The sequence below is a fragment of the Oculina patagonica genome, chromosome 10 (genome assembly GCF_052425735.1).
Source record: "Oculina patagonica isolate OP01 chromosome 10, crgOcupat, whole genome shotgun sequence".
Taxonomy (NCBI): Eukaryota; Metazoa; Cnidaria; class Anthozoa; order Scleractinia; family Oculinidae; genus Oculina; species Oculina patagonica.
The window spans coordinates 19,300,569-19,370,761 of record NC_135767.1 but is presented as its reverse complement, the minus strand read 5'-3'; the positions used below and the strand labels follow the sequence as shown (position 1 = coordinate 19,370,761).

Below are 70,193 nucleotides of genomic sequence, written 5' to 3'. Positions count from 1 at the left end.
GCCTTCGTTCAACAAAAGAGCAGTCGATTTAATAATTGAAGCGGCGAGTTTCCCTCGAATTTTTGCCAAACGACACGATGCATAAAGCTGTACTGACGCTGGGATTATTAATCAATATATGCTCTTCGATTTGCATCGTTTTCCTGAACAAATGGCTGTACGTTCATCATGGATTTCCAAACATGACTTTAACATGCATTCACTTTGCCACCACGTATATTGGTCTTCGATTGTGCGTTCTGTTGAATGTTTTCCAACCCAAGCGGCTGTCTGTGCTGAAAGTGGTGCCATTGTCCTTGGCGTTCTGCGGGTTCGTGGTGTTTACCAACCTCAGTCTTCAAAATAACACCGTGGGAACTTATCAATTGGCAAAGGCTCTCACTACGCCCACCATTGTGGGAATACACACGTTCTTCTACAACAAGAGTTATTCAACACAGATCAAGTTAACAGTGGTAAGAGGGGCTTGAGGTGGGAAATCGGGAGAACAATAGGCTGGGAAAAGGGATTTGGCCAAAATTTGGGCTGGGAAATGGGATCTAAAAGTATACTCATGAGAAAATGTTCTCTGCTGGATTTCAATCCGTTGTTGAGAGAAGTTGCTTCTAGTCCAGTACTGGAAATTACTGTCGGTCATCGGACATTGTCCGATCAAATATGCCAAAATGTTCGGCCAATTTTGCAATATGTTCGGACATGATGTCCGAGAACTTACGTGACTGTGTCTTGGAAAATTCAATGTGTTTGATTTAAAATGCGAATTGATGTCCGTTCAAAATAAAAGTTTGGAAGGACACATGTCCTTTTAAGTAAGAAAAATTATTTCCAACACCTTCCTCAAGAGCCAGGGTGCATTTCCATGTACATGCCGTGCCGAAGATACACCTAGTTTTTTTTGGGTCTATGCCAGACCTCTCAACCTCAAAGCACTCGAAATCTGGAGATTGAGGTCAAAAAATCTGGAGGTTTCAGTAAAAACCGGGAGATTGATCAACTGACGGACGAAAATAACTATAAGAGTCCTAAAACCAGGCGCTAATCAAATGACTTGTTACTCTGTTTACCGTGAGATTTATGTTTCTCAACGTGAGATTGAAGTGAAAACCGTGAGTCTCACGACAAAATCGTGAGACTTGAGAGGTCTGCTATGCCAAGGTCCTGTATGATTCATACATAAAATAAGTCATTTCAAGTGACAGGGATGATTGAATGGGTGCATAAATCAAGATAAAAAAAATCCCTATGGACCAAAACCAAATTTCTGACCCATTAAATGTTTCAGAAAGGGGAACAATCTGAAGATATAACACAAAGAAAAACATTAGAAACACATTCAGTGTTTGTACTTTATTCGCAAAACTATGCGGCCAAGGCACTATCACAAATCTTAAGATTATTTTTAATACCCAAAAAGATCCCTTGTAAAATCTAGCCACCCCAAAAAGATACTTGCCAAATCCCGAAATCGAAAATTTCAAACCCAAAAAAATCCTTTGATCATCCCTGTCACTTGAAATCCCCCTGGGATCTGTGCGCCAGTTCAAATGCGCCAACTATGATTGTACACAAGTATGCTGCTTAAAATTGAAATCTGTGCCAAAGATAGGGGTGGTGAATGGTCCTTCTAAAAATGCATGTCTCGCAAAATTTTAGCCAAATTTCAGGGGTCTCGTCGTCTCAAATTTTTTCTTTGACGCCTTCTCAGTCTCAATTTCTTTTGCAAGACTAAAAAGGTCTCGGGCTCGCAGAAAAGATATCGGTCTCGCCGTCTCGCAAAGTCTCGCATTTACCATTCGACACCCCTAAAGATGCAGCCTGGCTCAAGAGAGACAAGTGAAATTTGAGCAGAGAATCCCTGTGGTGAGAGCTCTTTATTGGGTGTTCTTTCTTAAGTTATTTCCTGGTGGCTTAAATTTATTATTTTACTTAAATCTCATGTAGCATGCAATTATTTCTTGCAGATTCCAATAATTCTTGGTGTATTTTTAAACTCATATTATGATGTGAAGTTCAACTGGGTTGGTACTATCTATGCCAGTTTGGGTGTCATAGTAACGTCTGTCTATCAAGTGGTAAGTTGTGTGATGTAATTGCCAATGCGATATCTTCTAAATAGTGAGAGGGAAGACACGGATAGTGAGAGGGAAGACGCGGATAGTGAGAGGGAAGACGCAGATAGTGAGAGGGAAGACGCGGATAGTGAGAGGGAAGACATGGATAGTGAGAGGGAAGACACGGATAGTGAGAGGGAAGACGCGGATAGTGAGAGGGAAGACGCGGATAGTGAGAGGGAAGACGTGGATAGTGAGAGGGAAGACATGGATAGTGAGAGGGAAGACGCAGATAGTGAGAGGGAAGATGCGGATAGTGAGAGGGAAGATGCGGAAAGTGAGAGGTAAGATGCGGATCTAAACTTCCTATACCTTTTACTCCCAGTTCCTGCCCCCTCCACAGTGGACAGGGGTGACAGAGAGGAGGAGAGTGGAGGGGGACAGGGGGGCTGGAGCCAGGAGAATGGGGGTGGGAAGCAAGAGAAGGGAGGGCGGGAGACAGGATTTCTAAAGTGGTTGGAACTTGGAGAAAAAAATAAAATTTTGCAACATTTTGTTATTATTATTTTGCAGTAGATATGGGATAAATAGGAGAGAACAGCTATGGAAAGGGGAAGGATGGGGGAGTAAAGAATATGGGAAGCAGGAGTAAAACTTTAAAGGCATGGGAGGCAGGAGGTTCAGACCCCCTGTCGCCCTCCACAGTGGAGGGCAGAAGGAAGGGGCAGCCCAGGTTAAAAACCTTGTGAAGATCTTAGATGATCTTAAAGGGAGGCAGCGGGGCCGAGTGGTTAGAGCGCCAGACTTGAAATCCGGAGGTCGCGGGTTCAAGTCCCGTTCTGACCACTAGCTGGTGTTGTTTTCGGTAGCCCCGAATTCAACTCCTCGGCTACGCTTGTAAATAGCCAACTGGTCTGCCTCCTGCCAGTTGGGATTCTTAATCATGTTTCGTTCATTTTCAATATATGTTTCAGAGTTAGTTTACATTGGCCCTGAAAAGCCCCATTCGGGGAGTGGTCAATTACATGCATATTATTTTTTTTATTTTTATCTTGAAAGATCTTCTAAGATCTTACCTAGATTTAACCAAGATCTTGTCAAGATCTTAACAAGTTTTTTAACCTGGGTGACCATAGTGTCCTATGTCAGACATTGATTCTCATTAATTAATGTATTATTTGTTTCTAGACCACAATTTATTATGTTTATTTTTCAGTGGGTTGGAACAAAGCAAAAGGAATTTCAGGCAAACTTCATGCAACTGTTGTATTACCAGGTAGATGCCACTATTTTTGGTCTATAGTAATCCCCTGTTAGTGTAATTTCCTGCATTTTAACTGTCCTCCTTGGTAGAACTTAGTGATTTTTGATAAATCTTTTCAGGCTCCCTTATCAGCAGGCATGTTAGGAGTAGCTGTTCTTATTTTTGAGCCTATCACATCAGAGAATGGACTTCTGTCTTCTTGGTCAATGTCGTCATTAGTAAGTGTAAAGCTTTCATTTGATCCTTTGTTCTAGACTATAAAATTATTAAAAATAATTAATTGTAGTAGAATCCCAATTTCTTGATCTTCTGATCACTTTAACAAATTTAGATTTCCCTTGTAGATTGGATAGATTAATTTGGGATTCCACACTAAGGCCTGGTTGACACTATCATGCAAATAATGACATGACGATCGACATAAAAAAGATCAATTGAATTTTTCTTATTGTCATTATTGCGGTTTTCAGTGAATTGGAACTCTGAAATTCAAAATCTAACTAACGATTGCATTTTTTTCTTGCTGTCAATCATATTAAATTATTATGGTAAACTTCTGTTTCCTGAGAGGTCCGCTAAGATGATTGACGGCAGCAAAAAGCATATACCGTTGGTTGAGGATTGAATTTCAGAGTTCGCATATCACTGAAAACCGCAATAATGCTTATGTCATTATGTTCTTGCCATGTTGTTTAAAATGCTATCTTCAGGGGCGGATCCAGGATTTCAAAAGGGGAAGTGGATGGCAGACCATTAGGGCCTAACCCTAACCCTAACCCTAAGTGGCGGCAGACGGCGAAACGTGGCGTAACAACAACCAGACATGAGCGAGAGCTAATTTTTCTTTCTTTATTTATTTTCTATTTCAAATAAAGTAACATTTCGAATTTTTTTTTACTGAAAAATGGGGGGTGGATATCCACCCTATCCACCCCCCTGTATCCGCCCCTGATCTTGTATTGTTCCCACTTGTGACATGAAATATCAATGTGAGGTGATTGATGTGTGACCTTGAATGCTTCACTAGTGTGAAGCATTCCTTAGACACAGTGCTATGAGGATAATGAAGTGATCTGCAAATTATGCTGAATGCAATCTGTATAGTAGTTAAAATAAAACACCAATTTGATTGTTTTGATTATTGTTATAGCTGGTGGTATTAGCATCAGGTGTAGTGGCCTTCAGCGTTAACCTGTCAATCTACTGGATCATAGGAAACACATCGCCAGTCACGTATCCTTTAGAAATTCATACCCAGCCTATTAAATATGTGGAAAGCACAATCATGTTATGTAAGTTGTTTATGGTTTGTAACTAAGCATGCCTGTTGCTAGAGATTGGAACTGTCATTCTGAGTAATTCAAACATCCCTTTTCTCAAAGGAGAAAAGAACATAGTGCCCACATTCCACCAGTAAATTGTTTTCAGACACTAAACTTTTAGAGGGAACACAACCTGGCATTGATAGTGTTCTAATTTTCGTAATTTATTTGACAATTTAGTTTTAAATCTTTTTTTCTTAACTAATGAACAGATATAATATGGTGGGCCATTTAAAATTCTGCATCATTCTGTTGGGTGGTTACTTTATCTTCCACGATCCACTACGTGTCAATCAAATGCTAGGCGTGGCTATAACGCTCTCAGGGATCATAGCTTACACACACTTCAAACTTGCAGAACAGAACACCCTTAAACTGCCCACCACAGTAAACAAAATATGAATGGAAGATTTTTGGAATATAATAATTTTATTATGTTATCCTTTTCAACAACTCAATGAGAAGTGAATTAATATTTTTAGTTTTTGGGAGCTCACTTGCCTGTATAGTCACTGTGATTTTTTGGGACAATAAAAGACTGCGAGGGTAGGTGGCAGGGATGCCAAAAATGTAAAAATGAGAAGTTAGCTGTTAGTTTTTGTTCAAAACAATATAAAAATTGCAATGGTATTTATTGTAAAATCAATGAAACTTATAAACAAAAAATTTGGGTTTTAAAGGGGTCTTCCCTGACTATTGTCAAGCAACCAAGAAAACCTAAACAATAAACAACCTTTCCATAACTGCAAAAAATACCGGTACAGGTATTAAACTTGTTCAATTTTTTTTCTCTCCCTCTTCGTGTGAAATGAAATGTCATTCGAACAGCGATTTGAGCCATTTCTGAAACGGCACATAAAAATGCTATACCCATCCGACTGTTCTCCTGGATTTTCATGCAGTGAGTTGTATTTATTGTTAAGGGAAGGAAAAAAAGGCAGTACCAAAGTTTTGCATTATGATAATATTTCATATAACTTGCTATCATCTTGAAATCTTTTTGCTGTTATTAATTTATATTTCAAGTTCATTCAAGATGTCCAGCAAGGTTACATGATTGTATTATTCTTAAACATAACTTACTTATGACAAAATTCTAGAACGTGTGGTTCCAGGAAATTTCCATACCACCCCAAGGAAGGTTTTATGAGAGGAGTCTCAAAAGCCAGAATTTTAATTAAAGGAATTTTACTATGTTGTATGGTTAGGGTTTACCGTATTTACTCGAATAAGCGCCGCGGCGCTTATTAAATTCTTCGCGCCTCAAGTGCGGCGCTTATTCGAGGGAGGCGCTTATTCAAAATTTGGACGCCACAAAGAATCTTATCTTTTACAGTTATTGAAAAGAGGGTATTTTGATTGTCAGTATTGGTCTCTTGCTGAAACAGAAGTGGCGCTAGCTGCCCGGGCAGAGTTTGCGGCCTTCACAACATTTACAAAACTACGTATTGTAAGAATGTTGAATAGAAAACTAATGGGCGAGCAGTAAAACAGTTACTTTGAACTGCAAAACATCACTCTTGGTGAAAGAAATTTTCAAGTTTGATTTGGAGTTGCTTTGTAGTGCCGCATCGGGACTGCGGCGCTTATTCGGGGGCGGCGCTTATTCGGGGCGGCGCTTATTCGAGTAAATACGGTATGTGAAAAAGCAGCTCTCTAAAGTGACTCATATTTATTTTATTGTTATGGGAGGGAAAGGAGCAAAAGATGTATTTATTTAACTATGTACAGTGGAATCCCGATACATCTCAAACCTTCCAATAACATGAACCAAAAGTCATTCCCCTTTCCTCAGTCGAGTTCTGCAATTTTACCCCAAATTTCTCAAACCAATTATTTTTTTGCTTTCCCTTGGAGGGTCGAGAAATCAGGATTCCATTAAATGATTTTTTTGGGTTTGTTATAGGGAAATAAAATAAAGTACATAGTTTTAACCATTGTGTGAACTTACTTTTGTTGGACTTATGGCCCTAGTTGTTCTAAGGATGGACAACACTATCTATTGGATAAATCGCTATCCAGTGGATAGCATAGTTTGTTCTCTTAACACTTATCCACTGGATAGCTATTTATCAAGTAGATGGGTTTATCAACCCATTGAACATTTAACTGGGTGCTGTAATTTAGCAGGTTTACTAGGTTTTTATATATTTTTTTTTGCCCCAACCTATGGACAAAATGGCATAATTACTTGTCACTGACTCAGATTTTCGAGCAGCTAGTAAATAAACAACGCTCTTTAAATTGTGCAAGCGAACAGCCAGTACACAAATGCAGACGTATTTCCAGCTGTTTCCAGTTGTTTGTTTCTCTCCGCCAAAAAGTGAGAGAAACAACAGCTGGAAATACCTGTGTTCGCAAGCTAACAGACAAGCAGACCTTGCATTTCTCTCCAGGGGGGTACTCCGGCTTGTAAATGACGGGGATGATCGAAGGATTTTTTTGGCTTTGAAATTTTCGATATTCTTCATTGTTCAGTTCATCTATATTTTTTATTAAAGGTAATAGATCGCGCGTGTAATTTCAGCTTCTTTTCTTCTTTACTTTCTGGTATAATATATTCTATAATATATTTTGTATGTGTGTCCGTGTGTATGTGTGTGTGTCCGGCCAAAATTTGACAACTCAATTTGTAAACTGGCAACCCGGCATTTTTAACCTAGTGGTTATTTCGGGTTGCCAGAACTCCTTATCTTTGGTAATTTATTTTTATAACAATTCTGTAATTTAATTTATTGATAAGGAAAATAAAGAGGATGTGATGTGTTAAACATCTGGCAAGTATTTTTTTGGGTGACTTGATTAATATAGGGGATTTTTTTGGGTATTAAAAACGAACTAAAGTGCCCTGGCACGGCCTTGGCGTTTTTATGGTATGATGAATAAACAAACACGAGCGTTCAATTTTTATGGTTTTCTTTGCGTTATATTACTGCCCCTCCTGGCAATTTAGGGGTTATTTGACAAGAGATTTTTTTGGGGGGTTATTTTTGGTCCAGGGATGTTTTTGGGTAATGTTGGAAAACTCAGGGATTTTTTTGGGTCCTGAGTTTTGCCTCCATTCGATCATCCCAGTCATTTACAAGCCGGAGTACCCCCCTGGGAATTTCTCCCACCCCAAAAACGCACATTTTATCTACATAATGTAAAATAATCTACAACATTTTATTAATATTTAATTTTACAACTTCCAGGTTTTAAACCCATAAAGGAAAGCATTCATTTGTGAAATCTCTAAAATAAAGCATGAAGACCATTCATTGGTTTCCACTGGACTGTCAGAAATGGTTTACAGCATCCACACTAGGCTGCAGCACTGAATAATGTCTTGACACAGTCTGTTAATGAACTGGTCGCATAACCAGTTAGCGTTAACCTGCCATCTTATGAATGTGATTTTGTCAGTGGTTTGTGAAAAATGGTCTTTATTTCCACATTTGTAGTGTTAAATCCTTTTGTTTTACACAACCACAATCATTATGTTATTTCATAAGAATCCAGGACGAAAGTTTCCTGAAGGATCTGAGCGGCGTCCCCGTCTAGATGGTCCCGGCATTTGATTAATGTCTGGCAAAGGTCCAAATGGATCAAAGCGAGGTCGTGGTAGACCAGGCCCGGGTGCAGCGCCAGGTGTAGGGTTAATTCCACCAGGTATGAATGGCAAATTAGGAAAGAGATCACTGTGACCACCTGAAATCAAATTAGTCCTACATGTATCAGTAATATTGCCACCATTTTGCAGTAGGGCTACTAGTGGCGGATCTAGGGGAGGGGTCCAGGGGGCCCGGGCCTCCACCTTATAGAGGCCCTTTGGGCAGAGAAAAATTATTTTCGAGAACAGGCCCTCCCCCCTAAAGGTCTGGATCGGCCACTGGTTACAACCAGAGGCAGTACCAGGAGATTCATGCAGAAACAGTAGTCCAAAAGTGGATTGGAGTATGCCCCCTTCCTACCTTGGATGGAAAATGTAAAAAATATCTGTGTTTTCAGAAATGCTTTATTTAGCATTCTGGGAGCCTACTGTATTTATTTGATTAAATGCTGTGGCGTTTATAAAATTTTTTATGATTGGAGTGCGGCTTTTATTCAAGGGCAGCGTAGCGTTTTTATGAGGGTGGCGTTTATTTAAAATTCAATTTATTTCTTGTATACAATAGCATGGTAACTGAACATTTGAATTTTAAAAACAGAAAAAAGGTTTTAGTGCTCGTCTGAAAAGGCTGTTACAATCAAAGAAAATATTTCTTTTAAGGCTTGCTGAAACTTGATTACTTCTATATTTGATTTTTTACTCTATTATTGGAATAAACGCCGCATCATGATGTGGCGTTTAAAAGAGGGCGGCGTTTTTAGTATTTCTGCCCTAATGTGCTGCGTTTATTTGGAGGAGGCGTTTAATTGAATAAATTATACAGTATGCCTATGCAAAGTTTAGTAATATTAGTAAACAGGCATCACCCTTTAATACTACCTCTTCTCTTGAAGGGTGGCACATCTAAAAATAATATGAAAGGCGACTTTAAGCTAAGCTTCTGTACCTACCTATGATACCAGGTGGGTATGGGTCCCCCCTGAAAGGATGTGAGCCGACTCCATAACCAGGGGGGAACAGGTCATCAGGTGGTACCATAACTTGCATCCTCAGTTGTTCTTGGGTTTGTCTCTGTTTGTACAACTGGATGTATGTCTACGCAAGTCAACAAATTAACATTTTAGTATTTTTATACATCACAGACAAAACAATAGAAGACAATAAATCGCTGGTTTCAAATTTTCAAGTTTTAAAGAGTCAAGTACCAACCCCCTCCCCTCCTTTCCCCCTGCTAAAAAAACCCTGGAATAACCTTGCACTATGATTTTTCCAGTTTAAACTGTAATATTGTAGTTAAAATACACACCATCTTCCAACTCTTGGTTTCTTCCTTTACCCTTGCACCTTAAAATTGATTTAAAAATAATATTTATGATTAATACAAAATCAAAAGTACAGTAAATTTAAACAGTTCTGTATGAAAACCAATACAATTCTTTGTTTGATTAAAGATGTTTGGTACACTGTTGATAAGTACTCTGATGTAAAACATGGCAGATATAAAGTGCAAAAAGAAAAAAAACCTGAACGGTTTTCAGTAAATAATTATTACATCAGAAAATTGACTTTCTCTAGATCTCTCCCAGATAATCCTTCCTTCACTGACTCTTTTAATGAGACAGTAATAATAGCTGGCTTACCAAAATCTCTGAACACAAGGTGCTGCCATAAAGTAGAATCATTTGAAAGAGATCTCAACTCTCGGCAGGTGCATGAGACATTCAATATGGAGTGAACTGGAAGGCTTCCTAGAATAATCAACTGAAAGAAAAAAACAGCAAAAGATAGTCAGTGTTTGTATTCAAATGTAAGAGATAAAAAAAGGTAGAAAGTGTTTTCCAAGCTTTGTGGATGAAAAAAAAATTGTGTTTGCAAAAAGAGAAGATTGAAATGTATAAATATTAATATTTGTAACATGCTTCACCGGTACACCCAATTTTGACTCTGCTCACAAGAAGTCTGAGATTTAACCCAAAAATTCCCAGTGATGGCATAATATTGTCAGGAGCCTTATAAAGATCCGAATAGTGCCTTGGATATGGTTGTTGGTTGTTTCCTGGATGTGACAATTTTTGTGCAAGTACATACTGTCATAAATTATAACAACCAGTTTCAGACACTACGGGTTCTATATCATCATTTATTACTGCAAGTACAAGACACATGCTCATGTAAGTACATGTACACGTCAGTAGAATCCCGATTTCACTAATCCTTGGTTTTTCATACAATAACTCCTGATTCCTTGAACCAATTTTTATTTCCCTTGGAATATATTTCAGTCTCTGTAATTTTAATTTAATTTCTTGAACCTCCTGATTTCCCACAGCAATTTTCATTTCCCCTGGAGGTTTGAGGAATCGGGATTCTACTGTACAAGTAATTTTTTTTATAACTACTGGCACCATCTTGCATCGCATTCTAAAAACGCTGAGTGAAGTTCAACACAATTTCCATACTGTAGGACACACACTGCCAGCTGTCAAAAATAAATGACTTTTTAACCAGCTACTGTAGACAAAAAAGTACCTTGACTTCTGCCGGAACAGCCATAAGTCCACATAACTGTGGTAATCCTAGAGCTGAAAAAATGAGAAAGGCAGTCAAAAAAAGTAGCACAAAGAAGAGCATTGTGGTTTTCTTTCAGTGATATGCGAACTCTGAAATTCAATCCTCAACTAAGGATGGGCCGATACTCGATACCAAATATTCGATACACCGATATTTTGACAATTTTGAAAAGTATCGATACTTTCGAAAAATATGGCACTTTCGATACGTTTTCGATACTGCACACGTGACCTGAGCCTGCTGTCTTCTGGTCAGCACGTGAGGTTTGAAAATGCGATTTTGCTCAAAGAAATATTGATGTTCTTGTCAATATTTGAATTTTTCTTGCCTTGACTTGATGTCCACACATTGTTGATGCAACAGTGAACCGAAAAGACCAAAATCAACATTCTTGGCTAACATTTATAACGCCAGGTCTGTCCTTTGTATGGTCACGTGACAAACCAATGACGTCAGGACGGAAATGACGTCATAATATCGATATCGATATCGAGAAAAAAGGCAAATATCGTATCGATATCGTATCGTTTTGAAAAACCTGTATTGGCTCATCCTTATCCTCAACCAATGGTTTATGCTTTTTGCTGCCATCAATCACTTAGCTGACCTCTCAGGAAACAGAAGTTCACTTCACCCGGGCAAAAGGTCACGTCCGTCAGTTGTGATTAGTAGATTTTGATCCATTTGTGTGCTTCTGTTTTTCATGGTTCGTTGGCTGTTGCCATAATTATGATTGACCACAGCAAAAAAACACAATCATTAGTTGAGGTTTGAATTTCAGAGTCCGCATATCACTGCAATAATTTTGTCAGAAACAATTTTTTTTGTAAATTGGCATTTGATGATCCACAAGGCCCCTACAATTCTTATGGTTTAATTCTATTGTCTCTTCTGTACAGTGCTGTCATTGTTTTGGTAGCCAGAGGTACATAAATTAGACATAATTAATTTTTGGTAAAGAAAATAAACCTACAGTAGGTTTACAAAAACAGTTAATTATGACATTAATATACATGTACAACTGTGTATCTTACCAGCTCTCATGAAGGATAACAATGGATATGCCACTTGATCCTTGAACAGTCTTGAAAGTCGATGAAGATTGTAATACACTGATGAAGCTCCTGATAATGAGAAATGGGTGATCAATAAAATTTTCAAAATGACTGCAAAATTGCCACTACTATTTTGTATATAAAGCAACCAGTAGATGCTCACCATTTGTTTTAAGATCCACATTTCCCCTGACAAAATCAGTTGGCTGTAACTTGCAATGATATACGTCACTTTTTGACACTGAATCAGCGAGACCTGAAACATACAGTTTTACAATCATGCAAAAAGAAAAAGTTAAACATCAAGGAAGAGATAATTTTAAGTGCTCCACAATGAAAAGGACCAACTATTAATAGAAGTAAAAAAAAAAAAATACAGCTTTTGTAACAATGGTCATCTTTGTCAAAGCTGATGTATCAGTATTAATTGGTAGACTATTTTTATGTCTAGTCTTCAAAAAAAATTACTCCAAGATGTATGATGCAATCAGTGAAAGTAGTTTGACTGCTATACGGTGTACTAGACGTTTCCTTCCTCCCAAAAAACAGCATGTTATCAGTTGAGTAACAATGGAAGTTTTGCGCCCAGGGTATACCATTAAAACTTTGCTGTTGTCAGGAGCAACAGAGCTAGTTTCCATTGGAAACATCTCATGCTTTTACGTCAGCATTCCCGTTCGCGTAAAAGTTGAATCACTGAAAAGTGCGACAGGCTGCTGATGTCAATAGCACGAGATGATTCCAATTGAAACTAGCTCTGTTGCCCCTGACAACAGCAGAGTTTTAACAATAAAAATTGGGTGCGAAACTTTCCTCATTGCATACTCAACTAATAAGCGCAGTAAAACCAAGTAGCACAGAATGAGACATACCATGGACCATGATGTAAGGTCCTAAAGATGTACATGTCAAGGAGCAGGTCAAGCCAGGACAGGATGAATGTGTGTACATTATTTTTGCGATACCGCCTTTCTTCCAGTCCTTACAGGGCACAACTTTCGTTGAATCCTCATTTTCTGTTTTTTCCACTGAATCCTGAAGAATATATTCACAGAAACATGACTTCAGTACACATAGCCGCCCGCTGTTTTTAGTACAGACAGCTGCCCCTCATCGCTCCCACTAGGTGCGGCTATATTCGCAGGCTACAGTACACATGAAATTCACTTGAACCTCATAAAAATTAATAATTATTTTAGTACATTCCTTTAGTGAAATGACAGTAATGGCCATCACCTACCCAGGGCTGCAAATATTTTTTTTAATTTAAAAGAACATAAAATAATTACAGTTAAACCCCAATAACTTGAACCCTCAGTAGTTAACTCGAACCTCCCGCTAACTTGAACCTTTTCTGATTCCCCTCCAGGCCGTTTTCTTAGTTACCCTCCATAACTCGAACTCCCGATAACTCCAACCTTTTTTGATTTCCCTTAAAGGTTTAGATAGATACTAGAAATAAGATAGATACTAGATAGATACTAGAAATAAGATAGATACTTTCCCTTAAAGGTTCGAGTTATCGCGATTCAACTACATCCTACTAGACACCATCTTGGTCGGACAAAACAAAATTGTGGTCAAACAGATTTTTATTCATCATTTACCATCAAAACATTGTCCAGACATCATGTCCGACCACACTTGGGATTTCGGCAGTCATAAGGAAATTTTGGTCGGCCAATGCCTACCTCAGATGCACAGATATATCCAGTCTCCAACATCAAAACATGAATCACAACCCATGCAGCTTCATGAATGGTACCAACATCTGAAGCTTTATACATGTCTTTCAATGTTTGTGGAATTCCTTCTCGACAAAGAAGAACAGGAGATCTGAGTAATGACATTGATCCTGAACTGTATCGCTGAATCTGTTCTGTTTCACTCTTTGTGGCTTCATGTTTTCCGCGTCTAGTATCGTGTGGCTCTTTCTGACTTGATGAAGCTGAACTCTGCTACAAGATTAACAATAAGATGCAATGCATTTTAATGACACTTTAAACATTGAAAGCAAAGTATATTTAACAGGTTAAGTTTGACCCTGGCAGTCTACAGGGTTCGTACTTTTTGGAACATTTGAAATTTCATGACTTTTTCCATGACTAGTTTTTCATGAACTAAATTTGACCACTTTTCTTGAAAATTTTTAAAAATTATCTTGATTTCAGGTAAGTTTTAACTCTTTTCTTTACAAAAAATAGCCTGCCTTATAAAATTATTTTGTACATGTATAATCAATACCATTTTCCACGACATTCCATGACCCAAACGTTTATTCCATGACTTTCCAGGTCTAGAAAATGGAATTCTAAAATTCCATGACTTTCCGGGTTTTCCATGACCTGTACAAACCCTGAGACTATCAGTTTAATCCGGATAAACCACTATTTAGTGGATAGCGTGGTATGTTTTGTCGACACGTATCCACTGGGTAGTGATTTACCTGCTGAATAGCATTATTCCCCTCTGAACAACCAGTCTCTGATGTTAATCGGTTCCAGTAGCATACATTAACTACTGTAAAGGTATTTATATTCTTATCCTGGATTGGATGCTAAAACATTACAGGGTTTACCCCTAGATTATCAACCCTGAGCAGCCGAAGAGAAATTAATTATGGCTTCCCCTGTCACTCTGATTACCGAAAGTACCGGTAAATGTTTTGGTCCGCTAGTTTTTCAGCTTGTGTAACACATAATATAATTATTCACCTCAGTGTTGGTAAAAGTGGCAGACATTTCCCAAGCCGCAAAGCTGTGAGGTACATGTAAATATCCATCACTATTCAGTGAATAGCTACATGTACATGTAATTATCAACTACAGCTGGGGTAGACTGAAATAGTTAAAACTCAGAACACCTTGTACCTGGACTAGATCACGTGCATGTTCCACAGAGTGACGTGAAAGTTGCTGATTAGTTGGCAGATTATTCCTAGAAGGACCAGGTGTATTTTGGCTGGCTTCTTCAGTTCTTTGCAGTCCTGTGTTTTGCAAAACGTAGATCAAGTCACCATTCACTATGCCCAGATCTGCGAGCAGGACGGACTCATTATCCAAAACGTCTTGTCCATTCAGACTTAGATTAAAACTGTCTGTTCTGCAAATGAAAAGCCCAATCATAAAATAAAGCTTTAAAAACTTTTAGAAACGTTCACTTAGCTTTCGACAAGCTGTGAGATATACCTTAAGCCAAATTTTCTGTGGACAGCCTCTCGGCAATCACTCAGTGTTATTGCATCTCCCAGCAATTCCAGCACTTCTCTTCGCCTGTTCAAGACAGCTCTGAGTTTCATTTCCAACAAAAGCTAGTAATTTTCAGGGAAAATATCGGCAATGACGATGCGCCATGTTGGCGGCCATATTGAATTCTACGCGCGAAGATTTGTGGGTATTTATATGGTTTTCCCCAGGGGTAGGGAGAGGAGAGGGCAGCGAATTGTTGTCGTCCTTAGTTATTTCAAACAAGGATGGCCAGTTAAAAATTTTTCCACCACAACTTGATGATCTCCTTGTATTTCCACAGTTTCGCCTCTAACAACACCTCCAGCTCCAATTTTCTTTTTAAGTTCTTGAAGCAATAAAGCAGAATCGCCGGAAACGTTACTTATCACTGTGACTTTCTTGCCCTTGGCCCGGTTTTCGTACGAAATCGGCAGCTTTCCTTTCTTTGTGCGTTTGACTGAAAACCCAACAGTTCCGTTTTTCGTTTCTTCTTGTTTTAAGCTTGATCCCGTAGCAGATGATTCTTCTCTGTCTGTTAGATCGTAAGAGGCCGCTTCTTCGACAGAACTTTGACTGCTTTGAGAAACGTTTGGAGTTTTAGATGCGAGTGATCCAGTTAAAAAGCTTGCTAGAGTCAATTCAGCAGGTCTTGCTTCTCTTTCAGACTCTTGAGATCCTTTCTTACTACGTTTTGGCATTGTATTTCAGCAGATTCGTCAGTTAAAATTTTCGAGAATACTGGAAGTTGGAAGCCATTTGTGTGTGGTCAGCGGATGCATGTGTCATGCGCTCAAGATGTAAACAAACCACCGTCAAAACAAACCGCGCAGAATATTTCAGCGATCTACAATCCTTTCCTGCGACTGTTAAGCTTCCAAATACCTGGAATGGATCTTTTCCAGAGCTGCCGCCGTGGAGATGTCGATCGAGTGAGGTAGGCTTTTTTGTACGATTTTGAAACAAGCAACGTATCGAAGTACAAATACACGAATATTTTGTGACTGACGCAGCTGACGTTGTACATTTCATTCTGCTTACGAGCTCATTTTCTCAATATATCATTGGTTATAGCGCTTTTCTCGCTTAGAAAATAAAATCCTGCATGCAAGACGGCGTGAAAACTTGGAAAGACATTCGTATCATAACATTTGATACCGTTTTACGGCTAAATACGGCTAAATACAGCTGATAGCGATATAATATCAACTGACGCGACATTTTAATATAAATGCAAGTTATGCATGCTGTCACCCCCGACCGTTGTATATTTAACTTAGATGACATTTCTGCATATATTTTCACTCCAAGACGTTCTGAAGTCTAAGGTAATCAGCCATCTTGAGGCCTTTTCTCGAAACAAGATCAGGCAAGTTAATTTGTACATTGCAAAAGTGCAAAAGATGAATGTCCGCCGATGTGTCGATTTAATAATGCATCAGTCAATTGAAACCCCGGCCCCCCGACCCCCGGGACTTACCGGGGAATTTAACATTTACCAAGTGTTAAAACTCGGCTCATAACCCCGCCCTAGAGGCCAAGAAGTCTGTTAAAAGCCCCGCTTAGCGGGGACAACCCAACTAAATAAAGAAACAACTCAAGAGCGATATTCAGGAAAAAGCGAGGAAAAAATCTTGATTTCGTTACAGAAGTTAACAATCCTATTTCTTTTATTTATTGTCCATATATAGCTATAAGGTAGGAAAGAAACCTGAAGTAGTTTGTTTCCGCCAAAAGCCTTTTACTTTGAGAAAACTAAGAAAATCATTTTTCGTAGTCAGAGTCACAATTGCCAAATTTCTAACCCGAAATAAGCTATTATGAACACACCTGTCGGAAAACCCATAATATCGGGTGTGATTGCCCTACAGAACGTATTTCAGCCTTTTTTTGACCATCTACTTCAGCCGGATAGCACACCGAGAAACAAGCTTCGTGCGACAGACTTAAATAACTCCAATGATAAGATTACACTGCCTAAACAGTCTAAAAAAGCCGTCCTTGTCTCATTACACTGTATGCGAAGCATACGAAGAATTTCATCAAGAACCCTCCCGAACCTAACAGGTTTTAAAGAGAGATAATAAGTCTGATTCTTAAAGGAAAACTCGTTCAAATTCAATGAAAAGATTAGCTTTATACCAATAGAACAGCCATGGGCACGAAAAACCACCAAAAGAAACGAAATACTCCGCCAAAGTAGCAATAAACCTATCTTTTGGAAACGATCCATCGACGACGTCTTTTCAATGTGAGACACAAGAAGAAACAAAATAGAAGAATTTCTTCTAAAGGCAAACAGCTTTCATCCTTCGACAAAATTCACGGCTGAAATATCAGAAACAGAAACTACTTTCTCGGAGACGATAGTGTACAAAGGTGGATATTCCACAAGGAGTCTACCCTTAACGTGCGAGAACATTACAAACCTACAGAGCCGTTTCAATACACGAATTTCTTTTCGTGTTATTTGCCAGGCGTCACGAAAGGCTTTATCAAGGGAGAAGCGTTAAGACATCTTAGAACAAATTCCTCACAACGTACGAGAAAAACATTAGTCCTTCATGTTAAATCCCGGCTGTCGTCCCCGCTTCAGGTGATCGCGTGCTGTTAAATGACCGCTCCACGGCCCCGGTCTACTGACATTTTGTTAAATCCACCGCCCGCCGGGGCCAATGCGCCGTTAAAAGTGCGTTAAATCCCGGCTTTGGACGCGTTAAATCCCCGGTAAGTCCCGGGGGTCGGGGGGCCGGGATTTCAATTGACTAATGCATAAGCCTCGTTTGTTTTAGACGTCTATTGACGCTTTTGCACTTGCGTTACCAAATAGGAATACTTATAGAGTTTAGCATCAAGCTGCTGTGATTGATCATTAAAACAAAAATTAAACAAGAAATCCATCGTGGCGGTAAGCATGCCCGCCTGATTTTATATGGTTTATAAAACTCATACGAGGTACGAAGTCCGGCCTACCTGACAGTTATGTTGGTATTTGAAACTGCTTTTCTACAACTATAAACAAGTACTTTAAAAATGCAAAAATCAGCTCCAAAATCAATTTCAATTTGAAGGGAAGCCACAAATGAATACAGGTTAATTAATAACTAAAGTAGAGCTTAGAGGCTCGCACTGATCGAGTTTGGTGCTAATAACTTAAAGCTACTTCATGATCAAGTTCTGTGGTTTTCTTGGTGTCCTGCTTATAAATCCTTAGATAAGATACTACAGATTCTACAATAGCCTGCAAATTTGTATTACCCTACACCGTATTAATTAAGTATTTCATTTTAAGCAACTTGCTAAATGCTTCTCTTCACCCAGTTGTATGAATTGTAAGGGTACTTACAATTTATACAACTCAGGGTGAAGAGAGGGGCATGAGCAACTCTCTTATTAGGATACATGTATTTGGCAGAGCGTACATAAAACGTTTTGCTGCACATTATGACACGAAAAGTGCAATACTGTTATTTTTAATAAAAGACCAAGTTTGATTTCTTTTCAGTACACAATACAATGTTATTGGTGAACTAGTAAGAATTAAAGATAAATAAATAGCGAAATCAAACACCAACAAAAGCATCGAAACCAAATAACAGAAAAACGAAACCAAATAGCGAAATATCGAAATAGCGGGGTTTTTTTCTTTTCACTATGGAATGCCAAAACGTTTTTGGTTGTCGTTTTCCACCTTAATGTACAGTGTATGAACCACAAAAAAACCAGACTAGCAGACTAATGAATAAATGAAAACGCAGACACATAAAAATTATAAAAAAGCAATTCCTTCACGCCTTTTCTCATTTTTTTTTTTTTCGACCCCTTTTTTAAAATTAACCACAAAAGGAACACTAACGTTTCCGGATTCAGTGCTTATTTTTGACCTTACAACCCAAGATTTATTCTTTTCTATTTCTTGCCTCCTCGTAATAACAAGTGAATGTAATTGTATTATGTGTATAATAGCAATAAAAAAAAAATAAAAAAAAAAATAAAAAAAAATTTCTTGCCTCCTCGACCTCAATAGTTGAATAGAGCATAACATAGACTGGAACGTTAAGTTAAAGTTTTGCTTAATTCTAAAGCGTTTTTATGCTCTCAAAGGTCTTTTCGGTGTATACTGTGCTTTATTTGTTCACTTTTGCATAGACTGGTAAAGAAAAAACCACGCAAAGCTTTGCTTTTACCCTACTCTTGACTGACAAAATTTGTTCTAGGTTTATCACATACTGGAACGATTTACCTTATTACAGGAAGTAAACGCGACTTAAAAACGAAGGAAATTAACGCGATTGACAAGCAAGGAAGCGCAGTTTGTAGCGACAATAAACTGACAAATTTTATTCAACATTGAATTTTTTTGGCTGTAATCATAAGAACTTGATGTATCAGATGTCTAACTGCACTTCGTAGCCAATCGCAAAGGGCTTACTTTCGCTACGTTCTGTGATTGGTTAACAAATATCTCAATTCACCAAAACCAATGGCGCTGGTCACGTGTATTTCCTTTAAGTCCTCATTGGCTCATGGCGCCAAAGAGTGGCTTTCACTTGAGTGTCGTATGTAATTCACATTAATCGCTTTGGTTTTGTATCACTACGCTTAGTGATTGGTTTAAAAAAACTTTAGCCACTTTCTTAGCCAATCAGAAGTAAAGCCAAAAACCTATCGTGTCGCTCACATACGTTTTCCCGCGCTTCGCACCGGCTTCATGTATTTGCTTCGCTTTTTTGCGTTATTTGTAATTGGCCAGAGCGATATTTTTGTTTTGTTTACACGACAATCAATTGAAAACTGCTCTATCTCGTAGCACTGACCACTCCCTCTTGGTACTGAGCTAGTGGTTGGCGGTACAGGTAAATTTAATGAATTAAATTTATAACAACGTCTTTCTCACTTTCTTATTCGTTTTTTTAGATACCTTGTGGAAAACGGAGAAACAGAGTTAAACATTAGAGACTGCTGGGACAGCACGCCACTGTAAATATAAACTATATAAACTATTTAGTTTTTATTTCTTCAAAATATTTTCTGGTTTGCGTACAGTACTAATTTCTCGTCAATTTTAGATATTATGCCTGTCTGTGCGGTCATCATGAATTGGTAGAGTTTCTTTTACAGAACGGTGAGTTTGATGTGACAGTTTCAATTGCAAAGAGAGGCAGGTTGAGTGGGGGTGGAAGAGTTAATAGGGGAAGGGAATCGGGGAGCTCGAGCTAGGGAGTAATCGGGGCGGGAAGTCTACGGAAGGGGAAAATGAGATTACAAAGCAGGCGGTATAGCTGTCAACAGGGTTGGATTTCAGTGTTTCACTAACATTTTTGCGTACAATACGGTCTTTTCTGAAGATGTATGTAGAAGAATACGAAACGTCAAGTAAAAAGGTATATTTTTTCAAACAACGCGTTTTTTTGTAATGTTCTTTTTATACCGCAGTTTGCGTGTTTTTTCTTGTTTTACAATTAATACGTCACTTTTATTGAGGAATCCTGATAGGCTGTTTCTTCCTTAATTTACGATATTTAGATGAGAAAAAATACAAACCTCGTAGTTTTGTTTCGTTGTAACAACTTTCGGAACAACCCCGAGTGCTTGTCGGAAGTTCTCGGGAGTATTCGGATTATACCACTGACTTAACAACTGCAAGAATCGTTGATAAGTCGGTTACATCCACCATGAATGATTTGACAGAAAATGGCAACGTTTCTTTAGAGAGAGTAAAATGAACGGACGTTAGATAACGTTGATTTTTTTTTACTTTTTCTCTCTTAAGGGGCTCGTTGTGCGCCGAATACCTTTGATGGGGAGCGCTGTCTGTATGCAGCCTTGACAGACAAGATAAGGAGTCTTTTAAAGAGCTACAAAGCAATCACATCGGAATGTATGAGAAGGGACTCATACAGAGAATTTCTAAGAAGGTAAATGCTTAAACAGGCCCGTAGGGTGGATTCTGTTGAGGGGGGTTCTTTCATTTTTTGGGAGTTATTTTTTAGCTCCGAAGGCGTGAGCCTCTTGGGGTGGTCTGTTGGCATCCCCCCCAGGTAATTTTGCAAATTTAGGTTCTTTCAAGTGCCATTTCCTGCATTTTGACATCATTACTGAGGTGGGATGCATTTTCCTTCAATATTAGCTCTTCGGAAAGTAAATTTCATTCTTAAAAAAATTCTAAAATGTTCAGAAATGAGTGTGTGCATTTAGACATCATGAAAAATTTGGTTTCTGACAAATGTGCATGCCTGCTTATACAGCCAACTAACGCTAGATCTGATTGCCGCGGGCGCCACGACAATCGAACGACAAGGATGAAAAGCAAGACGAACATTAATTAACCAAAAAGATTAGAACTTCTCATTATAGTGCCAAAATAATGCGGCTTCCTCCGATAATCCTGGCAAGGAAGGCAGTTGTCTGTGAAATCAACTAGTCACAGTCTTTTGATTGTTTTGTGTAAAAAATTTTACCTATTCAAGCCGCAAAGAGTACCGACTTAAAAAATTTAAGAGGGTTCGTTCGAACCCCTCGAACCCCCCCCCCCCACCCTACGGGCCTGGCTTAAAGCAAGGAAAGCGGGGTGGCTTTGCTGAATAGATTTAGAAGTTTATTTGGTTTTTGATTTGATAACGAGACCAGGAATAAGCCTCATTTAATAGTGCTTCTTAAAAGGTTATCTGACTGACGATGTTTTAAGTTTTTTGCTTTACCCTAGTTAAGGAGTGTATGGGCCGATTTACCCCGTACAACTATCTTGCATGTGACAAGCTTACGACAAGGCCTACGACATGATTCAGTACCATTTACACGCGCACGCGTCTGTCGTAAGGATGTGATAGGTTGATTTACACGACGCGATTCGCGTTGAAGTCACGGCGTAAGCGTGTCGCATGTGATAATCGTAAGCAAAATCGTACCGTCTAATTCGCCTATAATGACGTTTTGAGCATTTTCATTTTGTCGCAGAAAAAATGTCGTTTTGATTTTTGAGAAAATATATTTTAAAAAATGGTCTTCAGGTATTAAAGGTTCACTTCACCTACTCATCACCCTAAGAAAATAGCCGTCTCTTTACACGCGCATAATTCTTCTCCCGCCAGAGTAACGTATAAAAGTGGACCAGAAAAATTCCACACTGATGACGTAGTCACTACGTCATCAGTGACCTTGATGACATAATGATGACGTGGCCACTACGTCATCACGGACCTTGTAGAGTCTACAAAGTCCGTGTGGTGTCTCTGAGACACTACAAATTCAGCACATGAAAAGAAAATTATGTTTACTGAAGGCTACTGTTCAGGAGCTTTGCAACCGCTGTTTTTTTTTATTTGGTTTGCAGATGTCTGGCAGATTCACCCTATGCAGACGTGTGTTTCTTGGTGCATGGTGTCCCTTTGCCTGCTCACCGTGTGATTCTATCCGCACGTTCTTCATACTTTGCTCACATGTTTATGAGCAAATGGCGTGATCGTCCCATCATTGAACTCAAGCACAAACTGGTAAGATCATCTGCTGATGATTAGTACTATAACTATTAAAATCGCTGTAGTTTATTTGGATTAAACACGCGCGTATTTTCGTTAGTCGTTTCCCTGTCGGTCCCGTGGGAACAACTTATGACGTACGATACATTCTACAGCTGTCGAATTGTAGCCCGTAAGTTATCATACATTTTTGTTAGATGTAATGTTCGTTCGATTTAATTTTACTTTTCGACGATTTATAACAAACTCTTACGAATTATCCCTCGGGAAACGTGCTAGTTTTGTTTTCCTCAGCCTCGTTTTTTTCTCTTTTCACCTTCTTGGGAAACATCGAGATTCTAATAAAGGGTAAAAAAAAACACTAATTGCTTCCCGAGGAGACCAAGGATTAATTGTGTGGTGTGGAGTGTAATCTTATTTTTTTGATATACGTGTGAAAACCTTGCTTTTAGCGGAGCCCCATACCTAAGACCTAAAAAGTTTAGACTGTCACGTGGTTGTCCGCGCATACGTTCATACGACCGTACATACGTTTGCTGTTTTTTTTTTTTTTTTACGGTCGAACAAACAAGGATAAACAGAAAAATCTGAGAACTGTATTAACGCGTAAATTCAGAGTGGAATAGAAGGCAAAATAAAAATTCACACGGATATTTATTAGTAACAGCTTTTTTTCTTTTTTGTAGGTCAAACCCTGGGCTTTTGAAGCAATTCTTCAATACTTGTACACGGATCGAGTGTATATCGAGATGGATAAGATTGATGACTGCCTCCGACTGGCGCGCCAGTGCAAGCTGGAATATCTCAAATCACAACTAGAGATCAGACTAAATAGCATCGAGCTGTTTGGTAAGGAGATATTTCGCTATTTGTTTTATAGTTAATCTAGTTTTCGCTTTTTCTCGCTTATTGCTAAATTTAACTTTCGTTGCCCTCGGAGAATCAAAATCTTTAAAAATCAGCAAGCAAACCTTGCCGACCAGCAACCTGTCCGACCGACTTTTTAGGTGTATTCTGTATGTCGTTATTCCAAACCACCCGTCTACCTTTAGCTCTCCCAGCCCCGCCCTTCCCTGACTACACAATCCGACCCTAATGTACCCAACCCTACCCTACTTTTCTCTACCCCCTACACACTATCCCTATACTACCCTACCATATCCTACCCTTCCCTACCCAACGCCACACCATACTACCCTTTCCTATTCTACCCTACCTACCTTACCCCACGGCCACCCTACCCAACCACAAAGCCTGAGCAGAGCGTAACAACTTGTTGTGAATTACAGGAATGTCCAAAACTAGAACTCGCTCGATAACAGTGGTGAGCATTGAACCAGAGTCCCAGTCCACAGGGCTACAAGAAGCATTCGGTCGATTGGCGGAGTTCGCCTTGCCTCCCGCTTTTACTTCCCAGGTAGACTGTTGATGTTTGAATTTTGTTGTTGATTGTTGGTTTGTTTGTTAACTTGTTTCAAGCTGCAGGCCCACTTGTCTCAAAGGTCATACCGTAGAATTCCGGTTATAAGCCCCTCTGCTTATAAGCCTTCCCAGTTATAGGCCCATCATCCTGGAAACAAAAAAAATACATCCGGTTATAAGCCCCCCGGATATAAGCCCCCCTCTTCCAGATGACAGTACTGAATAGGGCTAAATGTTGCTTTATTATGTGTTTTTTACTTAAAAACGTGTTTCCATCAACACTCCCGTGGCTCGTTTTGAAACGTTTTTTTCATTTCGCTTATAAGCCCTCCCGGATATAAGCCCCTCCGCTTATAAGCCCACCCAAAACCCTTACGATGTTGTATAAGCCCAGGGCTTATAACCGGAATTCTACGGTATGCGAAGAAGAATAGTTTCGCCATGACTTCTTTCTTCGACTTTCTATCTATGTAATTATACGTTTTTTTTGTAAAAAATAAATGTTTCTTAACGTTTTATGGTTCGCGCAAATGGCAGTCACAATATACCACAGTACTTGTCGTACCTTTCAAAGTCTAAAACGTAATTGTTCATTGTCAGTAGTTGTTACTCGTCTATTAGATCTTAACAACAAAAAGTGATCGTTGGTTTTACTTTAACTACATTTGCTACACATACAATTCTATTATGTAAACGTTTCTATTTTATTTCCTCAGCAATTCCCGAGGCCGTTTCCGTTTGAAATATCCTCGGATGTTTTTGACGGTTCGTATAAAGTGTTTTCCTTTTTGTATTTTTTTTCCTATTTTTTTTTCCTATTTTCGCTTTCTGTATTGCTGTCATTTTTGCGAGACATTTAGCGTGCCAGTGAGTCGCGAAACAAAAGTCAACAGTCGTTTGTCTGACTCTTGGGTCATTAGGTGCTCACAAGAGGGAGCCAAAAGAAGAAATCAATCAACTGATTAAGTAAAAGAAAATAGTGGTGTACGATTTTAGGTCCAAAAGAGGTTCATACTTTAAGGGGACTATATTTAGTATAAAGGAACACATTTATTTTAGAACACATCTAATTCAAGTCTTAATTCAGGGACCAGTCGAGGTACACAATTTAAGGGGCAAATCTACGGAGAACAGTACAATTATGGGACCAATGAAAATTGAGGTTTAGAAACATTTTACTATATCATTAAGCAGAATGAGAATGTTTAGCAACGCAGTAAAAACAGTTGTTTTTGTTTCTTTTATTCAGTTTCAGTTTTCTGTGAGGAGCCCCCTGTTTATGCTGACGTGTGTTTTATTGTGGACAACTACAGATTTTACTGCCATAAGGTCAGACGCTAAACATAGCTTCTTGCGTCATTATTATCATGATCATCATTATTATTGGTATTTTTATTGTAGATATTATTTTATTATCTTATCAATGTGGAGTGTGAAACTTCAAGCTTTTGTTTAGTATTTTTCTGAGGGTACCGGCCTCAAGAGTCCTCATGGGCTCGATGAGGATGAGAGTGAGTGAGCAAAGGGGGTGTTGTCATCCCATTTCACGCACAAATTTTAACCAAATTCACGTGTCACGTATACTTGAAACAGCAGAATTCACGAATCACGTGCCTTTTCTAGCTATTTTCACGCGTCACGGTCTAATTTTTGCCCTATTTTCACGCGTCACGATTTCATTTTTGGCCTTTTCACGCGTCACGCAAAAACCCTTTGCTACCCTCTTTTCTGTCTGCTAAATTGACCTTTCCGTGGTTTGAGTCGCAAATTATATTAGCACCTATTATTTTATCAACTTGGGAAAGTGCAACCAAACTTTTGTTCACTGTTTCCCTGCCTGTTTATCGACATATTTGTTGTTCCAATTTAAAATTTGGTGCCTCAAATTTGACCACACTTTAGAAACGTTTCGAAACGTTTTAATTTGACGGAAATGACGATTTGTAGAAGAACATTATGAACTCTATGTATGTTGTAGAATAAACTGGTTTTCAGGTTAAATCCATTTTCAACCAAGGTTATTCTGTTTCAACCTGAAGATCACGCTCATTTAATCACGTAAAATGATTTGAATTCATAAAAGGTAATCCTAACAAATAAATACAAACTGTTTTAGGAGCGTTTAGTTTTCAAGTTAAAACAGATAAAGCTAAAGTTGTCCGAACATCATTAACAAGGTAAAATGTGGTATCGTGGTGTGAATATTAGTTAGTTTGTGGAAGATAATTGCTGCATGGTTATGTAAATAGTTTCCCGCGGATGGAGTCAGTTTGCACGTTTAAAGTCGGACAACTTTAGTTTTAGGTAATATTTCTACTGAACTGAGTTTTTCAGTAAACCGCTGATATTATACGATGTTTAAAACAGATAAACCTAGGTTAAAAACGGATTTAACCTGGAAAAAATAATAACCTACAACATGTACACGCCAAACATTAAACTCTTTGTTTGTTTGTTTGTTTTCTTTTTGAAGGTGTTTTTCTGTGGTAGAAGTGATTATTTCCGAGCGTTATTAGATGGGCACTTTTCGGAATCGACTTCTCCTGGAAAACAGCTATTCAGTCCGTCCATACCTGAAGTTTATCTCAACGATGTAGCACCAGACGTGTTTGCGGCTGTTGTGGCATTTATTTATCAAGATGAAGCTTTGGTGAGCACCAATTTAAATTTCTGTGCCTAATTTTAAAGGAACTATGACACGGATTTTACGAGATTTTTGAACAGCCAAAATTTATATATATTTGTGTCGCGGGAACTAAAAATTTAAGTTTCAGCATGCGCACTATATTTTCTTCTCAGACTCTATTTTTTTCGACTCTATTTTTTTTTTTTCAATTTCTCAAAAATAGGACACAAGTAGCTAAATAACATGCTAAATGTGTTTTCTGGTCTGTTCGGATGTTCGGTTTGTTGGATAGCAGCGCGAAGAACGTCGAGTGAAATTCTGGGAGAGGATTTTCTTTTAATTTTTCGTAATCAAGCCATTGTAAGCGTCGATATGGAAATCAAACTTTGGTTTTGGTTATTTGGTTAACCCTATCCAGACCGGGGGGGGGGGGCGGAAAGTGCCCGCGCCGACTTTAAACGCTTATAACTTTTTTAATATTCAACCAAACGCTGCCAAACTTTGCGACTTTATCTAAAATTTATCTGGGAATAATTTGGTAGGGTAGGTTGTTGTGTCAAGAACTTGACGTCACCATGGCAACGGCATTTTGACAGGCATGTTTTCCCAAATTTGTAATTTTCGTGTTTCTATTAAGGAAAAATAACTTTAAAGCAATTATTTTTACCTGTTTACGGGTTTTAAGCACATTTTTATTGGTTTTGAGTATTTTCCAGTAAATTTTGGGCGGTTTTCTGACGTTTTGAAAAAATTTCGAAATCCAAGATGGCGGATCCAAGATGGCGGCTGTTTTGACATTATGATGTAATTGTCACGTGATGTGACGTCATCATCCCACGTGACATATACCAAAAGATAGATTTTGGGACATACTATATATCCTGTAAGTTTCATTGTGATTGCTTAAATATTCTGGAAGTTACCCCGGTCTGAAAAGACCAAAAAAAGCCCGGTCTGAATAGGGTTAATTGTTCATTTTAGAACGATTTTCGATTAAGTGTCGTAAAACCAAAACGAAATTACAAACAACTTCTCTCTCCAATCACAGAAGACACAGGGAACCCAGTAATTCAATCATAACTCGAAGCAAATACATGACGCCGGTACGAAGCGCGGGAAAACGCGTGCGAGTGAGTCACGATTGGTTTTGTTCCATTTGTGATTGGTTGATAAGGTGACGCGAGGTTTTTTTAAACCAATCAATAAACGTAGTAATGCAAAACCAAAGTAAATGCGAATTACTTTTGACACTTAAGTAAAAACCACTCTATTGCTAACTGAAATTCTAATTGTATTGCAATTTTCGTTTATTTTCTTTTTGATGTTTGTCTTGTCTTTTTTTTACTCAGGTAACTGAAGAAAACGTTTACAGCGTGTTATGTTTTGCTGATGTCTATCTACTGCCTGGCCTCAAGCGTCTTTGCGCGCGTGTAATCAGCATGTTTCTCGACACAGAAAACGTTTTGACCGTTTTGAGGACTGCGCGCCTTTTTGATTTGCTAAGACTTGAGGCGGATTGCTGCGAATACATCAGCAAACATCTCGAAAAGGTGAGAAATAAACTAAATAGGGGCGCTGGAGCCTTTTTAAACGTGGGAGGGGGGGGGGTGTTTGTCGAACACCAAGCAGCCCCCCCTTCCCACCCGAGGGGCGCATACCCCTACTTATATTTCCCAAAATGTCTTTTGCGAATTCGAAGTTGACCTCTTTGCAATCTTAACATCGTCCGGTGTATCTGTAATCGATTTTGACAATGCATAACTAGGCAGTTCAGACGATTATGTTGCGCTAACGATACTTTCGGCACTGAAATGTGTTGTGGGGGGGGGGGCTGAAGCCCCCCATTTTTTTTGGGGGGGGGGGTGGGGGCGCTATACAAAGGGCAAACCGCCTGCAAAAAAAATTAAGACAAATGTAATGAAAATCTAATCCCATATGATTTTACTACTCGGTTTAAAATTTATTATCTTTCTTTATTTTATTATGATGATTAAAATCATCATAGAGCATTCTGTCGACATTGCTGCCGTTGTCTGTATTTTCATTTTTCCCTTTGTTTCTGTAAAATAAGAACTAAATAAGAACCTATTGAAAATTTTTTAGGCTAAATAGGGTCTAAAAAGGTTCTTATGAAAAGGGGGTGTCCATGAAAATTACATTTTATGTTCTCGTTCTATACATGTGGATTTTTACTGTTTTACATAATTAATCGTTTGTATGCTTTAACAGATAATCCCCGACGAAGAATTTCACTCACTGATCCTTGAGGACGCGTCTTCAGTCCGTGACCGCCAGCAGACTGATTCTATCCCGATTGTGGACGATATTCGCTTTCACTTATACAAAGGCGTTCTTCCCAACATCACAGAAGACGACGAAGAGGAGGCGCAGTTTGACAGCGAAAGAAAACTTAACTTGCTCAATGACTTGCTAGTGCAACTGGGCATTGAATGTTAGGGAGCCGAACTTGACGAAACTGCATTTTTTTGTCAATGTGTCTGCGGTCGCTTCCACTCGCGCAGAAGCAGTTAAAGACTAGGCACTGTGGAGAGCTAAGGAAATAGACCATTTTACAGTTGTCTGCTCAGTGACCTGGCCTTTGAATGGAAGTGAGGCTGGAGGTGACCTTGTTTTGATACAGACCTCACTGCTTTTTTGTGTAGATCATGCTGTTCTGATGCTAACCAGTTTGCATTTACATAATAAAGCAGGGAGGTTTGTATCAATGCAAGGTCACCTCCAGCCTCACTACCATTCAAAGGCCAGGTCACTCGCCAGCCAACTGTAAAATGGACTATTGTTGATAAAAAGACTGATATAGTAAATGATTTGAGCCCTGGAGTATCGGTAGTTCGTATAGTGTGATCGTCCGGGTGAGAGTAGTTCTGAGAAGAACAGTTGTTGGTGACTGACGTTTCGACAACCTGAGCGTAAGTCATCTTCAGAGTCAAGTGAAAAGTTGTTGTCAGTCGATAGACGGATCGAAAGTGACCAATAACTGTTGAAAAACTTTACAGTCTTACAGCCGATATAATCAACTTCAACGGACCAGACTTATAACAAAACGTGTTTTACTGGTTGTTTATCATATGCATTTTGCAACAGAATCTTGAAATCTCGTTTAAAATCTCAGGAAGACAATTTTTGCTTGCCTGACCCAAAAAAAACTTTCAGGATAAGCGGGAATTTTTGTAGGGCCTCCAATACCCAAAATGCAATCTTAACGAAAAAGAAATGCGTGAAATTATATTTATTTCTACCTTGGCTCACCGGCAAAACTCCGGCGAAACTTGACAAATCTCCGTTCGGAGTTTTTGCTTCCCATTTGAAAGGTAAACAACCATACAATTGTTCGCGCGCTTGTATAATAAATTTGTATATTAGAGCTTGTATAGAAACAGGTCATTTTGCCTAGGTATTTGCGAAGTATTTCACGTTATGTATATCGGTATTTTATAGACTTTATAGAGCTGAAAGTGGTGTTGGTTTTTAACTTATTGCTAGGAAACCAACGAAAAAGGCAACAACAGAACTACGACCTAGTAATATAACTTTTTGTAAATAAATAGCAGAGGTGTGCTCACACTTGATAGCCCTAGTTGTATAAAGTTGTTTTCCAAAGCGGACAAGGTTCTTAGTAAGATTAAATTGCTACAAATTCAAGTGACAAAAGAACTTTAAAAAAACTCTTAGGTGAAGAAAGGTCCTTACACTTCGCCCAGGATTGGGTTTTGACGAAGTTAAGTTATCGTATTTCCGTTATAGGCTGAAATTATTATAATAAAAAATATTTTATTTGTCCCATAAATTCTAGCAATATAATTTTTCAGCCGTTGTTGTGTGTAACCGAAATATGCAAAGTATTTTAAAAATTGTTAAAATAGGTAGCATATTTTAAAGACAGGTCTGCTTCTGTATTTCACGTCATTGTGAAAACACTAAATAAATATAACCACCTTTTGTTTAAACTACATGTAGTCCATTAAAATCAATGTCTCGTATAATTAAAAAAATATTTGAAAAATATAACTCGAGGTACAACACATTTCGTAGTTCGATCATGTGGTTGAAAAATGGCCTTGGAAAAAGGGAACTCAATTTGGAGTTGATATGGTTGAAAATGGCCTTGAAAAAAGGGAACTCATTTTGAAGTTGATACGGTTGAAAAATGACCTTGGTAAAAAGGGAACTCATTTTGGAGTTGATATGGTTGAAAAATGACCGTGGTCAAAAGGGAACTTATTTTGGACTTATTATGGTTGAAAAATGACTGTGGTTAAAAGGCCGGGGAGACTGAACTTAAAAGGGTCAAATCTTGTTAAACACAAGAACGCAGGCGCACGATTGCAATCAGCAAGAAGAGAACTGTTTGAATGGACTGAAAGCAAAATTTAATGTACCGTGAAATTCACGTTTTTCTCGACTTCTGCTTTGGCAATGAAAACTGAATCACCGAAAAGAAATGTCCCATGATTAGCCTGTGTACAGCCGTCCCGCTCCCCTCGATTTTTTTGAGAGGAGCGGGACGGCTGTACACAGGCTAATGTCCACGAGTATTCCACACAACCAGTCGTCAAAACTTGTTCGCAAAAAACAAACTGCAGATTTGTCAATTTTCGCACCATGAAGTGTAAGCCGCACGACAGGCGGTTTATACTGCACCAAAACCCCGGGCGGAAAGGGGACTCTATTCTAGACTAGACACCAAAAATCCCAGACTTGCCTTTTCTTGAGAACTGTATAACTACGAGTGTTTTCATGGAAAGCCATCTGTCAACAACGATGCCGCAATAATTTTATTTACGTCTAAGAAAGCCTCTTTCTCCTCCGAGTTTCTATTCCTATTCTGGAATTTTATTCTTCATACCACTGATAAGTTTCCCGGAAAATGATACCATATTCTAGACCAAAACTCTCTGATTTCTATACCCTATCCCAGACTAAACTACTTGAAAATGATACCCTTCACAGCGGCACATACCTATATAGCTCATTAGTCATACCGTAAGCCCCCCCGGTTATAGGCCCATCATCCTGGAAACAAAAAAATTCATCCGGTTATAAGACCCCCCGCCCCCCGGATATTGTAGTGGGACACGTCGTGACCCTTACGTAACGTAGCATTACGTAGTCGCGTAACCGGTCGAAACCGGTTATCAGAGAGCACATGTAGTCGAGCAGTCATCCATGTTGTCGAATCTAGTACGTTCGCTGATCGTTCAATAAAGGCCTTTGTGTTTAGTGTGAACAACGACTCTTCCGTCTACAAAGTGGTGGAAAACCCGAGGCTTCAAATATGCCAGCTACTATCGAAGAACTTCAAGGAGTCGTTTCCGGTTTAAGCGAAGTTGTCAAGGGACTTGTTGGCGCAATTCAAGCCGTTCACACTGCACAAACCACTGCGGCCGCTGCTTCACAAGCTCACCCGCCTGAACATCAAGCTATTTCTTCTCCAACCTTGCGCCTACCGACGCTCCAGTTACCTACTTTCCGTCAAGATACGAAAGTACAAGATGACATCGGCGATTTCCTAGATCGTTTTCAAGAGCAAACGTCTCAGTTTCCTGTCACTGTACGTCTATCGCTGCTCGAACAACAGTGCATCGGCGAGTGGCCACGTTCAGTGTTGTCGTTTTGCCGTGGTACAGAGGGTTTTGCTGAGAAACCGCCGGAGGAACAGTTAAAATTGTATCTCGCAAGTTTACGAAAAGAATTCCAAGAACCTACCGACTCCAAATGCCGCCGTTTGGCTTCTGAATTGAGTGCAATGAAACAAGATCCCTCAGAATCTGTCGACGAATTCGCTTTCAAGTACAAGAATATCCTTCACCAACTCGAAAAACTAGGCGAGAGTCTCCACAAATCCTGTCCAACTTACGTTACTTCGCAGTTTATCTCCAAGCTACAACCGCATATCGCTCGTCCTTTAATTCTCCAAGCCCAGAACGTAGCAGAGCTCGAAAAAGCCATCGACGCCGCTCGACGAATCGAACATTCCTTCATCACTTCTGCGAATGAATCGCCTACGCCTTCGACAGTATTCCAGGAAACCCCACAGCGTTCTGCCTTAGTCAGCACTCCTGAGCAATTTCAAAACAATCTGCCATCTCAGCAACAACGATCCTGTTGGATTTGCGGTCACACCCAACACTCGGCTCGAGACTGTCCTCAGCGACCAGCCAAGAAGAATAAGAAACCTCCAGAAATATGCCGCAACTTTAACAGGCTTCTTTCTGCGAATTGTGAGCAAGCAAACAACAAGTGTTCAGCTGGAAGACTTCATAAATGTTCTCAGTGTCACAAATGGGGATGTAAAGCTCTTCGCCACAAGAACTTGCCAACCCAATCTCTAATGGCGGGAATCCCACCCTCGAACGAACCCTCGGATAGTGAATTTCCTCCTTCCAGTTCCACTCAAGAACAGGTCGTATTTGGCTTACCCGCTGTTGCCAACCCTGGGGGTACACTCAAAGAGCGCCATATCCTCTGGACTCCTGTTGTCTCCGCTGGAAAGAAACTTCCTCTACCTCTGGACAGTTGCTGCTCCGTGTCTCTTGTAAGTCGTTCCCATGCTGATCATGTTGCCTCTAAATGTCCACAGTTGAAGTATCAGTCACTTGAAAAACCAGTTGCTGTCTCTGTTGCTGACGCAAAGTCTCAGCTGCACGCCATTGGCACAATGGAAATTCCAATACAGTGGAACAATGGCAAAGAAACCACATTTCAGATGTTAGTTGTTCCTGGTCTTTCCTGGCCCATTCTTTTCGGAGAAAACCACTTGCACTCTACACAGGCCTTAGTGGATCACGCTGCCCCAAGCATCCACTTTCGACATCCCAGCATGTCCTTCAAAATCACCTGTTCTCTCCAGAATCCTCTCACAGAAGCATCGCCTCAAGACAACCCTCATGCTGGTGTCACCTGTTTACTCACAGGAGCTCCATTCCCAGGCCATTCAACTGGAACTTCTAAACTAAATCGTGGTCTGAACTTTGTCTCTGTTTACCTTACGCTTGGTACTTCACTCATGGCACTCTCCCACTCAGATTTATGGGTTCACGGTCAAGAAATTCAGCCCGGTGTTAGAGTTTTGAGTGGTCCATTTCAATTAAGTGCTGCCAATGATCAACTTCTTCCTGCTCGTTCCTGTCATGCATCAGTCTGTAATCTGACATCAACTTCACCTGAAACTATTCCGGAACAGCTTGTCCCTGACCTTCAGTCTCTGTATACAACCACCCTTGCAGTTGAGTGCAAACGTAAACAATCAGATATTCCACAGAATGTTATTCTCGAACATGTTTTCACCACAAGTTACCGCCCTCGTCTAAATGGCTCTACGGAGCGTGTGCACCGATGGTTAAACTCTGCATTAGGCATTTACTGTGAGAAAAATCAACAACTGTGGGAAGACTTCTTACAACCTGCAACCTATGCTCACAACACCTCACCAATACCTGGAACAGATCACGTGACTCCTTTCTTCCTGGTCTTTGGAAGACATGCTCCCTCTCCAGAGGTGCTCTCATTTGATTTGCCACCTGCACCTCTCTCCCAGTCTTCATATGCCAGAGAGCTCATCAAACGGTCAATTGCGGCACGAAAGAACTTTGATAGAATCAAAGCAGATCTAAAAAGAACTCAGCGAGAATATTATGACATGAATTCAAGAGATCTTCATGTGCCAGATGGAAAACGAGTTTTTGTCCGACTTCCTCCCCCAAGTTCAACTGCCAAAGGAGCAGCTAGCCGCTTTATCAGAAGGTATGATGGACCCTTTCTTGTTGTTGGTCATGTTCACGGTCGTCAAGACTTACTAAAGTTACGGCACTTAACAACAGACAAAGAACTTAAAGCAGTGAACATTGAAAAAGTTGTTGTAGTTCCTGATGGTGATCCTCATACAGATATCCGCGCTGATACTGAGCGAGAACAACCCTTGCAGAATGCCACACCTTCAGTGCAAGAACATAATGTAGTTCGGCCCGTGTCTAGTACACTAAGTCCAGATTTAAACAAGGTCGCACTTTCATTTGGACAATATCTTAGTACATTATCAAAACCTCAGTGTTATGCTTCCGAAGCTTGTAAAGTAGTTTACCAAAGTTTACCAGAAGCCAGAGACATTCTTAACCGACATGGTAAACTCAAAGGACTTGTTAGCAAATGTTCTTACTTATCGCTACAAGGCGGACCACATGGGGGTACTTACCTCCTTGTCTTAGATGTCAAGCTTTTCCAGGAACTTAACAAGTAAACACCCAAGAAGGGGTGGACTCATGAGCAAACATTTGTTTTCGTTTTTGTTAAAAACTCTGTTCGGATCGCTCGTTATCTATTGTTCCAGTTAAAACTCAAAACCCAAGAAGGGGTGGACTGTAGTGGGACACGTCGTGACCCTTACGTAACGTAGCATTACGTAGTCGCGTAACCGGTCGAAACCGGTTATCAGAGAGCACATGTAGTCGAGCAGTCATCCATGTTGTCGAATCTAGTACGTTCGCTGATCGTTCAATAAAGGCCTTTGTGTTTAGTGTGAACAACGACTCTTCCGTCTACAATATAAGCCCCCCTCTACCGGATGACAGTACTGAACACGGCTAACTGTTGCTTTTTTGTGCGTTTTTAACTTAAAAACGTATTTCGATCAACACTCCCGAGGCTCGTTTCGAAATGTTTTTTCCTTCCGCTTATAAGCCTTCCCGAATATAAGCCCCTCCGCTTATAAGCCCACCCAAAAACCCTTACGAAGTTGTATAAGCCCAGGACTTATAACCGGAATTCTACGGTATATGGGTGTGCCCCCCACCCCGGCGCAAAACAAAGGCATAACTGGGAGGTCATGGGTTCAACTCCCGAAGGACTCAGATTTTTTTCTTTGTCCTACGCTCCCGACATGCTGAATATTTCATCTTTCACAAAGGCATAACTTTTTCTCGTACCCTCGGTTTCTTAAAAAAAACGATTTCTCGAACAAATTTTCGTATTCCTTGAATAGTACTTCTCTGTATTTTAGGCCCGATTTCTCAAAGCAATTTTTGTTTCCTTTGGATAGTACTTCAACAGAGAGTTGCCGAAAATGTAATTTTTCTTATACGTTTTTTAAAAACATCTTTGTAAACTTTTTAGAAATGTTTATATCAGCTACAAATAATTTCATATTAGAAATTTGATGACTGGATGGTTGTTTTAAAGTTAACAATTCAGAAATAAAAGTTACTTCAGTAACAAATGCGTTACCATTCACGTCATTTTTCACACCTAAAAGGCACCACAACTCTAGCGAAGGACATGTCAGGTTTTAGTACCCAAAGCGGTACCAGTTCGTAGATTTTACCCCCTTGAAGGTACGACGAGCACCCCCGTCTTTAGATGAACTAAACCATATAGTGGCATATACAAAACGCAAAACAGTAAAGGACTTGCGCGTAAAGTTTTCAAATTTACATAGCACGGACTTATGACCTCTAGACACTTCCTTGGCCACAATCTTACGGCTCTACAATACATAATGCCTCCGAATAATAACAGTACCCTCAGAAAGAAGTCAAAAGCAAAATAAGGTCGAAAGACCGAACTCAACATAAAACGGCAAAGGTTACAAATGTCACGAACGTAGGAGTCGTGTAGGCCCGTCACCTTTATTTACCATGGAGATTGCCTAATAAGACCAGCGTATGAACTAAACGGTCAGCACAGAATCATCTCACATTCCATTTTATTGAAGCTTTTGTTTTTCAGCATACAAGCACGTTTAACCATTTGAAAACAAGGCCTGGTTCTTCAAAAGCCTTTCGGCGCTGTTGCGGGATGTCAAGTAAAAATTTATACGATTACAGTAGAAGGTATATTGAACACGTCAAAACGAAACAAAACATTTTATAAAATCTATCATTGGTATGGTTTGAAAACTACAATCATTGACAAAAGTGTTGACACATTATCAATTTAGGCCCAATTTTATTGTTATTTGGACTAATTTCATCCTTTTGCCCCACTTTTCCAACCCCCATCCCCCCTATCAATGTTGTTGTTTGTTTCTAAGAGCCCTTTGCTACAATTTTGGATGGGGGGAGGGGGGGGGGGGTATTTTAGCAGACAGTCAAGAAATTTAAAAACTAGTGGTAAATTTGCCATAAAAATCAGCAGAGCGAAATCAATGTGTCAACTACTTTTGTCAAAGATTGTAATTAAATAAGCTAATAAATCCTAGATAAGCGTGCACGTGCTTTGAGCAACCAGGTCCTGTAGGTCTTTTGCACCAAGTGTGGTTAGTATTGGAAAGGTCCCAACACTCGTTAATCTTACGTAACGGAAATTTCGTTACGTTTCGGCAAGTTCGTTATTTGTCGAGAAGTTCGTTACGTATATCGGTATCAGGAAGTTTGTTCAGTCGGCAAAGCTGCAGCCATTGTTCCGAACGTAACATTACACGGGTAGACTTCATAGAAGGTTTGATTAATCTACGAGGCAAACAATTCAAGCCCTACCTTACGCCTTTCATTTAGGGGTTTTAAATAGAAACTGCAAAGTGAAAATAAAATTTGGCGCAAAAGACCTTTTAGTAATAATCCCAAACAAAACTCTCTGTTCTTTTCTTAGGGTAAACCTCTTAACTTTGCAGCACAGAACAGAGAATTTTGTCTACGAAATTTGGTTACGGTTAACCTTCATTATATAATACCAAGCAAAGCCGTTTATCCTCCTCAATATTATTGTTATTAATAAAAGTGTTGATAATACGACATATCAATGTACAATTTTACAAAGATTAAGAATAATCAAAATATTGAAATTTCACTACATCCTTGCTTATCATGATCATCAATCAGACATACTGACATGCAATTAAAAATTACACAACTATCACAATCGGGACATTTGCTTATCATTGCTAAATTGTGTTGAACAATTTAATTAATATATAATCGCCTATACAAAGGACATTAGAATACGTTCCCCGAACTCTTTGTACAAATATTACAATATATTCCTGAACATTGTGGGGTAAATGTTATATTTATGTTAACACAAGACCGAAGTCTTAAAGCTACATATTAACTTTTCCCCGCAATGTCCTTAGAATAGACCCCGTCTGGAAATGGCCGCCCCAATGACATCTACTACATGTATTTCTTTCTGCCTTTACCAAGAAAATTTGCTGCAAATAATATCGGATAAAACCGTTATTGCAAACTATCTAGTGTAAGAAGTTTGTGTTTTATATTTAATGTCTACAGAGCAAGATGAATGAAATGTTCAAATTTCATGGGCAAAGTTATGCCCAAAATTTCTTAGTATAGAATTATCTTTACATCGAAGAAATTTAAATATAATTAGTTTAATTAGGTAGAAAAACCAAAAAGAGATATTCACGGATTTCATTCAAACGCACTTAAAAATTATAGACTAAACCTTTTGAGTTAGTTTGTAGTTTATTTTGTAGATAAAAACAAAACGTGTTCTATAAAAAAAAGCATTAATCTTATTTCTACCCATTTTTGTTAGCAATTATCAGAAAAATACATATTTTACTTTGACTTCAAAGTAACGTCTTTTTTCTAGATGTTGAGAATCAGGGCGGCCATTTCTAAGGTCTTCAAAATATTATTTTCAGGCACAAATTTACAGTGTTAAGTCGGATTAATATTTATACAATATTAATATTAATTGGTTAAGTTTTGGTATCTTCAGTAGCAAGCTTTTAATGGAGCAAAACTGAAGGAAAAGTTTAGAACTAAAAATGTGTTTGTTTTATTCGGTCAGTTCCAGAAAAGAGTAAATATTCTGCGATGAAAACAAAATTCATAAAATGTGATAAGGGTTACTTTTTGATCAACTCTCAAAATGGAGCAAGTATTTCAAAAATGTCCTCTAGTATAAATATTAGTAAGTAATGTAGAATAGGAAAAAGATAAACAGAAATAAAAAAAATCACAATAATGTACAAAAGAACATCCACTTCAAGGGCACACCTCTGGTGTGCGGACACTCATTCATGGTCCCAGCCACATACAAACACTGCACTTTTAACCTCTCATAAGTGGTCAGCTCGCCTGAATGGATGGATTCTTGTCCCAAGCTTGACTGCTTATGGAAGATTCAAAAGTACTATGAAAACAATCTCCCTCCACCCCCGAAAAAAATCATGTTTGTACTCCATTTCTGAATGAAAAAATAGCTAAGAAAATTCAACTGAAGCACATGTATGCTCCCAAAAGTGTATTGCTATAAGTTATCACCAACTCTTACCAAGCTCATAGTATGTAGTTACTAACAAGAATATCTTGCAATACACGAAAATGTTTTATAAAGAAAAAGAAAATTTAATAGTTTCACCCTCAACTACTTATGTTTTGGAGTTTTGAGCATTGTTGTTGAAAATAAATATTTAATACTAGTTAAGGCCAATGACCAAAAACCAAAACAAACAGCCTGTTAATTTCAAAGAATTTGCTTTTATCATGTTAGTGGAGTATTTTAAATATAGAAACCCTAAGCTCTAAAAAAGAAATTCAAGTTCAACCTGATTGTTAAACCTGTTTGTCAAGTTAGTACTCAACACCTCCTTCTGATGTACACAGGAAAATAGCAGAGAAGCACTTAAAAATAAATTTACTGCACAAAGGGTATAATAAATAAAATTACAAACCAACGCTAAAGTTCATGTTAGTAACCTACATTTCTGTAAAAATATTAGCAGGTTTAAGAATTTTTTTTAAAAAAAATTATGTTTATCAGAAGATACCAAAACTTTAACCAAATGATTGATCATTCCTACAATATATGTATATTTGTTGGCCTAAGGTATAAAAATTATCTCTTCTCGTGTCAGAGCTCCATGTCTTGCGCTTCGTCTTCTGAATAGTCACTTATGGAACTTTCACTTGATGATGACATCTCTTCCTGGTCTTTGAGCGCTTCTTCTGTCGCGTATTTTTTAATATATTCTGGTAACAATGAATTTATTTAATGAGTAGCACACCACATCAGCACAACCTGTAACTTATAATAATCTGCTGGTAACCATGCATTCGTCCCCTCTTTTAGGGGCCTGACCAAAAGGAGGGGTGAGAAATGTTATATTATACCGGGGTTGTCCCTATAAATTATATTTAACCACTTGATTCTGTTGCTCAGGGACCAAAAGTTCAGAAATCACTAAGTTAATTGCATGTTCATGTATTTCTCAGCCTCACAGCAATTTTTTCCCTGATCCTTGGAGACTCATCAGAATTTTTACGTTTTCAAAATAGTCCATCTGTCTGTCTGTCTTGGTAAAGAATCTTGATAAGTCAATTATTTATTTTAATAATTGGTAAATGTACAGTGCAGACAATGTAAATGTATTAATTTTTTTTATGGTCAAGCCTTTTTTATACAACATTTGGAAAACAAAATGCAGGTTCTAAATTAATAAGTTTGTTTGTTTTCAATCAAAGTACTGCAGATATAATTTTTTTGCATCAATTCTTTTGCAGGAAGATCTTCTAAATCTTGTCACTGATTAAAGTCACAGGCACACCAGATCGCCATTCACACATGGAAATTCGCCTCCTGATTTAAATATCATGGCTGACAAATGGGCCTGACAATCAAATCATAGCATGGAGTGTAAATGCTATCCCTTATAGGGCACATACCTTGAATTTTTGTCTTGTACTGTTCTGGTTTGTGAAGATAGAGGGCAGCTGCATCTCCATTTAAAGGATCCACAGGGTTTGGATAAGACAGAAGTTGAGGAAGAAATGACTCAAAGATATTTGACAAATCTGAAACAATGAATAAGATTTGTTTATGATGAGTTCTTTTTTTATTGAGCCTGAGCTTTCTATGAGCAATAACTCAACAAGACAATTAGCCAAGTTGATTACCACTAAACAAGGTGCAGGAAAGGTAAAGTCTGTGTTTGAGCCAAGTGGCCCATCAGGCTGGGTCATATCCCGGTTTCTGTAGCATAAAGCGACTAGGAGTATTTCTACTCCCCCCTTGGTGGGATGCTAGTCCATCGAAGTGTTACCCGCAGTAGTTTATTCGCCGGTACCCATTTATACACCTGGGTGGAGAGAGGCACTATAAGAGAAAAGTGTCTTGCCCAAGAATATAATGCAGTGCCCCGGCCAGATCTTGAACCTGGATCGCTTGATCCGGAGTCCGCTGCGTTAACCCTTAGGTCCACCGTGCCTTCCACAAACAAGGGGCAGAGTGTATTGTTTTGGTAGACAATATTATTTATTATAAATAAATGATAAGCAGTTTTTTAAAGCAAAAATCAAGTTCTAATAATTACTCCAAGTTCTAATAATTACTAATAAGGTTCAAGTTCTAATAATTACTAATAAGGGCAACGTTTACTTACCATATAGAGCAGTCCATGCCTGGTTAATCACGTCAAGGCATACTGTACCAGAACTGCAGAGGTAATTGAAATTCTTTTACAGTTCTGTAACTTACAGGTGTAAGTCTTATTGTTGAGGCCACGCTTGTAAGTGAAAACATTTCTTAGCAACAATCCTTATCAACCCTGCATGTTTATATTCTCAATAAGACGTTGTAATTTAATGCTCAGACTGGCAACCGCAATAACACATTTTAATGTGAATATGAGACTGCAACGCAACCAGTCAGCACTGAATCAAAAATATGATGTCTCAACCTTAAATTTTGAGCATTATGTAATAGGCCATTTCCGAGTTACCCAATGCCTTATTTTCGAAAACAAGTCTACATGCAAAACCATATAAAAATGAGTTTGATGTGACTTGTGAATGACATGCGAATGGTTTCGAACATAGACTTGTTTTGAAACAGAGGCAAAAGGTAACTTGGAAATGGCCTATTCAAATTCTCAAGACTTTACGAATGAATGCATGAGTATAATTATTATTAAAAGTTATATATCGCTTGTTGTACCATCCCGTAGAAAGAAAAAGTGATCAGAATTTAATTCATACACTTACGCTTCATCTATGTTTGGATGGAAAATCTTGTTGATGAAACCTTGAACATAAGATAGCAAAATAAAATTATTTACAAAAACGTTGTTCACATTGTTCATTTCCCTTGGAGGTTAAAGTGTGCATTTTTTTGGCCAAGTGAAGCAGGGGTGGCACAGTGGTGAGAGAGCTCGCCTCCCACTGGGTTCGATTCCTAGACTCGGTGTCATATGTGGGTTGAGTTTGTTGTTGGAACTTCTCGTCCTTGCTCCGAGGGTTTTTCTCCGGGTTCTCCGGTTTTCCTCCCTCCACTGACAAAAACCAACACTCCAAATTCCAATTCGATCTTGGATGCACGTATATGTCTTAACAAGCTCCTGAGCTCTTCCAAGTCACGTGGGTAAATAAATTACATAATACATTTTGATCATGACAACAATGCACTTACCTATGGAAGGTGATTTGAATGGATATTTTTCTGGTAAATCAACCCTGACTTTCCAAACTCCTCCCTCGTAAAGCGCTGCCAAAAAAATATGCACTTGAAATTTAACACTCAGTTTTATGGAAACAGTCTCCAGTTTTCTCTACGTTAATTTTGAACATTGAATGTATTGATCACCTGGGATTAACGTTTCTGATGTGGATTGGGAAGTCTGTATATACAATAACATGAATGATGAAATTGGACTTTAGGAGTTCCAATATGTCTCTATGTCCTCACGTCAGTTTGTTATGGTCACATTCAGCCTGACAGACAATGTGTGTTTTCATTTTGAGAAATAATTTCTTACAATTAAAAGCACACATTGCTGGTTCATCACGATCAAGCAAATTAATTTTATCACCTTCTTATTACTTGAAATTTATTGTTTTCTTCACCTTTTTCAAACAGTGCAATCAAGAATACTTTGTCACTTGAAAAACAAGCCTTGAGCAATGATTAATATAATTTATTCACCAGTGTCTGCATGGCAAGATATATCTAAGTGATAATATATCACGTACACAGACATGTTGTGACAAGTGATACAAGTATGTACATGGATAACTTTTCAACTTGTTCTGTATGTCTCTCTTTCCTAGCCTAATACTTTGTATGCATTTTTATCACATGCAAGCTTTTTCTGCTTTGTACATGTAGCTGTATGCAATACTTGAGGCATGCAGTTAAGAATAAATGCAACATTTGGCAAGGGTTTTGTATGACTACATGGAAATGTAGCCATTTTTGTATGAATCTTGTTTTTTAAAACAATAACCTTCAATATTTAGTTTTCTAGATTTGCAGCTCAAAAAGAACTCTAATTTGCATAGATCTATGTTGCTAATTTTTCCAACAATTACAACTAATATTTTTTAATAATTTTATTTTCTAGGGCAGATCTAACTCTATGTGACTAATTTTAGGTATAAATTACATGTAGCTGAAGGATTATTGACAGGTTACAGTGGTCTGCAGGGTGACTTGTTTGATTAGTTGCTATTTGCCACAAAAAGATAAAAATGGAAATCATTTGCCTTAGCTCTAGGCTATCGGAGAAGATCAAAGCAGGCATTTATTTCATTTTTAGCTAGGTGTCTCTGTTGTTTTTAAAAGTAATGAAACTAAGTTTTTTCACAAAGCTATTATGGATTGATATTCAAATGCTGTTCCAAACCATCACACATGAAATGAAAATACATTTACCACAATGTTTGCAGGAGGGAAATTTGTTGTCCATAAATGTGTAATTTTGGCTCTAATTCTTCAAAATAACAAAATATTCACATAATTTTTACTGTAAATCAGCATTTAAAACTATAATTGTGGGAGCCATCTTCAAATTTTAAATCATATCAGCAACACAACATATGGACATAAAACAAAAAGCCATATTTTGCATGTATAAAGCTAAACCCTTTAAAAGCTCTTCAGACTTACCCACTCGGAACATCAAGTATTAAATAGCCGGAATTTAAAATATAAGCTGTGGCATTATCAGAAACACAGTGATATTCTAAAATATTAAATTACTTTCCGTGGCTAGCAAAACATCGAATCAGCTGTGTGTCACAGCCAACGAAAATGCAAATATCTTCAATGAATTCCACACTAACATGGCATTTTTAAAATTTTCCGACAACAACAAACAATCTGGCCGCAGCTAATGTTAAAATCGGTGCTCGCTGCCTCTTAGCTTACATCATTTACTTATCAGTGAATTCATTCGATATATCCAGATCGAGTTATATCCAGATCTGTATTGAATGTTTTCAGTACTTGTCGGTTCCGATGTCACTTTCGAAATTTATTTCGTCAAAAAATGTCCTCCATCGATATCGATTTATAATTTATAATGGCAAGATTAACATTGGTTGGGAAGGAAATAGGACCTTTTGGTAGGTTTAAAACGACACTCTTTGGACAGAATTATCTAATGTCGCTGGTTATTTCGGCAGATTTCTGCCCACAATAGTCCCCCTTTGCAACTGATGTAAGGCAAAACAAATGTGGCAAACGCAGGGGTATAAAGTTCGCAATCGATAACAACACATGGAAATATGCTCGCACTTACATCCACTAGGACCAAAGAACTTTACAATAAACTCGTTCAATCCATTAAGTATCGTCACTTCGTGCTTGCTTTCAATTCTAATAACAACGTCGTCAAGGAATAATCGTTGAACGTAGCAATCACATAAGAAACGATCAGCAGGCGAGCGCCATTTTGGCTCGCGACTTTGCCTACGAAAACACAACGAATCACCCTAAAATTACGCACAAACCCGGGAAAGGATACAGTTTTATAACATCGGTGTCCATTCGTCTCTTTCCAGGCGATGGAGACGACATTCTGCCGGTCCTAGGGGCCAAAATCTCTTCCAATTTCTTCTTTCGTTGCAGCAACAATGGTCGACACTAAACTTTATGGTTGGTTTGTTGACGTAACATTATTATTTTGATCACGTGAATAGCTACGCTCCGCCCCCCCTCCGCAGGTCTCGTGAGCGGAAATTGAGAAAACCGGAAAACGAAAAACTGAAAATAAAATGAAAAGATATGATGAAAGAAAATAATTTTAAACTCGACAATGCTGACGAGAGCTGAAAAACTTGTAGTTTCTTGTAATACGTGTGCCAAAGAAGTCGAAACATAACTTTATGGTTTTTTAAAAAATATATATGCTTTAGTGTAACTGAAAATAAATTAAAGCAGCTTTCACGGTCAGTTCCGCCAGTCCGGTTCCGCTCTGTAAGCACTTGTCGTTTTGTCATTCAAACTTATTGGCATTTACTTGAGGTCACGATATTAAAGAGCGGATAGAAGTGATTTTATTTTCCTCGCGCCGACCACGTCACAGGTCACAAAATTCCGCACGTACTTCTTAATTCGTTGGTGTCATTTTCTTCAATTTTATATCACTGTTTCACAATACTGTGAAACCGAAAACTACTTTAGAACACTCCTTCAGGGATGATACTAGAGATGTCCACAAGTTCCTTGGCAACTTTTTGGCAACTTTTCATATTTCGAGCAACTTTTTTCCTTTCTGGGCAATTTCTAGACCGAAGATTGTTCCGAGTGTCATTCGAAGACCATACGAACGTTTCCGAACATTTTCGAAGATTAACGAAGTTTGTTGGAGATTTCCTAGGAAGACCTGAAGATGTTCAACTTTCAGCTCATTCCAGCAAACATGACGTCATCAATATCTTCAAGATTTTTCTCAGTGAAAGAAATCCTTTTTTACAGTAATAGAGATACTTTTGTTGCAATGAAATTGCATGAAAACGCTTCAAAATTTTACTTTCAAAGCGAAATTAGCATATTTTTGGTGAAGTTTTCTTAATAACGAAAAGCAACGCTTTGGAATATTTTTTAGTAACTTCTGAACAACTTTTTTAGAAATTTCGGACAGCCCTATGTAGGGCTTTCCACAAGTTGCTCGAGATTTCCCAAAACGTTGCCCGTAATTTCTCAAAAAGTTGCTCAAAAGTTGCTCCAAAAATCCAAAAAAGTTGCTTCTGATAATAAAAGTTGCTCGAAAGTTGCTCCGAAAACTCCAAAACGCTGCTTCTAATCAAGATAATTTCTTTAAATATATGCTCATTTTCCTTTGAGGGTTTGATTTCTAAACAAAAAAAAGATTTCTAAGCAGTTTTATGCAATTTTACAGCAAAAGAAGTATCTAGTAAATAACATATCAAGGCCGGGGAAAATTTGTAAAATGATGACGTCATGTTTGCTGAAGAAGTTTTTGTAATGTTTTAATGCAGAATGAGCCGAAAGTTGAAACGTCTTCAGACGGTTCTCGAAAATCTTCGTCAAACTTCGTAAATCTTCGGAAAGGTGCGTATGGCCTTTGAACAACACTAGGATAATCTTCGGAGATCTTCGGTCTGGAAATTGCTCAAAATGCAACAAGTTGCTCGAGAGGAAAAAAAGTTGCTCGAAGGGAAAAAAGTTGCTCGAAACATGAAAACTTGCCAAAAAGTTGCCGAGCAACTTGTGGAAAGCCCTAGCCCTATGTGCCACCCAATCCACACCTCAGACAATTACCAAAAACATCAGGGGTAGAGGCGAACCGCCAAGAATTTAACAAAACAACTCATAATCTCGCTTAGAGAATTAGGGAAATAGATGATCATTTTCAAAGTTAGAAATTGGCGAAGCCAGTCGTTTACCGTGTACTTCACCGGATTAGGGGAAAGGGAAAAGGTTGGGGTATTGCGTGACAATCACGAACGAAAGAGACGTTGCGTGACGACTGGCTAAGTGTCGTTCCCAGATCTTCTCACTGTTCGAGATGAGAAATGTTCTGGGACAAGTTTAGGAGTTTGCTGGCTGCCTTTTTCCAAGTCGAGATCATCTAACGAATATCAGACACCAGAAAATATGAAAATGGAATATGTTGCTGTAGTACAACCAAGAAAACAGAAAACAACTTGTTTCACTTTCCCAATTTTATATTGCTTTATTGTCACCAGTGACGAACAGCTTAGAAAATAAAGGAATTAGTAACCGCAAAGTCGTTAGAAATGGACATTCATTGACCTTTAAATCGTTAATCAACTCATTAAACAATTCAAGCGTATTCAGATGCCTTTCGAATACCTACTATAGGTCTGTTTCTTCTAAAATGGTTTGCCTTCCAAAACTTAAGGGTTCTGTTTGTCATAGACTGTTAGTGCTTCGCCTTGTCTGTCTGTCTGTCTGTCTGTCTGTCTGTCTGTCTGTCTGTCTGTCTGTCTGTCTGTCTGTCTGTGGTAGAGAAGATTATCCAAAACGGATATGTTGAAAAGTTAAAATAACGTCCGCGATGGCGTCATAAAAAGAAAAAACAAACTACTAAAATGTAAACTCTAATGTAAACTCTCATTATAACGGACACCTTCGGGACAATTTGGTGTCCCCAATAGAGAAAGTCCGTAGTAGCGGGAGTTATTTTCAGTAATTCTTACTCGCTGGGATATCAACTCCTGTTCGGGGTGTCCGTAATATCGAGATGTCCGCAAGGCGGGAGTTGACTGTAACAACAAGATTGTCAGAGCATCTGTCCTTCTAATTTCAGCCTGCTCTTTAATGTCAAATCTAACATACGATACCAAATATATTTTCTGACTATATTCGCCAGTCTTTTTTAACTGCAAATTCACCCTTGAATACTGTGGTGAGCATAAAATATAAGCAGCTCTACACCTCCAAAGCAGAGGCCGTCTTCTACAGATCATTGTCAATGTGTAATAGTGTTTCCATTGTGATTGCGTTATCAGCTTGAATGTCACACAGTTCTCGGAAGTCACGCAATCCATGCTATTATAAAACAACTGCGAAGGTCGAACAGGAACCAAAGAAAGGTTTTTTCTCCCCTTGGAGCGGATAGTTACCTTACTTAAAGTGTTTCAATTAAAAATATAATCCTTTAAATACACTGTAGCACCGAGTTTTAAATGTCATTGTTTATCATAAAATGTCAGCTGTTGTTTAGAGAGCCTTTTTAGTTGTTAAAAAAACCCTTCACATGACCGATGTGAGGCTGACCAACGAACTAGCATCCGTGAACCACTGACCCATGAAATAACATCTCCTCCACTCCCCAATTCTATAGTGTTATTTCTAACAATCGCTGACTGCTTTGTCGTCAAGTTTGTTTTGCTGAAGATTCGCAGTCGCCGAGTAACTTTCTGACTGTTTTCCAAGCATCTTGCGGGGGAGTCTAGAATTGAGATGAAAGAATTTTTTTGTTATCAAATAAAAAGCTTTACCAACGGTTGTTTTTGTATACCTTCTATTGTGGGAGGCGCGGTGGCCAAATGGTTAACGCGTTGGACTGGAAATCGAGAGATCTGGGTTCCAGAGATGATCGGGATCATTGTGCTGTGTTCTTGGGAAAGATTCTTTACTCTTACAGTGTCTCTCTCCCACAACAGGGACACAAACGAGTGCTTACGAACTGTCAGGGCAACCCCACAAACACTGTGGCACGGAGTAGCCTGCGCTGCACTAGCACCCTATTCAGGGGGAGTAGATTTACTGTTGTAAAGAGGTGTTATATGCGCCTCCTCCCCGCCCCCTCGCGCCTCCCGCTTTGCAGTGGCGTCCAGTTCTCTCGCGATTCTTTTCCCGCCTTAAAACGATTGGAGAAAAGTAAGATAAAATTGTCTCGATTGGCTTACAAACTTTCCCCATTAGATACTGATTTAAAACAGGGAACCCCTTCCAAAAACTGCTCTCTTGATATTAACGCTCGCTGAGATTTGGTTACTTTACCAGAAGCGGAGATCAGACTGCCGATCAGACTGCAGCAAAGTTACGCGCAGTGTTCAAAATTGCCATGTTTTTTTTTTCGCTAAAGGCCTCTCAACAAAGTCAAATACATCCAACCCTTAAAGTATGTGCCAATTCTCAGCTTTATCGGAGTTTGAATAATCTCGCACGAGAAAATTAAATTGCTATTTTGTGCAGTATACACCAGTTGCGTGTGCTTAGCCTTCAGAACAATTGGCCTTATCACGGTTTTCGACACCGGGAAGAAATTACAGTGTTTGTATGGGAATCCGACGGCAAATATCTTTAACAAAAATTAAATTCTTGACAACTTATGAATTGTAAAGTTAAAATACTAGGCAAAAGTTTTTATTCGCCGAGTTTGAAGGATTTAGCTGGGCTAGAAAGCGTTCAGTTACGTTTTTAATTTCCCATACATTTGTCTGTTTCCTCTGCAGATTTACGTTCCGGTTCGGTGAGTTGACGCGGTTTGCGGGAAAAAATTATAGACAAATGTATGGGAAATAAAAAAGTTGTCCAGAATTAGATTTTTGTAAAAGATATTTGCCATCGGATTCCCATACAAACACTGTAATTTCTGCTTGCTTTGCCTACCCGTCAAGATGGCGTCGAAAACCGTGATAAGGCCTATTTGCTTTGCTAATTTCAAATAAGCGTCCTTTCTCCCCGGGCATTAAATCGGATCATTATCACAAAACTGATCGTACCTCGTGTATCAAGTGCGTTGCTGTTGGACTCAACGAAGGAAGAAGTGTCCCCAGAAGGAGCTTCCAGCCAGCTGGAGTGGTGTTCCCGTCACTGTCGAGCATGTTCACAATCCAAGGACACCAGGTCCGGTGCTCTGATAACACGTGAAAAGTGTTCTTTTCTATCTCCTGCAAAATACAGCAGCAAGTAACTGGAAACAGAGCAAGTACTATTTCCAGTCGGAATTTGGCTGAGCCTGCGATTTGCTCAGAGGTGTTGCTAGGCAACATGAACAAATCGTAATGATGCAACGTTGATGTGGCAACTTTTGGCGGCAAAACGGATGTTAGCGTGTCGTTCCCGCCAAAAGCACCACTGCAAAATGCCAACGGTTAAACAGGCGGCACGTACACGCAGTTCCCGCCAAAACTACAACTGCCAACTGCAAACGGTCAAACGGGCGGCGCATGTTTTTCCCGCCAAAACTACAGCTGCCAAATGCAAAACGGTCAAACGGATGGCGCCAGTAAAGTTGCGGCCAAAATTGTCAAATGCAAATATTTTTTTTCGGATTCCAAGTCAACATTTAAGACATTTAACTCTCAAAATTCAAGAAAACGCAAATAGTTAAAAACATAACTAGCGTTGAGTTCTTGCGTTTTACTGTTAGGTGGCGTTTAGGTGACTCGTTGTCGATAGCAGAATTTTGAATTGGAAAATAATCGCAAACGGTTTAAAAGCTAATACGAAGCTTTGCTAAAACGTTACCATTTCCTCTGACTGAGAAATAAAAAAGTCATCGTCCCAATTTTTTAATATTGACATAAATAGAGTGCCAGTGAGGTCAAACGTTTGGATGAATAATCTGCGATGTTTTGATAGAAAGGTAACCAGCAGGCGTATGATCTTCCATTGAGTTACCTAGAGTTCCGTAGCCTACGTAGCAGACGCCTGCGAAGTTAAATCGATTTTTTTCCTCGCGTGGCCCCCTTACGCCTTTCGCGTTTCCCATACGCGCGCTCGAAACTACGGCGCCTGCTACGCAGGCTAAGAGTTCCGTAGAGTTACGAAGAGTTAAGTTATTGCGGATTGGGTAGTAAGATTGAAACCAGTAAATGCATAAGAAAGGAATACCCTGATCTGCATGTACTGTTGGTAAAAAAAACACACGGTCATGCGATAACTTGACATGTCAGACCTTGCTTGTACATGTACCTGCAATCTCCTTTTCTTTGCCCTTGGTCCGCCATCTTCCCTCTCTGGCATGCCTTCCCTGCCACACCCCATAAACTCCAGCTCAGATTCCACATCCTGTAGTCTCTCCGACAAGCTTTCGTTTTCAACCTCCACACATAAGGACTCTGTCGCCTCCTCCCCTGGCAGGTTGGACAGAGAGCGATGCAATGGAGACTTGAGCCCCATTGGCTCGCGTGGCTTAACAGTCAATGTATTAGAAGTTTCTGTTGCCTCGTATTCTTTTTCCATTGCGGAATCCTCAGTCGAGGATCTGTCGGCTCTATCACAACTCCCACCCTCTTCCATGGGCTCTGACGTCTCTGCCTCTGCGACACTACCCTCGTCATCATCTGCGGCAGCCTCCTGGTTGTCGCCTGCATGGCTACTCCCTCTGTCGGAAGACACTTCGCGGACTAGGATCTGCCCCGGGCTTCTTTCACCACAAAACATTTGTCCAGTGTCCAGATAGGAAGGGGCACCCTGTCCTTGTCTTTCATCTTGATCAGTTGAAGAATGCGTCAGGGGGAAAAAATTCCACACACCAAGCTCCCTCCGGCACATGGAGCACGAGATAGTATTCAGTTCTGGATCACTTTCTGTACTGTAACAAAGTATTTATAAAACATACTGTGAGTTGGATACATGCAGACGCCTTTTGGTCACTGAAATGTAGACTATGTGGGAGGCACAGTAGCCTAATGGTAACAGCATTGGACAGGTCTTCTCAACCGTTACCGTAAATGATCTAATAAACGCCTGGGGCGTCTATTAAATTTTTGGGGTCCTAGGGGAGGCGTTTAATAGATATGAGGTGTTTATTAGAGAGAGGCGTTTATTTCACTTTAACTGTCACAACGTCAACACAGCAAATAGGATGCGTAGTTTGCTAGTGGAGTAAGATACAAAACAGAGTTTGTGGGTAGCAGACTAATCTATTTTGCGCCAGGAGCCCATGGTCATGGGCTCCTGTTTGAGCTACTGTAACACAAAGCCTAGAGATGTCGTTCATAGTTCGATATCGAAGTTTTCATCATCAGGGTCAACCACGTTGGCGTTGTTGGCCTCTTTGATGTCGGAGTCAAGCAAGGATTTATTCTATGGAGCATTTCCTTGGTTTTTGAGGTGATTCTTGGAGGGGGGCGTCTATTAGACACGGGGCTTTTATAAGAGGGGGCGTCTAATACAAACTTTACACATCAGGGGAGGCGTTTATTAGATACAGGGCGTTTATTTGAGAGTGGGCGTTTATTAGATCATTTACGGTAAATGAAAAAAAACAATGCCACTTCTAGTTTCTGCTGCCTTGAACTTTCTAAGAGTTTGAAGCAAAAATGTAAAAGACTTTTGGAATAAAACATTATAAAAAGAGCAGTGGTAAATCAAGCTAGGATCCAATAAACTAGGTGGATTAGATTATTAAAGTTCCTATGCATAATGCAGCATACACTTGTAAAAGTGTTACTTTTCAGTGACTTTCTTTACTTTTGGCTCGAGAGTGGAGTTTTCACCTGATAGCTGTTGCCAAGGGTGGAGAGTGGAGCAGCAATACTCCTAGCCACTGCAAAGTGCTGGCCTTTCCAACCACCACTAGGCATCAATAAGGCTTTACTAAAGTTAATTAACTGTTTTGAACTGTACACAATATCCCTACAAGATTACATTCCTTAAGGTGTCAGTACATGGCAATAAACCACATCAGACTATCAGGCTTTTGAGTAAAGACTTTGAGGTAACATTTAAGGTGGCTCGTAATAGCTTAGTCAGAATTAGATATGCCGGTTTTTGGTGTTCTCTCGCAGCTACAGCAGTAATGTTTAGGAAAATCCTTTAGTTCAAACTTGTGAAAGTTTTACAAATGAACAAATCAATGTTATTGTGACTTCAATTTGTTTATTGGTAGAACCTTTACAAAGTTTTACTAAAAGATTTTCCTAAACATTATTGGTGTAGCTATAATAGAATGCAAAAAATGGATCTATCTAATTCTGACTAAGCTTATTACGAGCTATGTATGTAGTTACCTTCCCGTCCAGCCACACAGTGCAATAATACAAGATGCTTTGGAGGCTCGCTCTAAGTCCAGTTCATTTCTTGTCCAACAAATGCTACCTGGATCAACTAAATTCTGAAGTCCTTCAATGTGACCTGATGTCAAACAATCCTTCAATTTAAAACAAAAAAATATAAATATGATTACACTTGGAAAACAGTGAATGCATATAGTGTTTTTAAAAACACAGCCAGCAAAGTCTTACAGACTATAATAATTTTAATTGATCAATCATGCATTAATTTCTCAACCATAAACCTGATGGTTTATCCATAATCAATAATTTTGAATTCTTAATGCCTAAACTTCAATGCTCACTGTCACAGAAGGAGGACTTTTGGTCTTAAAAGGCTAAAACCTATTATTGTTTGGCAAGTTGCAAATGTAGTCAAGCAAGCAGCAAGAAGAGACAGTAATCTTGCCATTTTTGGTGAATTGTTTGACTTGTCTCATTTACGTTGATTGCATTGGGAAGCAACATGTCAGATATATTACTTGGATAACATGCATTGTCAATAGTTAAACAAATCCACAAATTGGCCAGGGAAAATCATTGTTAGTGGGGTGCCTCCTCTTTCAGTGATTTAAAGTGCCTATGAAGTAAAAAATAACTTTGCTCAATTTGCTTGTTTATGTCTTAGTTAGCACGAATATGCGTGTTTAAGATATCAAAAGCGCTTTTTTCTAGTATTTTTTGAGCCTCGAAGTTTGGATTTCGCAATTTGAAGTGGGCCCTTTTCGCGCGCGGCCAAACGCTCCGGTTTCACCGGAAATGACGTACTTAGTGGTTCTAAAGACACCATGATTATGGCGTAAAGAGAGCAAAGAGGGCTGGCGAAAGCTATATTTCGGCTTTTGAGTCAAACAAAGGCAATTGCACAAACGAAACTGCATCAAATACACTTATTTCCTTTGGTGAAGCTTCGCAGAGTAAATGGAAGCGAAATTTCAATGTGTATAGTAAAGCTATTTGTTCTGATGAAAACGCAAGAAGAAACGAATTCTGTTCCGTCGGCAGTTCGAGGATCGCTGTTCTCAGCAAACGCTCTTCCTTGCCACAAATGAAACGATAAAGTCATGAAGCGAAGAGGAAATTTATCAAAAGAGTTATCTCTGTAAAGGATATGGTGGTCTCTCTATATCATTCTGCCCTGACTAGCCGAAGAAAGATTTAGCAGTCGCGCCAGGAGTTTACAATATGTTACACAGCTGGGTTCAGTATACGTGTTATTCTTTTATTATGAGACTTTGTTCCTCAAAATTTAATTTGTATGGTTAGTAGATCGTGTTATCATTCGTAAGGTAGCAGTCGTTTCCTTTCCCAAACACTTGAAACGATCGATCGCCAGACGCAAACGAATGCATCTGTGAAAGAAGCAAAAATATGGAATGTAAATTCGACTTGAGTGCCGGTTAGAAATGCTTGTTAATGTTTTCAAGTAGCGTGCTTCGAATGTTGTCATTCATGTCTGCACCAGTCCGGTAGTATTCTATGGCGAATGCACTTTTAAACAACACACTGAGATCTTGCAAAATCTTGGACAAATTTTACGGCTCCCTTCGCCGGAATTATTTGCTGATAAACACGCACTGTAATTTAAAGCAGGATTTATCGTATCCGGATAAAGAAGTCGACGGTTGAAAATATACCGTAGAGCTAACGAACCATTAAGAGCCAACAACTGCAGTTCTGTTTATTCTTGAAGAGGAAATTTTTGGTTTCGTTCAAGTCAAAAAGTGCTGATCTTGAGTTTGAAGAAGTGTTATCTTGCCGTGTTGTCAAGTTTAATTATGTCACTCTCACGCTTCGGAGAAATATGTCAGTCCACTGTACTTTCCCACACAAGAACACAATCAAAATGAAAGCGAGCAACTGATCGCTACTTGTATTAAAATCACCAAATCGTTATATAATACTGTACCGTACCGTAACCTGAATTTACACATTCGACAAGCAAGAGAAGCAAGCAACCTCGGCGCGGCAAGCAGCGCTCGGTAGTAACGAAAACGAAGCGCTCGTGTCAATTCCGAAGCACATTGCGACACTGCGAAACCACTCACAAAATCAAAGCCCGTCGATGTATGTGCTTTTGGAAACAATAAAAATTCTAGTTATTCATTTTTTATAGGGAATTTCTCAAATGAATCTGCTTCGCCGAACTTCGATCGTCCTCGTCGACCAGCGTTTTGTGTGAAAGAGCGCTTGATCGGCTTGCGGCGGTTGGACAGGTCCAACTAGCTACTTCAGTCCATTTAGTGTCACGATATTTCATTGTGCGATTTATTTCTGCTAGAAACCCGCTCTGCCAAGTTCGCAGATGGCAACATATCGTTCTTGTCGGACAAGATTTCGATTTATCAACGAAAAAGCAGCAACAATCTCAGGTGAAGTAGTGAACTTCACTGTGTATCAACAAAATCTAAGTGTAAACTGATCCGTGGAACCACTAACTACGTCATTCGAGCCAAATTCGTGTCCAGTCTCCGGACCCACTGTTTTGTCTTACCGAGGGCACTTTAGGCGGCAAAAAGTCCGATTTCTCTCTCTTTGACATTATTCTTTTTTTAACTTTTCGGAAAGTAGACATAATAAGCTACCAAAAAAAGCAAAAAAGTTTTTTACTTCATAGGCACTTTAAATTATATTTGATGGTTGCATGTCTTAGATTAGAAGATAAAGGTTTTCCTAGGAGGTACATTAAGAGCAGCCACTCTTGCACACAACCCACATTTTCACATGTTGCAATGTGCCTTTTCCTAGTCCAAACACTGTCATCCCCACTTAACAATGTCTAATATTTTGTCTGGCAAAACAATCAGAACAACTGGCATGACAACATGGCCAGGGCTGTCAATTAAAAGTAAAACCAGGGACGGCAGAGCCGGTGGGAGGGGGGGGGAATTGTTTCGGCATCCCTGAAAACCCCCAACGTCAATCCATTGTAAACAACACATCAAATTATCTTCTGCTGTCAAAAGAAAAATTTGTTACCCACCATATCCTCAATGGCTTGTTCATCCACACAGGGGATCTCGTCGACAAGTGTGATAATGGATCGCCATCTTTCTCTGTAGTCCTCCAGCCACTGAGCATAGCTGTACAATGGTAACTTTACAAATGACTCTGTTGATCACAAAATTAAACAATGGTCAGAAGATGGAAAATATGTACTTCTTTATTACTTGAATAGTCTGTTGGCAAAATGGATATGGCCAAATACTGAAAAACAGCATCTCCATGTCTATGTACATAACCCCAGCTATTTAGACTTTACATTTGTAACCACTACGTGGGAGGCGCGGTGGCCTAATGGTTAGCGCTCTCGACTCCGAGTCGAACGGCCCGGGTTCGAGGCCTGGCCGGGGCGCTGCGTTGTGTTCTTGGGCAAGACACTTTACTCTCGCAGTGCCTCTCTCCACCCAGGTGTATAAATGGGTACCGGCGAATTTACTGCTGGGGGGGTAACCCTGCGATGGACTAGCATCCCATCCAGGGGGAAGTAGCAATACTCCTAGTCGCTTAATGCTACGGAAACCGGGATAAGCTCCGGCTGTATGGGCCTCATGGCTCGGAGACAGACATTACCTTTACCTAGTAAGGGAACACCAAGTCTGTTACACTTGTTACCTAGTAGGGTACACCTGGGCCTGACCAATATACACTTGTAAGCACTACTGACAATATGCAATTTTATGTAACTGTATCTATTAGATATTATTAAAATTAATCAACAACATCCTCTGTCGCGATATAGAATCCAGAAAAAAATTATATGTGTCATAAAAACTGGAAAGTCGACTTTGCCGATATTTCGTGTTTATTAAAAACACTTCATCAGGGCAACTGATGAAGGCAGTTTAAACCGTTACACAAATACGCGTTAGCTGGCGTGAGATGCTACTATTACAATCAAATAATGCTGCGCGCGGGCTAGGTAGCACACATTACAATAAAATCTAAGATACAATAAAACTCAAGATGCGCGCGCGCTTGATCGCGCGCTTCACAAAAATCAACAGAAAATTAAATATAAGTACAATAACTCTAAAAAACATCTCTTCTTGGGTTTCTACTACAAAAGAAATCATCACTATTTAACCCCTGCGGATAAATTGATCTTAGTTTGTATGCCCACTGCGCCTCCCTATCTTTAAGGTACTGCTCCCCTGTACACCTATCAAGTCAACAAGCTGAATCCTTACGTCATTTAAGCCACTATGGTCTGACTGGTTAAAATGTCTATAAATAATGTCATCCTTAGCCTTTCTATCTGCAGACGATCTTCTATGAGCATTAGATATTATTATATGTACATGTACCGGTACATGTAAGAATAATAATTACAAACCAGGGCAGGGATTATCTGGCCATCGGCACAATTTAGAATGACCACTCACAAGTGCTTCCTTCAATTGCTCACAAGTCTTGGCATCTAGAGGTTTGGATTAAAAAATGTGCATAGATTAGTAACTGCCTACTGTTTCTAAGTGAAGTGGTTTACTAAAAAATTATATTTAGCTCATAATGTAACACTGGAATTTGCAGTTACCCTAGATGATGCCAAGTGCATGACCGCCCCTGCTAACTAAGATTCTTTCCTAATTTTCAGGATGCTTCCAACATTGCCAATTCTAGCAGTATGCAGGATGCATTTCACATATGAACCTGGTAAAAAATGCTTAAATATAGCTTGCCGCAAATCTCCCCATAGCTCAGTAGCTGGGGCATCCAACCAGAGTGCAGAAGTTCATGGGTTTATTTCCATCCAGGACTCAGTTTTTTCTTTTTCCCATGCTCACAACAATGTTATTAATTGATCAGTAGTTTGTTTGTGAATATCATTTCAACATTCCTTTTTCACTTGCACTCCTGAATTCCTTGGCATTCATATACATGTACATGTATGTACAACCTTAAGAGACGTTATTTCCACAGAAATTACAAATAAATTGCACTTTCATTAAATACAGTGTAACTCACACATATCAGAATCCCATGTGGTGGATATGGTCGCATCAAGACACGCCTTGCAGCTGACGCACTGCAAGATGTCAACCTCGCTGTTCTCCCAGCCATATCGTGCACAGTGTAATGGCGACAGTGCAAGAGGTTTTGCAAACCATGTAAATTGATGAACAAAGTTAAGGTATAAAACTATTTATTCATCACACAGGTTTGAAATGCATTTATTTATGATAAGAGCAAAAGACTGATACTAATAATATTAATTTTGTCAAATCTTTGTTTGTTTTTTGGCCATGACTATAACCTTTGGTTATTGTCTCTCAGTAGCATTTTCAAAATAACAATAAAAAAGTTCAAGCAAGGCCTGAAACTACTGTTAAAATTAAATGCTAAAATTCAAGTTTTCGCCAATCCACCACATCAGATAGTAAAAATATTATGCATAGGCCTACCTGTATATACAAATACCTTTGTTATCTATAGGTCTATGCTGAATATATTTCCTATCCCTGATTACGCCGTGGATTGGCAACGCTGGGGTGCTTTCCATGGAATTTTTGTTGAAAATTTTTTGACAAATGAAATAGTGCAAATGTAAACGGAATGAAAAGAAGCTGTTCCTTTTTGAAATTCCATTTTCCACTGCAAAGAGCCTGGGTCCAAAAAACATGGCGATTGAGGGTGACACTTTTCTTCTTTATCTTCCTCTTTTGTGAAGCCTCAAAGAAAGTTCAAAGGAAAAACCCTCGCCCTTTGAGAAGAATCGTCCTCTTTCTACACTCGACAGGAATTTTGGACCAACTTGAATTGATTCAACAGGTAAATTATAGCGTTCTTTGGTTCATTTGTTGACCTTGCTCTGTGAATGAACAGTCTGGTTGTAGCAAATGGAACAGTAAATTTCTGGTCATTCTGGGAGAAACGGGAAAAGAGGAATACCTTTGAAGGTATTTCTTTCCAAAAATTTCCAGTGGAAAGGTCCATTCTCTATTTTCCAATTGCCCATAATACACTTTGTTTGCCCCCCAAATTTTGCATATTAAACTATTGTTTTCAAATTCTCTTGGGAGGACTGCATATTTCCAAAACGATAGTTTATGCAAAATTTGGGGGGTAAACAAAGTGCATTATGGGCAATTGGAAAATAGAGAATTCCATTTGATTTCCCACTGAAACAACCGGTTTTTCCGTACAAATGGAAAGTGTTCCAGCCTGGATTTTAGCATTTAATTTTAACAGTAGTTTCAGGCCTTATTTGAATTTTTATATTGCCCATGACTGTGTTTAAAGTTTAAAACTGTAGGTAAAAGGATACAGAGAATGTTTCCACTCGGCTCCAAAATGCTTCTGTACTTCTTGGCTGGCTTCTGCAAAATGACTCTAAAGCAGGATCATCTTGTTCTGGACTCCTACAGAAAAAACAAATTTATCAAAATTCAGTAAATAATAATTTAAAGCATCCATGAATTCAGTAGCCCTTTGGGATAAATTTGTGACTATTGAAGAAACTCTATCATGACTAGCTTATAAATATATCTGTTTTTTAGCCAAACGGGGTGGGAAGGGTGGGGGTGGAGGAGGGAGTAGTATGGGGTAGAATGGCTTAGCTCTCCTTAAAGCCCCTTGAAACTTTGATTTGTATGAAAGTGAATATTTAAAATTTCATATATTTGAACTATGAGAAAAAGATTTAAAGATGATTTCCAGTCCGTACTGCGCAATCTCCGCCTGCAATGTTTGTGAGTCTCACAAACAGAAGAATGTTTACTAGCAAAAATAAAAATTCCAGGACAAAACTTACCTTTTTCTTCATTATTAACCCCTTCCCTGCCATTGACGTATATATACGTCATGAGCTGCGTGACACGAACGACCTGCGACGTATATATACGTCATGAAATAAAACGTTTCACCCACTGCTCGGTCGTTCTAAAAAGTGAAACAAACTTTATGCTGGTCGTCAAGAAGCACTTGACGGTTCATGGAACAACCGCTGACCAATGTACAGAAGGCCGATCTCCCAATATCCTTTGTTTGTTTTTCAAACTGAAAACAAAATGGCGTCGCGGCGTAGTTCGCGGCGTAGCTATACTCGTGAAGAAGTTGTGGATGAATTATTTGCTGACCCAGGCTCAGATTTTAACGAACAAAGCAGTTCAGAAAGCGAAGAAGAATATTCTTCAGATAAATCTTCTTCAGACAACGAAGAGATCGAAAATTCATCGGAAAGTGACGAAGCAAATGGAGACAACAATGAAGAAGCACGTGGTCGTGGACGTGGACGTGGTGGTGGTCGTGGACGTGGACGTGGACGTGGGGCACCACGAAGAAACAGAGCTGAAGAACGACAACAACAAGAAGCGTTGTTAGAATTACAGTGGACTTCAAATGATCAGGAACCACAAATTCATCCATTCACTGCTCGCTCAGGTATTCAAGTTCAGCTTCCAAACACTGCAGGTGCAGGTGACTACTTGAGTTTGTTTCTTACTGATGAATTTTTTGACTTGTTGGTGGTGCAAACAAACCTATATGCTGCCCAGTACAAAAGGGACAACCCCCACTTGCCCCCAAATTCACGTGCAACTGCATGGATAGAAACTACACGAAATGAGATGAAGAAATTCCTGGCCCTTGCCCTTCTCATGGGGATTGTGAGAAAACCTGAAGTTTCCGACTATTGGAGCACAAATCCATTGTTGAAAGGGTCAATTTTCAATAATGTCATGCCAAGAAACCGTTTTCAGTCAATTTTGCAATTTCTGCATTTTGCAGATAACAGTAACTATGATGCAACTGATCCAAATCATGACAGGTTATACAAAGTCAGGCCTGTCATTGAATACCTAGTGTCAAAGTTCAAGAGCAGTTATATTCCAGAGCAGCATATTTCAATAGATGAGGAATTACTTTTGTGGAAAGGGCGACTGGTTTTCAAACAGTACATTCCACTAAAGAGGGCGAGATTTGGCATCAAGATGTTTAGCCTCTGCGAAACTACAGGCTACCTCTGGAACTCGTATGTCTATCTCGGCAAGGAACCAGATGCCGCTGCCACTGATCCGCAAATGGTAAGGAGGCTGGGTAAGAGTGGTGCTGTAATCCCTCGACTGATGCAAGACCTTCTCGGAAAAGGTTACAAACTCTTTGTTGACAATTGGTACACCAGCGAGGAACTGTTTTCTTACCTTTTTGAGAATGAGACAACAGCCTGTGGAACTGCACGCAAGAATAGGCTGCGGCTACCAGCTTCACTCAAGACAACTCGACTGGCAAAAGGGGAACATGCTTTCAGGAGGAAAGATAACATGCTGGCTGTGCGACTGAATGACAAGAAGGAGATTTATTTATTATCAACAATGCATAAAGCAAATGTTGTGGACACGGGAAAGAGAGACAGACATGGGAACAATGTCAGAAAGTTGCAACTTATCAATGACTACAATAAGTATATGGGCGGTGTGGACCGTAATGATGAGCTACTCGGCACCTACTGCTGTGTGAGAAAAAGCATGAAGTGGACAAAAAAAGTAGCATTCCACTTCATAGAGGAAGGAGTATTGAATGCTCATATTCTGTATAAGAAGTCAGGTGGAAAGAAGCCACTGCTGAAATTCAAGTTGGATTGTATTTCTGCCTTACTAGCGGCATCTTCGACCGAAGCTGTGGCAACCGATGCCACAAATCGTTATTCAGGCCGTCATTTTCCTGAGGTTATCCCCCCAACGCCTAACAAGCAGAATCCTCAGAAGAGATGTCAAGTTTGCTGGGGGCAAGGACGAAGAAAGGAATCCAGATATCAATGTGGACAATGTGACACACATCCGGGTCTTTGTGCAGCCCCGTGTTTTAGAATTTATCACACTGAGTAACTATTTTTAATCAGATAATGAACAAATAACTTTTGAAATAGCTTTTATTTACCAAAATCTATCTGTACATAGCAACTATAAAAAGATAATGTTGTGTTTTTCAGTTTTTGCTAATTTTATCAAAAATCCAAGATGGCCGCCGGTTGATCAGTATGGTATGTGACCATTAGGCGTGGCAGGGAAGGGGTTAACGCCAGATATCCTTGCAAAACAATAATAACGAGTAAAAGAAGCTCGACGGTATTTCAAACGTTTTAGCTCATCGTGAATTCTTGAACGAAACGATCCGTAATGGCGAACTAAAAAAACTTCATGTACGCTATCACTGAAGTGTAACGTTTCAACGAATTCAAAACAAAAATGAAAACAAACCCTGAGTCTGCGCAGTACGGACTGGAAATCATCTTTAACACATGAATGATCATTGCAGTTTTGTACACAACATAAGCAGCTGCGAACTCAGGCTTGAAAGGGACTCAAACCCATGACCTCTGTGATGTCCCTACAGTGCTCTTACCAACTGAGCTTTCTCTCCACAACTGCTTGCAAAACAATAATAACGAGTAAAAGAAGCTTGACGGTATTTCAAACGGACGTTTTAGATAACTGCCATGATCTTTCATGTGTTAAATTTGATTTGTGTATGGAAGGTTATTTGACTCCAACTCCTGTCAAAGTGTTTCTTTGAACATCTCTACATCAGTGACTGCAAAATGCCTTTTCACCAATCCAAACAGTGCACTTATCTTTGCATCAAATACTGTTAAGTAGTTGAACATTCCTCTCTTTTTATACTGGATTGCTTACAATACAGAATAAACCAATAACCTAATCATCACTCGGCCCAAATTAAATAATATATGAGCAACATTGGGCTTGGTTTAATCAAACACGAATCAATAAATATTATTGCCTTTTTGGGGTGAAATTTATTAACATAAAATATAAACCTATTTCTATTGAGACAATTTAAACCACTGACATTGATAGTAAATTGTGCATGTTAGCTAAAAATTATAATTAAATAGTATTTTTTCTTGACGTAAGCTAGTTGCAGTTGGATTGGATTTGCAACAGATGAAATTTTCATATGGATAAAAATCGTGACGTACAGTTTGCAAAGTCGTCGAACCCACAAACTTGATATCATCGAATGTTTCATCAAATACGATGACATGTTCCCTTGGATTTAGAATTCCAGAATACAAGAACAACGTCCTGACAGGAAATCGATTCGACATAGCTCTAGAACGTCTGATCGCTACACTTGAGGTAAACAACAATATGAAAACAACCTAGTTTGAACCAGTTTATCACGCATGCATGCATGCTTCGAATAACTTCGTATAAAGCACGTAAATATCGCTGTTCCTGTATGCAATCTGTAGGCCTTCATTAACGGAATATAATTTAGTTTTTCCATATGTACTTACCTTGATTCGTCCTCATTGCCAGATGTGTGAATAAAGCTGGATAACAGAGCGCGAACTCTCCGAGGAGTTCCTTCCACAGCTGCCGCCATATTGTCTTTGATTTGTCTCGCCCCCAGTACTTCTCTAAACCAAATTGGCTCGTCCCAGGGTCGTCTCGGCGATCAAATCCAAAATGGCGACGAAGCCAGGAAAAGTTCCAGTTTGGGCGGGGGTAGACCAAAAGAATTCCACTTTGCTATCAATTAGAGACTAGATATTTATATTTCAGAGCGAAGTGTCAAGAGGATGTTTTTATTTCAAAAGGGTGGCAGTTACAAAATTGAGATGCCACCCTTTACCGGGCCCTTTACCTATTGAGACAGGGCGTTACAGGAAGATACCCAGAGATGAGAGATTTTGCCCTTTGTGTAAATCATCTAGGGCTTTCCACACGTTGCTCGAGATTTCCAAAAAAGTTGCCCGTAATTTCTCAAAAAGTTGCTCAAAAGTTGCTCCAAAAATCCAAATAAGTTGCTTCTGATAATAAAAGTTGCTCGAAATTAAAGTTGCTCCAAAAAATCCAAAACGCTGCTTCTTATCAAGAGAATTTCTCTAAATATATGCTAATTTCTTTTTAAGAGTAAGATTTCTAAGCAGTTTTATGCACTTTTACAGCAAAATAAGTATCTAAACAACATATTATAGGGAAAATTTGTTAAATAACAAGGAATTTTTAACTGAGAAAAATCGTGATGATATCGATGACGTCATGTTTGTGACGAGTTTTGTAATGTTTTAATATGCAGAATGAGCCGAAAGGTGTAACGTCTTCAGATGTTCCTCGAAAATCTTCGACAAACTTCGTAAATCTTCGGAAACGTTCGTATTGCCTTTGAACAACACTCGGATTATCTTCGGAGATCTTCGGTCTGGAAATTGCTTAAAATGCAAAAAGTTGCTCGAGAGAGAAAAAGTTGCTCGAAGGGGAAAAAGTTGCTCGAAACATGAAAAGTTGCCAAAAAGTTGCCGAGCAACTTGTGGAAAGCCCTAAAATCATCTATCGGCGATGAGTTTCATTGTTTGATGAAATGCAATATCATCCTTCACTTCCTCACTAGTCTCCCTCGCAGCAATTTTTAGTGTCCTCACGCAACGCTCCTCCCCACAAATGGCCGTTTGTTGGGGAGGAGCGTTGCGTGACGACACTAAAAACGGCTGCGAGGAGGACTACTTCTTCACCTACGGTAAATCTTCCTGGAACGTCTGTTTGCATTAAACAACAGTTTTAGGATGTTTACTATTAATGCGCTATTTAAGTACACCCTGACTATGTGCGATGAAAACATAATTACCATCAGTTTAATTTATATCAATATTATTATAATGACTTTTTGACACGTTACAAATCTTTAACAAACGATGAATCCTCCTTTTGACTGTATTATTTTTTTATTCATTTTGTAATATTATAATTATTTTATTTCATTTGTATCCCTTAAAAGAAATTTACTTGTTGTATTAGAACTGGAATCTTCAGGTTGAAGAAATAGTTAATAAATCAACTTTCTTATTCTCAAAAAAGAAAGAAAAAAATGGTAACGTTACAAAATTAAAAAACAAACAACACACACGAGGTTTGGAAGAGGTGCCCTCCAAATATATATCGCCATGGTCACGATAACAGTTCAGTATTAATTGTGGCTTCGGTCTGCCGATACTGTTTTCAAACGAGAATTTTATTAATTAATTGTTAATCTAATATTGGTATTACGCAAGTCCCACACAGCTTATACTCAGAATACAGAATGTAGACTGAAGTCTGTTCTGAAATGGATGGAATATGTGAAATTCTGTCTAAGTTTTTATACTCAGAATACAGAATGTAGACTGAAGTCTGTTCTGAAATGGATGGAGTATGGGAAATTCTGTCTAAGTTGTTATAAAGTTGTTTACGTCCGGGGCTTATAACAGCCGGCATTTTACGATAGAACAAGATAGTTTTGAGATCGGGAGTTGACGTACGTAAAAACTGTAAACGTGCGTAAAAATGAAATTTTACGCGCGCGATTACGTGCGTCGAATTGGGTTGTCCAATTTCCAATGCCACGTTTTTTTCTAGGCATTTACGTATATTCTTTAACGCACGTTTTACGTACGTAAATATTTACACGACAGTGGATATCCACCTTTACTTGGGTGGTATATTATTTTGAACTCAAGTGATTTTTTCCTTGTTTACTGCAATGTTTACATTTCTCTTATCAAGCAGGATTTCCACTGTCGAGTAAATATTTGCGTACGTAAAACGTGCGTTAAAAAATGTACATTCACAAATTTCCACTGTCGCGTAAAAGGTAATAAAAAAGCGTTTCACATGGTAAGTGGTGTCATGTGACAAAATCCAAAAGTATGATTGGGTAAATCGTTGCGCATGCGTAACCGCAGGCAGCCGCGAAAAAGTTGAGCTCAGTTCAACTTTTTTGAAAAACACTCGCTATCGCTACGTGCGTATACATGCGTGTAACGTATGTAAATACCTAGAAAAAAACGAGGCATTGGGAATTGGACAACGTAAATTCGACGCTCATAATCGCACGCATAAAATTTCATTTTGACTTGCGTTTACAATATTCGTACGTTAACGTGCGTCAACAAAAACATGACAATGGAAATCCACCTTTATGCACGAAAGAATCAACTTCAAGCATTATATCTGATAGCATAACTTCAGAAGATTTGTCTTTTATCTCATGCACTTGTAAGGCCGGAAAAACTTTTTATCAGTTATTGTATTCTCCTGATAACATTTGCCAGATCGATTTTTGGAGAAGAATGGGAGTCAAGACAAACCAGCACTTCGCCTACTCAGTATTCTTGCCTGCCCGATAAAACCCTTAAAACGACGAGTAACTAGAAATCTATTTAATTCCAGAAAGGAGAAGAACAGGCCAAGCTGGATATAGATAAACGCAAACTTTCATTCAATAAAATTATTTAAAAACACCTTAAAAACCGGTTTGCGATTTGCTTCAACCGCCAGTAGTTAGAAGGATGAAAACAAGCTTTGCGCTTTTTTCCCGCTAAAAGTATCCCTTATATCTGATGGGGAGCCTTGCTTGGTTGACCAATCAGAGTTCTGAAAAAATGGTGACGTCAAAGAGCACAACTTCTCGCAATCAGTACGTGTGTTCGCTAAACCAACTAAAACCCGCGCGAGTTAACTTACGTTCGCTACACCAATCAATTTGATTCGTTCTAGTTCGTTTGTTGTTTTCATGTGTGTGTTCACGCGTAATTATTTCAAGATCATACGAAAATCTCTCTGTTGAAAAAGGATAGTTGCTAAGCAGCTAGGGAACACATTTTGAAACAAACTGCACACCATAAAATGCATCCCTTAATTGTACTGAAGTTATCGACATTGCTACTTCTTTAAGCTTGCTCATTTTACGCGAGGTTATCCATGCAGGAGATAAATACGTGACGTTTCTCAAACGCCATCGCATTGGTTGTGCGACGGTCTTTAAAGTTTTTAAACGGATGCGGGTAACCGGAAGGAGCTATAATAATTTGAGACGTGATCAGTAGAACTCGCTTAGTTTGACACGAAAATTAAAAAGCTTAAGAGCGTTTTTACGAAAATGTTTCACAAAACGATTTCCGCCATCGTGCATGTTTAGTTACTCATGAGCGCATTTTAGTGAAAACATATAAAGATAAGACCGTCCGAGGCCAAGATTCTAACCTCACTTATAAGAACCGAAAAATATTCCTGATAAGAAAGAAAATATTTCGTAAACAACCTTCAACTGAAGTCAAACATCTTAAAATAGTCAAGATAAGCTACATATGTTTATAAAACTCAAGGTTAAATCGAGATTCTAGAAGCAAAAACGATCATTTCAGATTGCTTCGTGAAAGGTACAGCATCGTGATGCAGAGCAAAGTTTTTCTTGCCCTCGTCTTTGCTACAAGTTTCCTCCTGGGAACTTTGGACGCCCACGGTCACCCAAAGGTTTGATAACATTACTATATAGGTATTGTATTTGTCTTGTAACAGGAGGGGAGCATTGGAGTTTGCGGTATTGCTGTTTTGGCCAATTTTTCATGCGGTATTTTGGTAATTTTACTTTAAATCGCGGTATTGCGGTATTCTCCAAACCTGCGCGATGCATTTTCTTAGCATTTTGGTCGACAATAGTTGTTAAAAATGTCCTTTTTGCCTTCACCTATTTCTGACCATTTTTAGCCGTTTGTGGTCATTTTGGTTGTCCTGACATTGTTTTAAACATTAAACATAGACTTTATTTTCTCTCGAATTTTAGAGTAGCTTATAATAGTATTAATATTTGTAGCTCTGAATATCTTCGAGAAATAAAATAAAATACATTAAAATCCTGCTCTTGTAACAGACAGCCAAGAACGTAAGTCCGTGGTAATTGACACGCCGCGAGATTATATTTTCAGTCAGTCCTTAGAAATACTAAATGATGACATAAAAAGCCATATTTTGTGATCTACAAGATTACATGCAGTTATTTGAGTTATTCGTCAGCTTTGCAATTAAGGCGGAAAACTCTAGCTAAGTGTCTCTTTGCCCGCCAACCTCAGTCTTTAGAAACTTGTATCTATCTTTTACGTTCTTAAATTAAATAATATAGTTCACTTGACTCACTTGGGTAGAAATATCACACGTAACATTATCGGGGTGCGCAAATGCACCGATCCGTGTAATTTTTTTGGCCCATTCCGTCAATCCATCACAATTTTCGTTCAAATCCAAATCCGCATTACTTGAAATCTTTGTGTGATAGTTTCAAAGCAACAGCCAGTAGCTGTTTTTACACCAATTTTACTGAGAAGTCTTGTTTCATTGCTTGTTACGTTTTTTGCGACAATTCCGCCAACATACCGACGAAGACCGACCAAAGTGATACGAACTTCGTTTAGTATCTACGATCCGAACTTCAAGTCTGACATGAAATCCGGAATCCGGGCAAAAATTTTCAGCTAATCTGCGATCCACCGGATTTTTCGAAATCCGCGAATCCGCTCAATGTATGGCAAAAATCCACAATCTGTGCGCTTTTTAAGGCGAACCTATTCATGATCACCCCTCTTGTAAAACAATGTAATTTATATATATCTACACTGATTTGTCAAAAGGTGGACTCCGTAAACCTTGCTTGAAGCCAATCCCGCGAGAAAAATTGGGGGGGGGGGGGGGGCAACGTCTTGGAAGGTTGTGCCGGGTAGTGAATGGTAGAGCTAGCAGCCCTAGGGAGCCCAGGGTCAGGCGTTGAATTGCTGTCTTGCTACGGGATGGGCATAGTTGAGTTTTTTGTGCTATTTTCACCAGACTTTGCCAGTCACAGCAGTGTCATGGTATTTTAATGGTTATTATCTTGTGTTTGGCAGCCAGCTTCAGTCTTGTGACTGCTTGGCTGTCACCGGGGTTGGCTTGGCACACCACCTAGCCCCCTAGTCTATCCAGGGGACCTCAGGGGGAAGGAGAGTGGCTGTTGGTGAATTTCAAGCCTTTCTGTCAGCCCGCCTAGCACCTTTGGTTGAAACAAGGCAGATATAAAGTTTTATCTTATCACCACAGGACACTAGACACAGTACTGAATATATCATGTCCTATCTTATCACCGCAGGAAACCGGACATCCCGACCACCACGAACAATTTGCCTGTACACCAACTGGGCATAAGTGTACGCATCATTATCGAAAGGAATGTTGCAGTAAAAAGTGTTATCTCCCAGACGGCCACCACCGGTAAATATTATTTCTGCGAAGGCTTACTATATTATGCACACAGGCGATTTTTGGTGAAATTAATTTTTGTGGCGCTAGAGCACCTCTCTGAGAAAGGGTTGCAACTCCAAATCGTACGTGAAAACCATTGAGCTGCAGTTTTAGTATTATTTCGATTGTGATTTCAGCGTATACGCGTAATATCACCCGAAGTTCCCGGGCTGCAGTGTGCTGCACTCGAAAAAATTTTATACGGGGAGGCTCTTCCCTGAGGTCTTAACCCTTACCCCTTCATATACCATTTTCGACAAAAACCGTTTCATATAACTTCGATAGGAAAATGGTACCCCTTTCATATACCTAAAGAAGAGATACTACATGTCTTTTCTTGAAATCCCTGCCCTGAAGAAAGGTACCCCTTTCGGGTGGAGCCTTCAAGTATAGTCCACTATAGGGAGTACCGAAGTTTCGAACTCACAACGGAAACAACATGATACCCTTTTACATAAGACGTGTGTACATATATGTTGATACAAAGCCTGTTTTATCATGTCATATCGTGCTAAAATTGCAGCTCAGGGACGAAGCACCAGCTCAGCAAAAATCCCAGTGGAAATCGCACACAATTAACCTAAACATCGCCTGCATGTGTATAAAAGGGTGGGTCAAAAAAGCTCTTTTTAAACCTCCCCACCCCCCCCCCCACCCCCTTTCTAATAAGAACACCCACTAGAACATAACTATTTTAACAATCTCCTTTAGAAAACCTCTTTCTTATTCGGGTATACTCAATTAAGCCAATGAACAACAAAACGATTTTTAGAAATAAATTAAAGATTTTAGAGCCTACCACTCGAACTTAACGTAGTCACATTTCTATGCTTTTGTGAGTGATTAAGCTTTCCACCCCCCTACCCCCCGAGGGATAAACATTGAAACTTCTGATTTATGTTCATAGGTTTCAACGTTTATCTCGGTGGGAGCTCAGCGCCTCCCAAAATATTATGTAAAGTTGTAAAAATCTTCCAATTTTTCCCAGTTCTCGTCACCTTACGAATCCCTTTTCTCTCCCTATCTTCGCTAGCTGCCTACGCAGACGTTCTTTTGGCTCGTCACGCAATCTTTCCTCATCAACGAAGGGAGGATAGATTGCGCGACGCTTGAAAGGAAAGATTGCGTGACAATATGTAATTTGTGATAGTTTTTATTAACATAAATTACTATTTTGCCGACATGGACCAGAGAACTGGGTGTGAGCGTAGCACGCGATGAGTTATGGTTAGCGTGTTTGATATAGAGTTCGTTGAGAGACTTGTGACATTCTACGGTCAGCCTCTTTGGCCTACACTTTACTTCGTTAAGTTATACTTTTATTATTTCGTTTTGTGAATATATTGTACTTTGATTGTCTTTTTCTTTCATTATTCTGATATCATTGTTTTTTGTTTGTGTAAACCTTAAAACCCCAAAGGCAGCTGCGCCATAGCATTGGTCGGGGGTACACGGTCCCTAATTTTTCCCATAGTGGTTTTTTGGGGTTTACGTGTCCGGCTGTGGTGCTTGTAGGTTATGTATGATTTTATCCATCTTGCTGTAATCTTATTGATGTGTCAATAAAATGTATCGTGGGCCCGGCTGACCAACGTGCCCATGCTCATAGTCTTTGTGTGTGATCGGTTGTGTAGTGAAGGCAAAATCTAAAGAACGTCTGCGTAGAAGCCTGTCTCTTCTCCCGCTCTTTCTACTCCTCCCGCCCCCTATCCCCACACGTACTCTGTATGGTTTAATTCTGAGAGTAATGGTGGAAATATTCTTGAATTGCAGTCCCGGAACCTGCACTTAAGATGACCGACAACCAGACAACTTGATGACATTCAGGAAAATGAAGACAGGACCCGT

The 70,193-nt window shown here is 39.2% G+C and overlaps 6 protein-coding genes and 1 long non-coding RNA gene across 7 annotated transcripts in view; 3 read left to right on the top strand and 4 right to left on the bottom strand.

The window, feature by feature from the left end:
* LOC144628066 (solute carrier family 35 member E3-like) overlaps nt 1–6,125 on the top strand; it is a 6,289-nt gene extending 164 nt beyond the window's left edge. The window contains exons 1-6 of the mRNA XM_078486122.1: nt 1–455; nt 1,962–2,072; nt 3,268–3,327; nt 3,435–3,533; nt 4,466–4,548; nt 4,850–6,125. The exon at nt 1–455 is cut by the window's left edge and continues 164 nt beyond it. Of these exons, the coding sequence (XP_078342248.1) occupies nt 78–455; nt 1,962–2,072; nt 3,268–3,327; nt 3,435–3,533; nt 4,466–4,548; nt 4,850–5,039 (921 nt within the window). The 5' untranslated portion in view covers nt 1–77 and the 3' untranslated portion in view covers nt 5,040–6,125. The remainder of the gene's footprint in view (nt 456–1,961; nt 2,073–3,267; nt 3,328–3,434; nt 3,534–4,465; nt 4,549–4,849) is intronic.
* Nucleotides 6,126–7,783: 1,658 nt separating this feature from the next.
* LOC144629042 (F-box only protein 7-like) lies at nt 7,784–15,179 on the bottom strand. Its single transcript, XM_078487206.1, has 11 exons — nt 15,044–15,179; nt 14,726–14,957; nt 13,547–13,813; nt 12,728–12,890; nt 12,019–12,111; nt 11,835–11,924; nt 10,759–10,811; nt 9,870–9,990; nt 9,536–9,573; nt 9,180–9,324; nt 7,784–8,327 (listed from the first exon to the last, which is right to left on the bottom strand). The coding sequence occupies exons 1-11, from the start codon at nt 15,151–15,153 to the stop codon at nt 8,125–8,127; spliced, it is 1,515 nt and encodes a 504-aa protein (XP_078343332.1). The 5' UTR covers nt 15,154–15,179; the 3' UTR covers nt 7,784–8,124.
* Nucleotides 15,180–15,306: 127 nt separating this feature from the next.
* LOC144629225 (uncharacterized) lies at nt 15,307–15,828 on the bottom strand. The gene has a single exon (XM_078487458.1). It carries the CDS (start codon nt 15,778–15,780, stop codon nt 15,313–15,315), a length of 468 nt encoding a protein of 155 aa, XP_078343584.1. The 5' UTR covers nt 15,781–15,828; the 3' UTR covers nt 15,307–15,312.
* Nucleotides 15,829–15,887: 59 nt separating this feature from the next.
* Nucleotides 15,888–30,576, top strand: LOC144629045 (ankyrin repeat and BTB/POZ domain-containing protein 1-like). Its single transcript, XM_078487209.1, has 12 exons — nt 15,888–16,016; nt 19,997–20,059; nt 20,149–20,204; nt 20,853–20,997; nt 22,413–22,572; nt 23,244–23,406; nt 23,847–23,974; nt 24,696–24,744; nt 25,229–25,308; nt 26,453–26,629; nt 27,955–28,155; nt 28,835–30,576. The coding sequence occupies exons 1-12, from the start codon at nt 15,970–15,972 to the stop codon at nt 29,060–29,062; spliced, it is 1,497 nt and encodes a 498-aa protein (XP_078343335.1). The 5' UTR covers nt 15,888–15,969; the 3' UTR covers nt 29,063–30,576.
* Nucleotides 30,577–36,306: 5,730 nt separating this feature from the next.
* On the bottom strand, nt 36,307–44,460 carry LOC144628928 (ubiquitin-conjugating enzyme E2 H). Its single transcript, XM_078487052.1, has 7 exons — nt 44,325–44,460; nt 44,100–44,176; nt 41,990–42,064; nt 41,566–41,605; nt 40,965–41,017; nt 40,249–40,377; nt 36,307–39,555 (listed from the first exon to the last, which is right to left on the bottom strand). The coding sequence occupies exons 1-7, from the start codon at nt 44,375–44,377 to the stop codon at nt 39,437–39,439; spliced, it is 546 nt and encodes a 181-aa protein (XP_078343178.1). The 5' UTR covers nt 44,378–44,460; the 3' UTR covers nt 36,307–39,436.
* A 2,010-nt stretch (nt 44,461–46,470) lies between these two features.
* LOC144629034 (uncharacterized) lies at nt 46,471–62,689 on the bottom strand. The gene is made up of 9 exons (XM_078487192.1): nt 62,558–62,689; nt 58,569–58,661; nt 57,268–57,419; nt 56,636–56,719; nt 55,283–55,410; nt 52,258–52,397; nt 50,216–50,837; nt 49,021–49,188; nt 46,471–47,741 (listed from the first exon to the last, which is right to left on the bottom strand). The coding sequence occupies exons 1-9, from the start codon at nt 62,644–62,646 to the stop codon at nt 47,667–47,669; spliced, it is 1,551 nt and encodes a 516-aa protein (XP_078343318.1). The 5' UTR covers nt 62,647–62,689; the 3' UTR covers nt 46,471–47,666.
* Nucleotides 62,690–66,429: 3,740 nt separating this feature from the next.
* LOC144628126 (uncharacterized) overlaps nt 66,430–70,193 on the top strand; it is a 3,899-nt gene continuing 135 nt past the window's right edge. Inside the window, exons 1-3 of the long non-coding RNA XR_013566206.1 lie at nt 66,430–66,551; nt 68,194–68,315; nt 70,119–70,193. The exon at nt 70,119–70,193 is cut by the window's right edge and continues 135 nt beyond it. This is a non-coding gene — a long non-coding RNA (uncharacterized LOC144628126). The remainder of the gene's footprint in view (nt 66,552–68,193; nt 68,316–70,118) is intronic.

What these genes read in the sequence shown, in the direction of transcription:
- LOC144629042 (XM_078487206.1), bottom strand. Translation starts at nt 15,153, where the DNA reads ATGAAACTCAGAGCTGTCTTGAACAGGCGAAGAGAAGTGCTGGAATTG. An exon ending in GATATATCTGTGCATCTGAG is followed by an intron (nt 12,891 to 13,546) that starts GTAGGCATTGGC and finishes TATATTCTTCAG; the next exon opens with GATTCAGTGGAAAAAACAGA. An exon ending in ATACCCACCTGGTATCATAG is followed by an intron (nt 8,328 to 9,179) that starts GTAGGTACAGAA and finishes ATTTGATTTCAG; the next exon opens with GTGGTCACAGTGATCTCTTT.
- LOC144629225 (XM_078487458.1), bottom strand. Translation starts at nt 15,780, where the DNA reads ATGCCAAAACGTAGTAAGAAAGGATCTCAAGAGTCTGAAAGAGAAGCA.
- LOC144629045 (XM_078487209.1), top strand. Translation starts at nt 15,970, where the DNA reads ATGGATCTTTTCCAGAGCTGCCGCCGTGGAGATGTCGATCGAGTGAG. An exon ending in ATCCTCGGATGTTTTTGACG is followed by an intron (nt 24,745 to 25,228) that starts GTTCGTATAAAG and finishes TCTTTTATTCAG; the next exon opens with TTTCAGTTTTCTGTGAGGAG. An exon ending in TTTATCAAGATGAAGCTTTG is followed by an intron (nt 26,630 to 27,954) that starts GTGAGCACCAAT and finishes TTTTTTACTCAG; the next exon opens with GTAACTGAAGAAAACGTTTA.
- LOC144628928 (XM_078487052.1), bottom strand. Translation starts at nt 44,377, where the DNA reads ATGTCGTCTCCATCGCCTGGAAAGAGACGAATGGACACCGATGTTATA. An exon ending in GACACCGATGTTATAAAACT is followed by an intron (nt 44,177 to 44,324) that starts GTATCCTTTCCC and finishes CGTTGTTATTAG; the next exon opens with AATTGAAAGCAAGCACGAAG. An exon ending in ATTCAAATCACCTTCCATAG is followed by an intron (nt 41,606 to 41,989) that starts GTAAGTGCATTG and finishes CTTATGTTCAAG; the next exon opens with GTTTCATCAACAAGATTTTC.
- LOC144629034 (XM_078487192.1), bottom strand. Translation starts at nt 62,646, where the DNA reads ATGGCGGCAGCTGTGGAAGGAACTCCTCGGAGAGTTCGCGCTCTGTTA. An exon ending in CTGTGTGGCTGGACGGGAAG is followed by an intron (nt 50,838 to 52,257) that starts GTAACTACATAC and finishes ACTTTGTTACAG; the next exon opens with TACAGAAAGTGATCCAGAAC. An exon ending in CAAAGAAAAGGAGATTGCAG is followed by an intron (nt 49,189 to 50,215) that starts GTACATGTACAA and finishes TGTATTTTGCAG; the next exon opens with GAGATAGAAAAGAACACTTT.